Source organism: Chenopodium album, chromosome 14 (assembly GCF_948465745.1).
Source record: "Chenopodium album chromosome 14, dcCheAlbu1.1, whole genome shotgun sequence".
Classification (NCBI taxonomy): domain Eukaryota; kingdom Viridiplantae; phylum Streptophyta; class Magnoliopsida; order Caryophyllales; family Amaranthaceae; genus Chenopodium; species Chenopodium album.
In genome coordinates this window covers 21627872-21699960 of record NC_137847.1, presented here as the reverse complement: position 1 = coordinate 21699960, position 72089 = coordinate 21627872, and the positions used below count along the sequence as shown (strand labels likewise).

Here is a 72089-nt window from a genome sequence, read left to right as displayed (position 1 = left end):
TTGAATTATAAGGCTATTTTTAGAATTTTATTAAGGAAGAGATAAACAGTACTTTTTAAAAAGATTCTAAATTCTAAAAAACTGTATAAGTTAAGTGTAAAAATGTAAAGGAAGGTGAAAAGGGAGAGGATAGTAAAGAGGTTGAACACAAGTAAAGATTGACTTTATAAATTTTGCTAAATCATAAAATAGGGAAGGAGGGAGAGATGGAAGGAAGGAGAAAGAGAGTGAGATAGAGATGGTTACTTAATTGCCTATTTTATGTGCTCAATTAACAACATTGATGTGATACTTTGTATAGAAAGTCAAATTGATTAATAACACATTTAGAACAAAAAATATTCAAGTAAAAATTGATGTGAATAACCATACTAGGATATATATATATATATATATATATATATATATATATATATATATAGCGAGAGAGAGAGAGACTTATAAGTTATGAAGCCATTAAAAGGAAGCAAGAAGGAAAGAGAGAAAGAGGGAGAGCGGAGGATAGAAGAGGAGAAGGAAAGAGAGAGAGAGAGAGAGAGAGAGAGAAGAGGGAGATGTGTGAAGAGAGAGGGAGGGTCCAAGACAGAAAGGGGCCAAGAGAGAAAGAGAGAGAGTTCAGGCAGGAGAGGAGAGGACATTTTGGGAGAGAGAAGGAGAAGGAGAGGAGGAGGAGGAGCCAAGAGTAGAGAGAGAAAGAGAAAGTGGGCTGGGAGAGAAAGAAAGGTTAATAGAGAGAGGAGAGAGGAGAGAGAAAGAGAGAGGGCCTAGATCGAGGGAAAGGGGTCGGGAGAGAGATAGAGGGGGGGGGGGATGGAAATAGATAGATGGGTCAGGAGAGATGAGAAAAGGGGAGGTCGAAAGAAAGAAAGAGATAAACGGCCCAGGGGGGGGGGGAAGAGGGGGAGCAAGTGCAACTTATAATTTTTAAAGTCTTTAAAATGGTAAAATAGGGACAAGAAGGATTAAGAAAGAAAGAAATAAAGTGAGAAATAGATTGACCATGCAATAAAGGAAGGAGTGAATGATTGGAGAGCAAGGCCAAACTCTTTTTCACTCTATTTTCGAACCCATTAAAAAAAGGGGGTTAGGGAGACAAGGCCATGCGCGGGAAAGAGAGAAAGGGTTTAGGGCAATATAGGAAAGAAGAGGTAAGAAGAATTCTTGATGTGAAAAAAAACAATGCAAATGGTGGTCAACGAGATTTTTCCAAGTTCATTGCATGATATCTTAAAATGTTAGAATGGCAAGATCTATCTAACATAATTATCTTGCCATGCTTAATATATACTAGGCATGACCTTGCTAATTAAGTTATTGTTGTTGTAACTTGTTCACACTTACTGAACTGAGCTGAATTGAACTGAACTAATTGGAGCTGAACTGAATATTTTATGAGAGAAGAAAATTAGGAGTTGAATTGAACTGAACTGGATTGCACTAAACTGATTGGAGTTGAAATAAACTGAAATTAAGCTGAAGTGAACAGGCCCTAAGTCAAAGTAGTGTGTTCTTGTTAGTCATAATAGTTTGTCCATGTATAGACCATTTTTAACAATAATTAAATCCTTGTACAGCTCCTTAAATATCATACTTTAATTTGAATCTAGCTTTTACATGAAAATTTTACAAATTTGCTCAAAAACATTCGGAAACATTGCATATTCAAAATTCACATTGATACTTACTTCCAAATAAATAACATTACCGACTATTAAAACAATATATTCTTAAACTGGTAACTTAATTAATAACGACAATTTAATTTCACCAAATTAAATTTCATCGTTAACAAATACATCTTGTATGTATATAGCTTTTCCATTTGAGTTAAAAGTATCCTTTTAACATTTGATGCCCCAAGTGATTTATTTTAATTCATTTAAAGCAAAGCTCTTAAATTCGATTCTAATTCATCATAACTATTTTAATTCGTTTAAAGCAAGTTCTTAAATTCGATTCTAATTCATAATATAACTATTTTTGGCACCAAAACGTTTAACACCCCATTAAATTTCGAATAAACAATGACTTCCAACACCTTTGAAACCATGAGTAATTTATTGAAATTATTTAATTTGCTAATCAACACACACATATATTACATTAATTCATTAGCAAAACAATCTATTCCATCAAATTTCATATTTGTTCAACGGTAACAGATATACCTGACTCTGTTACCAAAACAAAATTAAAATAATCTACACATACATCAACGACTAATTACACATTAATCACCGATTACAGATCACCAAATTGAGGGACCGCACGCGTACTGAATAGATCACCATATAAGGGGACTGCGCGCTCTCATCTTATCCCTCCGTAACATTACTTATTTGTTTATTTATAATAAGTTATGTGTATTACTTCCCATCATTACTTAATTTGGTTTAATACACTCTGAAATGCTACATGTTATGCAAAATTCGTATAATTTAAACACAATTCTTTGACATTACGTTATAAACTACTCCAATTTTAGTTGAAGCATTAGTTTTGTGCACTTATTTATTAACTATAGCTAAAGTGATCATTATACACTGACCAATCAAAGCAAAGGAAAATCAACAATCAAAATGCGACCAATTACATTAACACATAAACAACAACTAATTACACACTAATCACCGAGGCGAAATCACCAAATAAGGGGACCATGAAAGAGAAAGAATGTGAGGAGAATAAATATTTTTATTATATAAGTGGGAACCATGGAAGAGAAAGAAATGATAAAATAATTTAAGTGGGTTTAAAGTAAGAGAGAGGACCTCCGTTTTTTAATAGTTGCAACACACACTTTTTCACGATATTTAAGAAATGTGGGGTTCACATGATATAATACACTTTAAAATGAGGTGATTGTTGTTAGGAGTGTAATTTAGTGGGCCATGTGATTTAAATAAGGGAAATAATACATCTTTTTCCTAAAATAACTTTCCATTTATAGTGTGTTGCAAGTATTGTGACATTTCCATTTTAGGGAAGTATTGCAAGTATTAAAAAACGGAGGAAATAGTATAAAGTTATCAAATAGGGAAGTGATGCATTTAAAAAAAACACCCTTACAAGAAAAGTGATGTATTTATAAAAAACGGAGGAAGACGTCATAATCAAATATCATTGAATGTGTTTGTTTTATAATTTTAAAACATAATTATTGATAGAAAACACTTACTTCCTCTGTTTTTTTTAGTTGACACTGTTTGAGTTTTACACTATTCACACAACACGCTTTGACTCACTTTTGTGGTTTATAGATACGATAAAACATATTCATGTAGGATCTTGTTTGAATCGTTTCAATGTATATTTTATTAATGTCTACTTTTTATAAATTTACAATGTTGATAATTAGAGATATTAATCGTCAAAAAGATGCGTTGACAAGCGTGATAATAGAAAGGTATCAACTAAAAAAACAGAGAAAGTATTGTTTGCTCAGGGCATTCCGATGCTAGGGGTATTTTGGTAATTTTTGATTAATTGATTTTTACCGTATCGTCTTGATTAATTCGAGTCGACTTGCGACACTTGGTATCGACACTCCTAGCTCGATTTCCAACGTCTATGTTCATAATACTCGAGCGACTCATTAATTCCTTTCGGATTAATTCGTCGTGACGGATCGTTAATTGCTTGGGTGTGACCCGAAGGGTTCAGTCAAGATTAAGCTGTAATATTAATTATACATTAATATTAGTGATCGGAAGCGACCTCCAACTAGGCATTCCAATCACTTGACCTCACTGAATGAAAAGCTTTCTAATAATTCCGAACCCTCTATCGGAATAATACACTTGTTCGAAGGACATCATTCCTATCAATCTCCCACTTGTCCTTCCGGACAACTGCGCTTTTGTGTATAGCATATTTCCTATGTCACTTAATGTCTCTTCATGAACTATAAGGTAAGATTATTCGTCATCATTATTACGTCTAGAAGTGTTTCTCGAAATCCGAGTTCGGCTGTCAATAAGCAAATGATTTCTTAAAATCCATCTGAGCACGGCCATGCATTTTCACAGTCTCGCTCTTCGAGAGGTCTTGTAAACAACAAAGAAATGTTCCCTATTGTTAATAGGGGGACATTCCCAGTCTTGTACTGTCAGCTTCTCTTACTAAAAGGACCTAGCCGTCCGAGTGTTGCCGTTATAATCCCCATGTAAGGTAGACGTTTGACGAACATCGAAATGGACTAGTACTCAAACAAGAGAACTCACAATACACATGGTCGAGGAAAGAGGTTCCGATAGCTATAATGAGAGGTGTACTTATGACGATTTTTAAATCTCTTAAAGTATTCTCATAGGTCGATCCGGTATGGTTCTAAACCAATACCCGTGCAAATGATTTATGACAATCATGTCCTTGTAGCACAAGAAACGGTGCTATAAATCAAACTACATACTAATCTCAAATGGTCATTAATTGTCCATCATTTAAATGACCTCGATTAGGGATAATTTTCGATTACAATATTCAATGTTCACTTAATAGGTGTTTCTTTATCCAAGACTGGTCTTGATACCCTATTTTGAATATTCTCAAAATCAAATGGACTCAATATTTAATCCTAAACCACAATTAAATAGAAACGGAGTGATAAAATTGCATGAAATTAAATTACTCTAAAATTTGAATGGTTCATCATAGTGTTTTACATTAAAATGTTCAAAATTAATTGAAACACCTAACAAGGATTTCAAAGCCATCACCAACGTGTCTGATTTCCATTGCCTCAACGTGCTTGTTATATTTCACTTGAGGCAAAGGTTTAGTAAGTTGATCAGCTACATTGTCGTCCATTCCAACATTACAAATTCTGATTTCACCTTCTGACTTCCATTCCCTTATGATGTGAAATTGCTGCTTGACATGTTTGACCTTCTGAATTTCCCTTAGCTCTTTGGCCTGAGCAATAGCTCTGTTGTTGTCACAATAGAGGGCTATTGGACCCTTGATGGAGGGAACAACATCAAGTTCACCAACGAACTTATGAATCTAAACTGCCTTCTTAGCTGCTTCAGCAGCTGCCAAGTATTAGACTTTAGTTTTAGAATCTGCAGTTGTGCTTTGCTTAGCACTCTTCCAGCTAAATGCTCCTCCATTTAGACATATCCTGACTGCGATTTGAAATCGTCTTTGTCTGTTTGGAAGCTTGTGTCGGTATAACCTTCAACAATTAATTCATCTGAGCCACCATATACAAGGAATTTATCCCTGTTCCTTTTCAGTAGGTACTTTAGGATATTCTTGGCCGCAGTCCAATGTGCCTCTCCTGGGTCTGATTGGTATCGGCTCGTAGCACTCAAGGCATACGATACATCTGTCCTAGTACATATCATGGCAGACATGATCAATCCAATAAGCAAAGCATATGGAATTTGATTCATCATTTCTCGTTCATCAGGTGTCTTTGGACACTGCTTCTTGCTCAGGGTTATGCCATGTGACATGGGTAGGTGACCTTTCTTGGCCTCCTCCATGTTGAATCGTGCTAGTACTTATCAATGTAAGTACTTTGGCTTAATCCAATCATCCTTTTAGATCTATCCTTATAGATCTTGATGCCCAATATGTACTGTGTCTCTCCCAAGTCTTTCATTGAAAAACATTTTCCAAGCCAGGCCTTTACAGACTCTAGCATTGGAATGCTATTTTCAATGAGCAATATGTCATCGACATATAAGACTAGGAAGGCGATGTCACTCCCACTGACCTTCTTGTAAACACGAGATTTGAACAGACTAAAGCATTGCGGCAGGAGAAAAAGTTTCATCATAATCAACACCATGAATTTTCCTGTACCTTTAGCTACCAGTCTAGCTTTGTAAATGAATACATTTCCATCTTTGTCGGTTTTCAATTTGAAAATCCATTTACATCCGATAGGTGTGTAACCTTTGGGTAAATCAACCAAGTTCCATACTTGATTTTCAAACATGGAGTCCATTTCAAATCTCATGGCTTCTTGCCATTTAGTAGAGTTGGAGCTCACCATAGCTTGCTTGTAGGTTGTCGGTTCGTCTCCATCCACTACTAGGATGTCCTGATTCTCGGCTAATACGACACCAAGATATCTATCAGGTTGAGACTTTAGCCTCTGTGACCTACGTAGGGTAATAGACTGAGCATTTGCATTGTCGGTTTGACTTTGCACATTTTGACCAGCGTCAATAGATGCTGTTTGAGCACTTTGACTGTCAATTTGATTTTGTTGCTCGTCCTCTCGAACTTCATCGAGTTCGATTTTCCTCCCACTTGTCATTTTGGAAAGGTGTTCCTTCTCTAAAAAGACACCATCGCGAGCAATAAACACTTTGTTCTCGGATTTTTTGTGGAAGTAATACCTCTTGGTTTCATTTTGGTAGCCCACAAAGAAAACCTTGTCAGATTTTGGGTGAAGTTTGTCAGAAATTAATCTTTTGACATATGCTTCGCAACCCCAGATCTTGAGAAAAGACAACCTAGGAGGTTTTTTCATCCATAATTCATATGGAGTCTTTTCTACAGCTTTTGACGAAGCACGGCTCAGTGTTAGTGTCGCGGTTAGAAGGTGTCCCCAGAAATAGATAGGAAGATCACTAAGACCCATTGTTGATCGTACTATGTCTAGCAAGGTTTGATTTCGAATTAAGAGTCAAAATAAAAAGCCTAGGAGGTTTGACTTTCTCTCTTCTCTCTCTTCTCCATGGTTCTTTGATTTTGATCGGTTTTCTCATTAATCTTGATCTACGATGGCTAAGAAGAAGAAGCAGAACACTCCTACACCTCAATTAGTACAGCAGAAAACTGTTCATGAACCACTTGATACAATTTTGCACAATTTGCGAAACTCAGGTACTTCTTTGTTCTAAGCCCAATTCAGGAGACTGATGAGCTGGTTACCCCCGCGCCGGTGCTGGTTAATCTAGCTTGTGGCTCTATTCCCCAAAGTGATGCTGAGACCATTGCACTATTTGCTGAAGCAATTTCTAGACCAGCATCTTCAATTTCCAATAGAACAGTACCTAGGGTTTCTAGGTTTACTTTCCATTGGTTGCAGGAGCTTATGGTCAGTGATCTGAGCCTGCTGTTCCCGATCCTCATTCTATACCTCCTCTAGAACATAATGCACACATAGATGGTGAGGATCGACCTGGTCCCTTTACTGGTAAGTTGACTGCTAAAGGAGCTCCCCTGTCCTATGTTGCCCCAATGGTTCAAGATGGGAAACAGGTTTATCAGTTGCAGGATTCTGAACTCATTGAAGGTAATAAGAAGTGGTCTAATGCTTTAGGTTTCTATGTGGTTGGCTTTTACCCTTCTATTGCTGCTGTTCATCGATTTATAGCCCAGCAATGGAGCACTGTGCATAAACCAGACATTTTCTGGCACGATGATGGGTACTTTGTCATCAATCTTCATTTGATTGTTGATAAGGACACTATATTATGTTCTGGTCCACACATGTTCCTAGGTAAACTAGCAATAGTTAAGCCTTAGAGCCCTAAGTTTGATTTTAGTGCAGAAATACTAAGGACTATTCCCTTGTGGGTTAAATTCCCTAATCTTCCATTGAATTGTTGGGGCTCCACCACCCTTAATCGTATTGGCAGCTTGCTTGCGGTGCCAATTTGTGCAGATGAATGCACAACTAGACAATTGAGGGTGTCTTTTGCTGGGATTCTCATTAAAATTGATGTTACTAAGCCTATGCCTAAGTCTGTGTTTGTTGAGAGCCCTTCAAAGGAATTACTGGAGCTTAAGGTGGTGTATGAGTGGACCCCACCCTTTTTCTCTAAGTGCAATAAGGTTGGCCATGATTGTGCTACCAAGCCTGTTCTTGCTCCTTCTAAGAAGAACCAGAAACAACCAGTTGTTCCTGCAGCTCCTGCAAAGCAACATCAGGTCTGGGTTCCTAAACCCAGTCAGGCCCCTACTAATGTCCCTGCTTTTGATCACACTGTTCATGGGCAGTCTACTATCACTCCTTGTGTTCCTACTGCCCAGAACAACTCAGATGAAGGCTGGAGAATTGTTCGAAGGAAAACAAAAAGTCAGCATACTAGAGATAACCAGCCAGCTGCTACTGCTAAAGCTTTTGTAGCATTAATGACCTGTGAAACAGATGGTGTTGGGGGTTTTACTATTAATCCAATCGGGGGTGAGGCTAATCCCCCTCTGGTGCCATGATTATCTCTATCTGGAATGTTAGGGGGCTGAATAACCTTGGCAAAGTGGCTTCTGTAAAGAGTTTGCTTTACTCTCATTCAGTTGATGTGGTTGGTATTTTGGAAACTAAAGTTAAATTTCATAATAGTGTTAGCTTTCAAAGAAAATTTGGTCCTGCTTGGTCTTGGCAATTCAACTATGATTCCTCTCCTAAGGGCATGATTTGGCTTGGTTGGAATGCAGATAAGGTCACTGTTACTGTTCTGCAGGTTAATGAGTAATTTATTCATTGTATTGTCCTTATCAAGGATTTATCTACTCAGATTTAACTCACTGTGGTTTATGGTCTTCACTCTATTCATGATAAACTTCCCCTATGGGAAGGCATAAAGGCATCTTTCTATTAAGCATTCCCCCTGGTTGTGTGATGGTGATTTTAACTCCGTCCTTAGTTCACTAGACAATTGTCATGGTAATGTTATTACTGACTATGAAACCAAGGACTTTCAGAACTTTGTTGATGATTTAGACCTTACTGAGATCAAAAGTAAGGGTGTTTTCTATTCTTGGTCTAACAAAGCTCACTCTGGCCTTATAACCTTTTCTAGGATTGATAGAGCTTTTGGTAACCAAGCTTGGCTGGATGCTCATGGTCATGTGGAAACTATTTATATGGCTCCTTCCCTTTTTGATCATAGTCCTATCTTTCTGGACATTTGCTCTGCTCCTGCAAGGTAGGGAAGACCTTTCAGATTCTTGAACTGTATTGCTAATCATCCTGAGTTCCTTGATACTGTGTCTCAAGCCTGAAACTCTGGTAATGCTAGAATTTTGCAAAAACTTAAAGCTGTGAAAGCTGGCATTAAATCTTTTAACGCTAGACATTTTGGTGATATTGATGGGAAGCTTGATCAGGCTCATAATGAGCTTCTTGATATTCAGAATTTGATGGCTCAGCACATTAATGATACTAATCTTTGTATTAAAGAAGCTGAAGCTATCAGAGTAGTTAAGCACTGGACTGATATTCAAGAGAGCATTTTTAAGAAGAAATCTAGGATTAACTGGATCAAACTTGGAGATGAAAACTCTCACTATTTTTTCTCTGTGATGAAGACCAGACAGGCCAGGAACAGGATTGATTCTATATTTGACTCTAATCAGGTGCTTCTGAAGGATCCTGATTCTGTTTCAAATGAGATTATCTCCTTTTACACGTCTCTTTTAGGGACTAAGGCTCCTTGTCTTCCTACTATTGACCTTGTTACTATGAGAAGAGGTAAACAACTTAGTTTAGCTGCTCAGCAATCTCTTATTCAACTTGTTTCTCATGCTGAAATTGATGCTGCCCTTAAGGATATTGATAACACTAAGGCTCCTGGTGTTGATGGTTTTAGCTCTTTCTTCTTTATAGGAGCTTGGCATATTGTGAAAGATGATATTTATGCTAGTGTTATTGATTTCTTTGATAGAGGAATTTTGCAGAAGCAGTGGAACTGTACTTCTATAACTCTGGTCTCTAAGGTCCATAATGCTTCTCATGTTAAGGATTTTAGACCTATAGCTTGCTGTAATACTCTGTATTTTTATGTATTTTTATAAAGTATTTAGGTATTTGTAAAATATATATTTAAGGGTTCAAGTAATTTAATTAAATATTTTAAAAGGCTAAAGTATTTTAATTATAAAGTTTTATAAAAGTAAATTATATTTTAGGCCAAATAATTATAAATTATTTGGGCTCATTTAAAATATCGTATGTAAACTGGTTCCACATACTCTTATTGGAATAACCCATTTCATTTAAATAAGTCCAACCCTTTATCTGAACCCTTATGGGTCAAATATTTTATAGTCCAAGCCCACTTATTTATTGAGCCCAAACTTAAACCCTATTCTCTACTCTATAAATACCCTTAAAACCCCAAAATTTTCCCACACAAAGAAGCTTAAAAATCAGATTGGGGGTAAGTATTATTTTCTTTTTCTTTTTTTCCTTATATTTCTTTCTTTTTCTTTCTTTTTTTCCTTTCTTTTCCTCCTTTTCTTATTTTCCTTTCTTTATTTTGCTGTTTGGACTTCATGCGTGAATTTCCCACGCAAGTCACGCAACTCACCTTGCGGCCACCTCATGAAGCCGCCACGTCACCACCGGCGGACCTCCAACTGTCCACCTAACTCCCGCAGACGGCAGTCCGGCCAACCACCGTGGAGGTCTTTCCTCCTCTCTCTCCTCCTCGTTTTAAATTATTGTTTATATAAATATATATTTTGGGTATTGATTTTAATTATTAAAAATACGATTAGTATGTCCTATAATTATGTTTTGATGATTAAAGATTGTAAATTTTAGATTATAAAGTGTTTTATTTTCAGATTTTATAAAGTATTAAAAGTTAGGGTTTTAATTATTAAAGTGTTGATTTTTAGGGTTCTAACTTACAATTGATTTGGGGGTTTTATATACCCATAGATTATAAGTGGTTATAAAGCTTAAAGATTGTATCTTTATGGAGTTTTGATGAGTTTTAATTAAATTATATTGCTGGAATTTCTATTTAAGCACTACTTTTGTGTTTTAATAAAAAGAGGTTGATTACCCATAACTAGAGAAGGTTTTATTTGGTTTTAATATAATTTTCAGATTTATTTGAGGGGTTTAGACTTTAAAAAGTGTGCTGGAATTTTAATATAAGCACTATAATTATGTTTTTACTTTTTGGTTTTAATTACCCACTTAAAGAAAGAGTTTCAAAGGTTTTAAAACAAAATTTCAGCTTGTTAGAGAGGTTTTAAAGTGTTTAAAAGTTGCTGGAAATTTGTGTAATCAAAGGATTAATTGATTTTATATACTTGGTATTGTAGGACACTTTAAGTTGAGTAATTTCTAGCATTTTGGCTAGTTGGAAAGATGAATTGAGGTAAGTACGCGTACTCGGAAATTTATTAAGCGTGTAGATACATGCTAGGATTTATTTAAGTGATTCCAAGTTAGTGTCATGCTAGGAATTGGTTGGAATGGTTGAATTGAAATGAGATTGGGGATATGAATTGGATTGATTGAATTGAGAATGGTCTTGGTGAATTATTTGTGAAGCATGATTGGTTGAAATAAATTATTTATTGGATTGGTGATTGGAGATAGTTAATTTGACATGTTTTATATGAGCCACACTTTTATTATTGGCATGATAATGATCATGTTTAATTAAACTAAATGTTTAATTTAGTTTGGAATATTGAAAAGGAATTTTTATTATGGTTCATATAATTTTTATTAATGCTATAAGCATGAGGAAGGAGCTATTTAAGTGTCTTTGTACACGAGGAATAAATTATATTTTGGTGCCTTAGTGCACTTAAGGTGTTTTCATCAGCGAGAGATAGGATTTGTGGCGCATTATGCGTTTAAGGTGTCTTTGACACCAAGGTAGATTTAAAAAGGGTTCAACATTTAAATTTTATGTGGTCACTAATTATTCAAGAATTAAGTTGGAATATTTAATTGTTTGGATATTTGTAATGATTGATTGTGTTATGGTTTGAGAGTCATCATCAAGTTTAATAATATGTAAATAACGTAAAGTGAAAGAGATTACGCACCAAAACTCTTGGAACGTATACACCTTGAGTATGAACATATGGGGGGAGTTATGGGGTTTTATATTTAACCATAACTTCTACTGAGAGTACAGGACGCTGTATTTTCCTTTTATTATTATGCGCGGGAATTCCGCCACTTATGAGTGGTTCTTTTATACTGGCATGGTTAGATCCCGTGTTAGTACTCCTTTATTAGGGCAGGTTAGGGGGAAACCCGTTCGATGCGTAATCAAGCTAAATAAATAAATTAGTTATTTATTGGACGATCATGTCGTATGTTGTATGCTTATAAACAGGTGCAACACGGTAAGTTGTGTGATGATAGGGTGAAAACATGTTAAGTGTGTTTAATTATGCTTATGTACTCAGCATTGTTGATTGTGTGTTTGTATGTTTGTTTGGCTTTATCTTTACCTTGACCCTATGATGACCTATTTTTAATGGAAAGTAGTGGAAACAAGAAGAGAGAAGCTTTTCAAGTGATGAAGCATATTCATGATGGGCATGAGTGAAGAGTGAATCATGCTAGTTTCCATAAGTTTATGTTGTGTTTATTGCTTTAATTATTTCATTATATTATGCTTGTGAGACTAACGCAAAGGTTTTTGAGTTGGTTTGGTTTTGTTAAGGGCCTACAATGGTTCCAAGTTGTAGGTTGACTTCGTTTTACTTTGGTTTGACTTTACTTTCGTTTGGTTGACTGCGATTAGGGCTCGACGGCGGTGGTTGGGGAAATGGGAAAGAAAGGGGATTGGCCGCTGGCAGTGGTGCTGGTGGCTAGGTGACGGTTTTTTTTTTAATTTTTTTTATAAAAAACTATTTCTAAAATAAATGTAAAAAAAAATAACTATGGTCAAATATCTAGTTAAAATTTATCTTTAATGTTATAGTTGACTTAATATAAAATATTTAGGTTTACTATTGATAATAAAATTTTAAAACATACCATTTAGAAATTTAAAAAGTTGGAGTTAACCAAAGAGAATTTCCCAAAAAGATAAATAAATTTTTATTAATCGATCATGAGATTACAAAAGTGTACAATTAATTACGTAACATGTAAGAGGGAGATACGCTGCAAAATTAATACAATGGGCATTCATATACCCTTTATATTCATATTATTTAAAAATAAATAAGTTGGACATTGAGATAAATCTGATAGCTTAGAATATAAGGTTAGCTTAAGAAGGATATTAAGCTGTGCCGAACATTCGCTTCATTCGCATTACTTCTTTTCGACTCAACAGTGTAATTTTTTAGGCAAAGTTTGCAGGTAAATTGCCAGCAAATAAAGACACGTAGGAGTGAGTTGAAACGCTGGGTTTGCACTATTCAAACTAATAAAGGCAGTAGCCGGAGTTTTGCCAATGTTTATTTGGAAGTGAAGCATGGCTTGTGGAAATACCATCACATCAGCAACCTCTAGTCTTTTTATAGTATGCGGTGTTATTGGTATTAATAAATCCTGCCATGATTGAATCTTTTACCAAAAGAACTTCTGACGCACAATGAGAGTGTATTGGGATCACTCCTCCTACGACAAAGTCTAACCTGACCATAGATATGCCTAAACCATTGAAGGCTGGGAACACATCTGAAAATGCTAATGTCACATTCACTATTACAAAACATGAATAAGGAACCATACATATATAAATCACCATTTAAGTCACTTGTTAGGTTTCTAAGATCAAAAAGACCATATATTTGAGAAATGTGGTTTCTTAGAATAATTATAAGATTCCATACAACAGAAATATATGGTGTCTTTAATATCAATAATGAATACGTAGTATACGGAATCAAAAATGACACCACAAATTAGAGATGTATGGTCTCTTATCTGTATCAATCATGTTTTTTTTTTTTCTTTTTTTTTTTTTTTTTTTTTTTTAAGAATCTTTTAGCCAAACCAAAAATCATATCAGACAACAAATGAAACATATCAACCAACACATGAAACATATCAGCCAACGAGTAAAATATATCAGTCAAGTCTCCCGCACCAAATAGTTCGTGCGTCCGTACGCACGCAATACCTTCTCATCTATGAATATCCGTATACTAGATCAAGTGTATACTCCGTAGAAATTGAATTATAATCAAACACATGATACATATCAGCCAACGAGTAAAATATATCAGTCAAATCTCCCGCACCAAACAGTTCGTGCGTCCGTATGCACGCAATACCTTCTCATCTATGAACATCCGTATACTAGATCAAGTGTATACTCCTTAGAAATTGGCTTATAATCAATCTACATTTTACATATAATATAATGTTAGATCAAGTGTATACTCCTTAGAAATTGGCTTATAATCAATCTACATTTTACATATAATATAATGTTAAAATAGTTTGTCTAATGTTTAGTCCTATATTCAAGATGTTCGTAATTAATCCTTTAATAAGCAACGTAAATTGCTAATTATGACTTTTATGTGCAATATAAACTATAATTTTTGGCCCTTTTGAATTGAATGCATCTCACAACTTAATTAAGTCTTACACGGGTTACTAGTTAGTTATAAAAATCATTGATAAATTTTCTTTTGACTTTTTAGTTATAAAAAATATGATAGTAATCTTTTGAATCATCATGTATTCTTTTTTAGAAAAATTGTCAAAAATAATACAAACTTTTACTCGTCCGCTAAAAACAAGTCGAACTTTTGATTTTTTTTCTTAATAATACAAACTTTACCACTAATCTATTTTAAACAGGTATCATTTAATGTTAACTGGTTACAGTAGGTGATGATGCTGGCGTGGCACTAACCGTTAGGATAATGACGTTACATTAAATAAAAAAATAAAATAAAATAAAATAAAAAAGGAAATTTTGACTTTTACCATAAAAAAAATCAAAAAATTGTTTTTTACCACCTAAACTTCTAAAACTTTTATTTTACCACCAAATAAAAAATTAAAAATTGTTTTTTACCACCTGTCGTCAAAAACCTAACGGAATTTTTAAAATTATTCGATTTTCGTGTCAAACACATGCTCTTTAGAGGTTTTATGGGGCATTTTGGCCCTTTGAATCCAATTTGAAGTCAGAATTGACAAAAAATGATCGAAAATGTCTCATTTTGCGTGTTTTAAAATACCTCGATTTGCGTGAACATGCAAAACGAGACATTTCCGATCATTTTTTTGTCAATTCTGATCTCAAATTGGATTCATAGGGACAAAATGGCCCCCTAAACCTATGAAAAGCATGTTTTGCGCACAAAATTCAAAGAAATTTTTTTTAAACCGTTAGATTTAACGGTTTTCTTGACGATAGGTGGTAAAAAATAATTTTTAGAACTTTTTTTGGTGGTAAAATAAAAGTTTAAGAAGTTTTGGTGGTAAAAAACAATTTTTTGATTTTTTTTGTGGTAAAAGTCAAAATTTCCAAAAAAAAAAAAAAATCTTCTCCTGTTCTTTGTTTATATACGTTAGGGTTCTCTGTTCCTATATTAATATCTTGCCCCTGTTCCTCCCTAAATTCCATCTTCATTCTTCCCTTTTCCCTTAATTCCGTGCTTCGTTGAAATGGCTGGAAGGAGGCAATCTTCAATGGAGTCTGGTTCATCTTTAAGCTATACAAGGGAGGTAAATCAAAAAATTCGGTGCACTTGTGGTAAGGATGCGGTTGTTAAATCTGTGAAAAGGGGTCTTAATGTTGGAATGCAATTCTATGGGTGTCCTTTATGGCCTGTAATCTTCGAAATATATTTTCTCTACACTTGTTCAATTCGAATTTTTTTTTTTTTTATAATTTGTATAAGTGATGTATCAATTGTTTTGGGTTGTAATTGAAAATGTTCTTTGATGTAGGATACACGTTGTGAGATGTTTCGGTGGGTGAACGAGAGTAAGCCAAGCCAGTGGAAGATCTTCAATATCAAGTTCTTGGAAAAGGAAACAATTATTTGTGAGTTGGAGTTTGAACAAAAACAAAGGGATGACAAAATAAAAAAGTTGCAATTGAAAAGGGACAATCTGGAAGAAGATGTTCAGGAAATGAAAAACAAAGTATGCGAGATGCGTATGGAGTTGCTGAAGTGCTCAAGGAACGAGAAGTGAATATATGTATAGCAATAATGTATAACACAATAACACAATTCATCTGGGTCCATCTCAAATGTCCTACCTTTACCACCCATATACACTAACTCTCCATTATCCTGTGAAAATTTGCCCCCATGCCAATACCTCAAACTGACCTTGTCAAAAAAAGTAGGCCTCATTCTCAAACTGTACAACAATAACAAATAATACCATCACTTCCAGCAATTCATCATCAGACCAACAAATAATTTTGAAAAAAAAAATCGAACTTTAAACCCTAAATTCAATCGAACTAAACATAAATTAAACACAGACAATTCAAACTCCAATTTCAAAAAAATTATGAATTTCAGCTAAATTATGTATAATAAACAACTTAAAAATCAATAGTGAAGGGGAGTGACTGAGAAAATCGTACCAAATTGTCCAAAATCAAACGCAAATTGCAACGACTACCACCACATAACCGTTGCCCACCACCTTCTCTTTCAAATTTCCGACCGCAATTCACCTTCTCCAAGCTTTCCTCACTGTAAAGCAAGTACAATTCTTGGTGGAGTGTTCAGAAAACCATTAATGGTGATATTAGGCTGAGAGTTTGGTTAGTTGGAGGGTGTAAATGCCACATGTACTCATTTAGGAGGAAAATAAAGGTCAATGAGTTTTAAATTACCGGCTGACTTTTTTTTATAGGTTGCCTGTCACTTTACCTGTTTAAAATAAATTAGTGGTAAAGTTTGTATTATTAAGAAAAAATTAAAAGTTCAACTTGTTTTTAACGGATGAGTGAAAGTTTGTATTATTTTTAATAATTTTTCCTTCTTTTTTTGAAACAATGATCATGTATTCTTAATATTCATACATACGTAGATTCGTTGATTTTATTATATTTAGCAGTATTAACTATATATAGTTCGCAAGAAAAAGGCATTTTATTGATAGATGTTTGAAAGCAAACGTAAAAAAACAGCCAAAAGAACATTCTCATACACTTGTACTAAAATAACTTATTCATACAGTGTGTGCACAGATGCATTTTGGTAAATTATGGAGGAGTAATTCAAATTCATTATGTTTTACAGACAAGTTTACATAAAACCTTACACCCTTCTTTCCTCGTAACAATTTGAATGTCACGCATGATAAAACACAATTTTGACCATAAATATGTGTAATTATGCATTAATAAAAGGATTTTTTGACTTTTACCACAAAAAAAATCACAAAATTGTTTTTTACTACCAAAAATTTTAAAAGTTTTATTTTACCACCAAAAAAACAAAATTAAAAATTATTTTTTACCACCTGCCGTAAAAAACCTAACGGAATATTTTAAATTTTTCGATTTTCGTGCCAAACACATCATCTTTTGGGGTTTTGGGGGGCATTTTGGTCCTTTTGATCCAATTTGAGGTCAGAATTGACAAAAAAAATGATCGAAAATGCTTCATTTTGCGTGTTTAAAAATACCTCGGTTTACGTGAAACACACAAAACGAGGCAATTTTGATCATTTTTTGTCAATTCTGACTTCAAATTGGACCCAAAGGGCCAAAAGGCCCATCTAAACCTATGAACAACATGTTTTGCGCACGAAAATCGAAGAATTTTTTTTAACCATTAAATTTAACGGTTTTCTTGACGGTAGGTGGTAAAAAATAATTTTTAGAAATTTTTTTGGTGGTAAAATAAAATTTTTAAAATTTTTGGTAGTAAAAACAATTTCGTGATTTTTTTTGGTGGTAAAAGTCAAAGAATCCTTAATAAAAATCATGATAATAAACATAATATTTGAAAAAATAATTTAACACCAATCCAACAACATATTACCTATAATATAAATTCGATTTTTCTGTATTAGTTAACATGTAGATAAAGTTAATAATATTATAATGTCAAAGCCAAACTGTTGTGAGTGTTCATAAACGTAAATAATATTAAGATTATCTCATTCTGCACAAATTTAATTCTTTGATTAGTAACTATGGATTATTTTTTATGCAATAGATAAGTTGAGTACCAGGGCCAGTTGAAGTAAACTAATCCACCTCCCCTCCTCGGCTGGGTCTCTCTTAAACTTTACATCTGTAATCTTTTTGTGAGAGAAAAATGGTCAAAACGTAAAGATTAAACTAACACAGGAGTAGTTTATTGTTATAAAGAAGTTTGGTTTTACATGTAAGTTTTCTTTGATCTAATTAAGATCGATTATGATAATTTGTTGTTTTGTGTGCAATTTTGTAAAAGGAACACTTTAATACTTTTAATTATGGGTGATTTATTTCTAATGATCACAACTAAAATTTATTATCTAATAATCACAACTATGGGATCAGTTTGCTTCCAATAGTACTAGATGACCGGTAACTTGATAATTAAGCGGGTTAATTTTTTTTTTTTAAAAAAAAATTAAAATTACATGTGTCGCAATTCTATTGGTCTAGAAAAAAGAAAGAAAAAAAAAAAAAGAAAAACCCTCTTCCTAATCACTCTACTCACTGGAAACCTCCATATTTCAACCCCCTTCCCTTCCCTTCCCTTCCCCACCCCTGCTTCTCCCCCCAATTCCGGCCCCATTCCTTTCCCAACCCTTGAATTCGACCCCATCCATTCACTTACCCCCAATTTCGATGAGATTTTTCCTCTATTTCTTTGCCGTCAGCTAGGATTGGGTTTCAGATGGGGGAAAGGGTTTCGCAAGGGCAAGGGGTGGGAGGGGTTTGGTTTTGCGAGGGGGTAAGGTGCAAGGGGGCAGGGTAGGAGGGCAGTGGTTTCACGGAGGGTAGGGGGTGGGTTAAAGGCGATTTCAGGGATGGGGGAATCGGGGGTGGGGGAAGGCAGTAATTTCGGGGGTGGGACTGGGGAAGGGGGTTAGTTACGGTGGGGTAGAATAGGAAAGGGGAGGTTTCCGGCGAGGTGATGATGGATTCCAGCTAGGCTAGGGAGAGGTAGTGGCTGGTAGGGATGAGAGGGTTTTTTTAATTTTGTTCTTTCTTTACCACTCACGTGACGCCATGTGTCAAAGTAACATGTTATATCAGGTTAATGATGGGTTGGGACTACTAGTGGCAAATTAACCCCATAATAAAGATAGACAATAAACCTTACTTGGGGTTGACATGCTAAAGTCGTATTACCTAATCAAAAGTAATTCCTAAAACCATTAACTAAAATAGATAGGGAAATAGGGTCGAATCCACAGAGAAACAATGTTCCTTTATTCCTAATAAATTATTATAATCTTAATTATCAAGTAACAAGTATGATTTTTATGATCATTAATCTAAGGGAAAAAATTAAACTAAGCAAATAAAACTAGGAGAATGTCAATAAAATAAAGCCTAGGGCATAGGTTCACCAATAAATAATACCCTGGGATGAAAGACAACAATAAATTATCAATGCATTAATTAATCAGATTATAAAGGCTTTCGCTACGTATTATAATCACAGAATTAACCTATCAGTATTAAATCGCATATTTTGAATTGACTTAACCATTTATAAATTATCCTGCCTATTGAAACTAGGCCTTAATATCAACTCTCATATGTCGAATCTCGAATCAATATTGTATAACTCATACAGTTAAACCTGGCCAAATCTAATTGCATAGCATTAAATCAATCAATAGGAAATTAATCTAAAGCATTAACAATCAACAATAATAATCATCCTTTCATATTATTTACAGATCCCCAAGAACCTTAGAATGAATCTACGTACTCAGACATAATTTAAACTAAACTAATCAAAGAATATAAATTAAACATAATGAAAACAATTAAACAAATAAATTAAAGAAGAAGAAATTAAAGGAAACAAAAATAATAAAAACTAAAGGAGAACAGTATTAAAACTTAATATGGAAAATTGTAGTTTGCGTAAAACAATAATAATCTAAAAATGAAGTAAAGCATGAAGTTTTATCTAAAGAATAAAAAGATTAATCTAAAACCTATCTAGTCTAAACTAAAACTAACCTCCCTACCTATGTGATTACTCCATCCTTTATAAGAAAGGAAAAGGAGTTTTAGTCCAAGTTAATATCTAATCCCACTCAAACTATAACTAAAACAAATTAACCCAAGCTGCGTGAAATTGGAGCAAGGGCCCTAGAAGTAGGGCTGGAAAACAGGTCGGGTTCAGGTTGACCTTTTTACATAAACTGATCAACAACCCTAACCTAAACCCGACCTGTTTACATAAACATGTCAAAAAACTGAACCTGAACCCGACCTGGTGGTAATCGGGTCAACCTAAACCAAACCTAATTTAACCAGTTTTTTTTTTTTTTTTTTTGTTTTTTTTTCCAAAAATATGAATTTGACTTTTTTTACTTAACCTTTTTTTTTTTTTAACATTTTAAACTTCTGTATGATTTGATTAATGCAATAACTTGTTAATATTAAAACATAACTACATTTCCAAAAAAAAAAAACAATAATCTTGGTACTGCTCGTGCTTTCGTTCAGTAAAAAAATTCTTCTTAAATTATTTCATATAAAAAAAATCGAAGAAAATGAAAAAAGGAAATTAATGAACAAATCAAAATTATTCACGAAATCACCCTACGAACCCTTTAGCAATTATAAAGAGAGTGAAAATTAAAGAGTAAAGTACTTGATTAAGTGAGCTAACGAAGATCTATTGAGAAATTGAGAATCAACAATGAAGAGGAGGGAGAAGGAGAGTAGAACAAGGAGCGAAAATGGCATGTGAATAATTTAGTGTTTGGAAATTTATAAAATTAACTCATAGGTAGCAAAATAAAACAATTTATTATCTTGGTCATGGATAAACACTTGTCCATGCCAAATAAAACCAATTAGTATTTTCACAATAAAAAATGAAATATTGTCTTATCAAAAATTGGAAATAAGTCTAAATCCTCATAATAATTCTGAAATAAAAAAAAAAGAAGCTATCTCTGGTCACTTGAACATTTCTAGTGCACCTTCAAGCTCCATTTCCATGCTAGCCTCATTTCTTTGCAGTTTCTGCACAACATTAGTAAATTTAGCACTGCAACTTGGTATCACATACCTAAGTGAAAGTTAAAATGTTTATAACAAGGATATTAGGTAACTCTTACCTGACATTTCATCGTAGTGGGGACATCCTTGTTCAAGCATTGGCTTATTCTCCTTTTAGGTAATTTTTTGCATGATTTTTGAGTAAATAATCAATCAACTTGATTGTTTAATCATCATCGTCATGTAACAGTTTCTCAAGGTCAAGACTATCATGCAGTGAATGCAGAATTATATCATGAACCTCGTGATCCCGGAATGGTTTCCCTAACATACTCATGTAGTTGAATAGTTGAACCATCATATCCACATGAATTTGTACAGACTGTCCTAGCATAAGCTTTCTGGTAATAATCTCACTAGATATCTTGAAAGTTTCATGCCTAATAATTCCAGTCCAGGAGTCGTCGTTTCTGGGAATCATGTTAATGATTTCCTCGATGTTTCCATCCAATTTCCCATCACCATGGGACCTTGCTATTCCATTGCAAACATCACTTAAGCACATGAATAGGAGATAAGGTTCATAGTCCATAAATCTTCCAGCCCAATCCTCTGGAATAGAAGATAATATAACATACATAACTCTCTTATATTCTGATAAATGTGTCTTAGGAGTCATGCTTAGACTAAAGCTATGCTCGATTGGTAAGTCTAAACGAAATTCGAGCTTTTCGTTCATTAGAACATTCGCTTTCCCAGTTGTTGAAGTTGAGAAAATTAAGCCTTGTTTTCATTGTTGGTAGTAAAGTGTTGTTGTCATTGTTGTTACAGCTACCCATTTATGACTAGAATAAGGCAAAGTTTAATAATTATGTTTAATTAATATTAAAGTACCATAAAAGAATTAAATAGGTTACTTTAAAGCACTTTATTCAATAATTAAATGCTCCCAATTGAATTAATTAATTCCAAGACCCTTTATTTGTGCAATAATAGTCCGGGCTTTAGCCCTACCATCATCCATTACATTTTCAAGGTGAGTAAATTCTTTACTGATTACAACCCTTGTAACTCTTGGTTAAATAATTAACCATCACATGTTTAATTATTTCTCTTTGCTTCAGGATTCTAAACTCTTTAGATAACTTTGTTGAACATAACCAATTAAAATTGTAAGACTTGATTTACCCCAGGTTACCTAAGATATAAAATTACATCCAACTTTGAAATGACCCATCATTAATTATCAAAGTGTTGTTGGGTTTTTAATTGAAAAGCAATCTCAATATTACCGGAACCTAGATTTATTATGTTGTGATTATTTAGTGAACTCTAGCGCATCATCGATCAACATAAAATAAATCTAACATGCATAATCTACTAATGCATAAAATAAAGCATGACATAGTATGACCCCTTAGTCCTAATAAACTAAAATTGAAATGCTCCCATTTGAACCTTCATGGATCTCCATCCACCTTGCTCCTTTGGACTTTCACTTCATGAGCTTCTTTGGACTAAACTATTTAAATAACTAATCTATTTATTTTAAATAAAAAGTTACAAAATACTTAACGGTACGCAGACCATATTTAGATTACAAAAATACATCACAATGTGTAGATCGTATTTAGAATTAATTTATGGGCCATACTAGTCTATATATAATAATATAATATCATATATTATAAAAGTGTCATATAATAAATCACTCAACATGCTTGTCTAAAGTGCAACATCAAATGTTCATAATTAAGGCACCGTATTTCCCAAAAATATCCCATATTTTAAATTATAATTAGATAATATCATATATTATTCATGATCAATTATAAAATATCATATCTTTTAACTTAGGCATGAGATAGAATCAAATCATATTCTAATCTTGGAAGATAAATCACATTTATTCTCCATGATTATCATAACTAATTTAGGAGATTCTATCCTAATTATTAGCCAATCAAATAATTTTAAAATCAATTATATCCTAATTTAGTTATGGGATAATCACATTATTTAAATCAATTATTATCCTTTTGAAATATGCTTAGAATATCCCAACAAATTTTCTATGGATAATCATCAAATTAATCAACTTTTGAAAATTTGATTTTATCCCCAAAATAAAAACTGATTTCATCTTTGAGAATATTTTTAAAACAAAATTTTTTTTTTTAAAACCGCATGCACCACACGCCAGCCAACGTGGTTGGCTATCCGAAGCTTAGCCACAATGACACAACCACTGCTGCAAGGGCAGCAGCGAACAATAGCTCTGTCGTGGCTGCAGGCCACCGTGCATGGCTAGCCTAGGCTAGCCATGGTGGCTGACTGCGTTACAGTAGTCATTGTCGCGTAAGGCATCAGCAACAACACAAGCGTGGCTGCGGCAGCAGCCGTGCAACACTTGCACTGTCCAGCCACCTCCGGACCACTTGCCCTCCCTCATGGACTGACCCCAGCCATGGATGCCGGCCAATTAAAACCTTTTTTATTTTTCATTTAATTAAAATAACTTTTATTAAAACTAAAATAAATCAGTCTAAAATTGAATCCCTATTAAATTTTAAAATTTGGGTTTATCATAAAAATAATCCCAATTTAATTCTAACTCTTAAAATTAAATTGATGATCATACACAAAATATTTTTATGCATGAATCAATTCTAATTAAAATTATGAAACATAAAACAAATCCAATTAAATAAAAAATAAGCACAAAAATAAAATTTAAGGCTACTATTTTCGAAAAATCCGTAAATACTAGGGTTAGGGTTCGAAATTTGCGAACAATTTAGGGCAAATTTTCGGTCCTCTTCATGGCTATTTTGAGCATAATTAAATCATATTTAATCAATTTCAAGAGTTAAATAACATTTAATATAATAATTGAACCATAATTAAATTAATTCTCCCTCTTAATTGATTATAAAATTATGAACATGGACTTCAAATAATCGTATTATTATAATCAAGCGTGTTCATGCAAGAGGTTAACTGGTACCACTGTAGGACTTTTCAGGTACAATAAGCGGAATTTCAAGAATCATATTCGTACGCACCTAAATCAGGATCACATGCATAACACACATAATCATATCTTTGAAGCGTGAATTCCACGTAGCTATTCGATCGGCAAATTAGGGAGAGAATAGAGCCCTAAGTGTGACTCCTCTACTTAGTCCATGGGATTCGAATGAGCAGTCTACCAATACTAGATTGGTTAAGTGAAGGAGGAAAATCATGATCACCACCTTTGCGGACAATCGGCCAACACCACAAACAACCACCACCACCATACACACCACCGGCGTAAGGGGAGAGAGACGGGCGAGAGTGAGAGAGAGTATGAGAAGGGTTGGCTTGTGTTTGCTAATTAGGGTTTGATCTAATGATCAATAATGTTATCTTTAACCCCAGGCACCTAGTCTATTTATAATCATATTATAACTAGACTAGGAAGCAAGCCCAAAACCTCCTAATTATGGCCAGCCACCAAGAGGGAGAAGGCTCATCATGGATCTCTTCCTCTTATGCTCAATCTAGGCCCTTTATGTGACCTTATAGGATCCGTCCAATTGGGATTTGGCCTATTTTAGTAGCCCAAAGATTATTAATACCTCTAGCTATGATATAACGTCGACCCCAATGGACGAACTTAATTATCTCCATATTTTAATCCATTTATATATATCTAGTAATCGCACTTGACGAAAACATAAATCCTTCATCCACCACTGCCCACGGGAATCCCAAACCCCAACTTTCCCAATCCCCAATACCCCACCAGAAAAACTACCCCAATTCCCTTTTCCCCACTTTTGAACCCACCCCAACCCTCTTACCAACTGGCTGTCAACTCCTCCTTCCCATAAACCCTCTCTCTCCTCGAAAAAACCACTAAAAACCTCCTTCACTGCTCTAAAATCCCATGAAACCCCTTTCCCCCTACCTTCGAAACACCTGGGGTTTCGTGGGCTTTTGGAGCGACGGGGGAGGTTTTTAGTGGTTGTTTCGAGGGGAGAGAAGGGATTTACGGGGAAGGGGTGGTGGTTCAAGGGGAAGGAGGGGGAGGGGCGACGGGACGGGAAGAGGGGGTGGCTGGCCAACGGGAGGATTTAGGTGGATTTTTCGGTAAGGTAAGGGGGGATTGGGGTGGGGGTGGCATGGTTTGGGATTCCAATGGGCGATGGGGCTGGGTGGTCATGGAAAGTGATGGGGGATGGGTTTTTTATTTTTGGTTTTTATATATATATATATATTTTAAACCGTTAAAAGTGATTAAAGAAAGTAAACAGCCTACAAAGTTTGGATTATTACAGAATAATTCAAAGTTGGGATTTAAAAGAAAATGGAGCAAAGTTGGGATTATTATTTACAATTTTTCCTTATTTATTTTGTACTAAATTACATCTTTGTTTGTACGCCTATTGGGTTGAAAATAACGCATGTCGCTATAAGAATCAAGTAAAGGACAATACAGGTGTAATTGGCTTACCCATTCGATTAATTTTGTGTTATCACCCCCGGAAGGATATCCAGTTGTGGTTTAGGACAAATATAGAGTTAGCAATCTCATGGACTGTGAATGGGGTATAACCTTCATGGACTAATATTCGTGGTTGCATTTGTTCCATTTGACGAATTCACGAACGATTAACATGTTTCTTAAAAAGTTATTGGTGGCTCTCTTCTTTTTGTCCTTAATCGTTATAATGTCAAATTTAAGTTATTATTATTGTCAAGTATATTCATACATGCTAAAATTTGCACACTTTAATCGACGCCTACAAGTACCTAAAGAGTGAAAAAGTGAAAAACTTAGTACCTAAGATTATGTTTAAGTACATAATAATTTTCCTATAACTTTATTAAGGTAAATTAGTAATTTTAAGTATCAAAAGCTTACCAAATATAGTGTGGGTCAAACAATATGATATTGCCATTTTAAAAAATTTATTAGTCGAATAACAATGTCATAAATTGTGGTGTTAGTAGTGTCTAATTGTTACCGTCTTTAAGGATTAACTAGTTTTTAGGTCCGGACGATGCCCCGAATTATTACATATATTACAATAATTGTTAAAGGTATTAAAGTATACATATTAAGATATGTTTTATAGCTTTTATTTGTTATTAAAAACACAAATTATGACATAGTTCAATAGTTAAGCTCTTATTTATTAACCTTAAGGTCAAGGGTTCGAGTCTTCATAAAATATAAATCATGTTTCTAATTTTTTTATTCGTGTGTAATAACATGGAAGAAAATTTAGGAAGAGTGACACGTGGCATGTAGACATGTTTCGAAACACCGTGGAGAGTGCCACGTGGCATATCGACTTGATTCGAAACACCTTTTAATATATAGTACAGATAGATATAGATAGATATCCATAAGGGGTGCTCGACTCGACTCAAAAACTTTTTATATGTGCTCAACTCGTGGCTCGTTAAAGTTTCGATCTAATAAAACTTGCTCGACTCGTGCTCATTTAAATTTCGAGTCGAGTGGAGTAACTCACGATTTGCTCGTCAAAGTTTTTGCCCATCTATAATTATATACCTTTATTTATCATTTTTGTTCACTTTATATTGTTTTTTTTTTTATATATATTTATTATATTAAAGATTTGCTCTTTCTCTTTCGATAATATAAATTAACACTTATTAAGTGTCAAATTTGTTTAAACATAGTAACTTTATTTGTAAATTTTATATTAATAAAATATACCATCGAGTTGCTCACGAGCTTATCGAGTCGAGTTAGAGCTTGCTCAACTCGTTCTCTTTAACATCTCAAGTTGAGATGAATTCAAGTTGAGCTAACTTGAATCGAGTTTTGACCGAGCCTTGACCGAGTTGAGTTCGAGTTCGAGTTGGTTGCAAGTTGCTCGACTCAATTAGCACCCTTAATATCCATTAAGGAAATCACCATAAAAATGTTATTAACAAAACCAAAAAAAAGAAAAAAAGCAATAAGCAGAGTAGGCCCATGATGTACTTTATTAACAATTTCTACCAAATTCTCATCTTTATGCGTTTATGCAAAAAGGTCATTATAAGCGGTGAGTGCTGAAATAAAATCAAATCAAGTACATGAGAACTAGTTGTAGAGTATCCATTAGACTTCCCTAACAATTAATTGATTTTTCAAAGTAAACATTAAAAAGAGTATCAGACAAATTAAAGCTTATTTCTTCAACAAGAAAACTTATGATGCTTCAACTATCTTGCATTTATTACTTATTTTCTCTCTTTAGCTTCTTATGCATTATATTAAATTTATTCTTCATATACAAGCAAATAATCAGCCTATTCTATTTATTAGTTTTTCTCTTTAGCTTCCTTTGCATTAAATTTTTTATTCAACACAATGAAGTAATAAGCCAAATTTACCCAATAAATAGGAGTATAATGTTCTACGTTCTTATATATACATAACAAAGTATTATGGTATTTGATTTTTAGTGATATATTTGGCTACATTACAAATAATTCAAGAGCTAATATTTACAAATGAAAAGAAGAATTTGGTTTTGTCACATATTGCTCATGATACCATGGTTTTTGGGTATGTTTCATAATTTTATTTTTTAACTTGTGTCTTATTTGATTTTTTTCAATCTTTCAAATGCTATGAGTAGATTCTTTTTTAAACGCGTAGTTATCTTGTACAAATGTATTCGGATGTTATGTTATTGTCACATTGTACAAACTTCATATATTTTTGCAATATTCAAAGTACATATCAATGATTTTGGAAAAAAAAAATGTAAAAAAAGTTGGTTTAAATGAAAAATGAAGAGTTTTATTTATTTTATTAATTTATTTTAAGTAACAGAATGTTAATTAAAATGTTGTGTTTGTTTTGTTGTTGAACAAATTATGTGAAGTGTACACAATGGGACATGTAACGGTAGAAGAAAAGGCAGAAGCAACAATACCAAACACAGCTTTATCTCCACCAGAAGGAAACACTACATTCCTTGATGCAACAACTTGGTGTGTAGCAATTCCTTGGGCACCTCAAATGAATCTACAGATAGCACTGGATTGGGCTTGTGGTGACGGAAAAGCCGATTGCAGTCCGATCAAAGCCGGTGGACCGTGTTACGAGCCTAATACGGTGGTTTCACACGCTTCTTATGCCTTCAATGCGTATTATCAGCAGAATGGTAACAATGACATTGCTTGCAACTTTGGTGGAACATCTACATTAACAAAGAAAGACCCAAGTAATTAACTTGTCTATTCACTCCCACTAGTTTTTTTTTTTTTTTTTTTTTTTTTATTTTTTTTTATTTTTTTTTATTTTTTTTTTTGTACTAATAAGGTACACGAATCTAAAGGTCACCTACCGACTAGGTAGTCGTGCTAATTATTCAAAAGTAACTCTTTATTATGACCGCAGTTGGCCACTATATTATGAAAAATTATGAGGGTAAAGGCTTAGATTTTTTGGACCTCAATATTAACCATTTGGCTTAGACCTTGATCATGATAGGTTACAATTGATTAATTTTGAAAATGATTTGCTACGTGATTACAAATGACCAAGTTCATATTAACTAATTATGTAAATGCTAGGTGGTTAAGTGTAACATTTGATGGGGTGTTATCCCAGATGTAGAATCAACAGTAGAAGTGTACTGTTGCAAAAGTTTGCATTAAAATTATTCGGGAAAAAAATGTGTTAAAAAAAGATATAATTTTGTGTAAAAAAAAAACAAAAAAGACAATAGAAAATTAGAAAATGGAAACTGAATATTTAAGGTTTTTTTTAATTTTTAATTTTTAATTTTTTTTTGTAAAAAGAAATAAAACTTGTAAGAAAGGAAGGATTACTAGATTTAGTTGGAATTTATTATATACACCCGAGTGTACGGTTGAGCAAATAGTATTTTTACTCATTTGTTGATTGAATAAGTAAATGACCCTGGGTGTACATAATAGGCTCTGAGATATAGTTGTTCATGTTCTCCAAACCTTTTAGTCATTTATCATTTAAAATCTAGTAGTTTCTTTTCCCCTTTCTTCAAAAACCCTTTTTTATCCTAAACACTTGCTAATCGTATTCAATTGAAACTATGCAGGCTATGGTAAATGTTCTTATGCTGCTTCCAGGTATGCTGAAATTATTTGAAACATAAAAGTTCATCGACCCTTTTATAAATAATCTACATATTAATACGATTCCAATTTTATCAACATTAATCAGGCAAATATTACTCATATAACAGTAAAATTTCGATGAAATACTGATACGAAGTCTGTTTTTCTTCGTTTTTTAACAGCCTCAGCCCTCTACGCTCGTCGACTACAAAGCAAGATGCACATAATGTACTCATTTGCATTTTGATGCTATTATACATGACAATATGGTACAATTAGACGTGATTATGTTATTGAAAAGGGTAGAAGGAGAATATTTAGCTCAAGGACAGTAGTTAAGAAACGCTTTAAACTACGTACTTTTGTTTGGAGATTAAAATTGTTATTTTGTTAGAAGGATGCTTTTCTTTGGAAATAGGTCAAGAATATTTGACAATGTAATGGCTTTTTGTCTCACATTTTATGGCTCAAAATAGTTGGTTTAGATGCCTAATATCTGCTTTGTATATCTTGTTGTGGCAATACAATTTTATAAAATTTTGCATATCAAATTACAATTTTATAAAATTAAAAATAAAAAACAAATAAAGACACATTTTCTTTCACTAACACATGTATAACTTTTTTTTTAAAAAAAATAGATAGGGAGAAGATTTTGAGTATACCTCAAACCTTTCAGTTTTCGTCGGATATTTATGGATCAAATACTTTGAAACTGAGGGGGAAAGAGTAAGTCGTTAGTGGGGGGTTCAATCCTTACCATTAAGCTTGGTCTAACACATTTATAAGTACTTGCTAAACAAGTTTGCGATTTCAAAGCCATGTAAAAGATACATACAAGTACTAATAATGTAATTTCTAAAACACTTGAGAATTTAAGACGGTTTAAGATAATACTCAAACAATTATTTTATTTTTTATTTTATTTATTTATTTATTTATTTATTTATTTTTTGACTAAATATAATCAAACAAATTAGAAGCACATATCTTGACATTTGACACACCCTTTTACAATAAATATAATTTGCCTATGAAGAGTGTCATTAAAAGAAAAAGGGGCTATTTGGTTCATGAAGGGAAAAGGAAAAGATTCTAGGAAATACGAGAAAACGTAGAGAGCTAATCGCTTAAATTTCCTTAGTTTGTTATGGACATACAGAAAGAGATTCCCCCTTAAGTAGGCCTTAACCATCATTTCCCTTCCCCCTACAACCACCACCGATCACTTCAACCAACCCCTTCATCCTACCACCATTGATGTGCCTCCCTTCCTTTGTTGCTACTGCCCCTTCATGTTGCCGCTGACCCTCCCTTAAATCTTGTCGCTCTGCTGTTTTGTGATGATTGGTATTGTTTTATGAGTTTTTGAAGTTCTATTTTGGGTGGTTTGGGTAATTTTTGGGGTGAAGAGAGGTGATTTTCAGTTTTTTTTTTTTTTTTTTTTTTTTTTTTTGTGGTTTGCAGGTTATTGTGGTGGATGTGGTGTTTCCTGCTGTTGGGTGGTGTTCGTGGTGGGTTTTTGGTGGGTTGATGGTGGTCAGGGTACAAGGGTTGAAGGGTGGCGATTATGGTGGTTGGTTTAAGTGGTCAATTATGGATCAAGGTGGTCATAGAGCAGAAGGGAGAAGGTAAGTGAACCTTACAGGGGTGGAGAATGAGGGTACAGGACTTTGAAGGAAAGGAGAGGGAAAAGGAAATGATAAACATGGCTTAACAATTATCATCTAAGGGAATTAGCCAAGTTGATCCTCTTACCTTTTTTGAAGACCTTTAAACAAACGAACCTGAATTGTTTTTAAGAACTTGAAAGCTTCCGCATGGCTAACATTTAAAATAAACCGTAGAGGATGTACTTCCAATTCTTCTTGAGCGTCACAGAGAAGCATGCTGTCACTCCCTCTGTCCAAAAAAAGTTCCACTGTAGGCTTCACCCTCCAAATTTAATCCCAACAGATATTGCGACTTTGCAGACAAATTTCTATTTATCTGAATCTTGAGACAAATATCTATTGTACAATCTCCAAAGTGATTAAACAGTTAAGGCATTGGCATAGAGGATGGTGAAGAACAACTCAACATCCTGTATATTTTTTATCGTTTGAACAAACTGGTTACTTGTAGGTTCATCAAGTAGTAGCTGACTCATTTGTGCAACTCGAGGCACTAGTTTCACCAATGCTATGCCTGATGAGGATGTACCTGCTCCTGATTGATCGACAAAAATATCTCTCACTATAGCATTCACCAGCGTCTTGAGAGATACATCTACCACATTTGTGAACTCGTTACTGCACAAAATAAACACTAATTTAATATTTGATACATCAATAATCAGAAAACTGAACTAGTGGTTTCTATTAATGCAGTTCCTTGAGATTAACATTTACATCAATGATCATACACAGTATATGACAGGCATTACACAAATCTGTTCACATATTTTTGCTAGAAAGTCCTGTCCAGTTTAGTATTATCCAGTAAAATTCTCTCTTACATTATCTACTCCCTATGTCCCTAAATAAAACTATAAAAGCCTCAGTTCTCCCAAAATTCTTAGCCCTAAAAAAAATCTCATTTCACACAAAACTCTTGTCCCTATATATAAGCCTCATTTCTTTATCATCCTCTAACTCACTTCTTTATATTCACCTTTTATTTAACTCAACCAGATTTTCTTTCCACAAATTAACCCCCACTACATTCTTTTTTAATCCACTTAAATCAACAATTTGTATTAATAATAAGCTATCTTATTGTGAAAGGATATTCTAGATGACATACAATATAGAATAGAAATGGTTAAGTACTAAAGTGATGAACATTATATGAAATGGAAGGATTAACTAGTTATCATTCTGAGCAATCACGGTAAGTAGTTCTGGACCTTTGAGTTGCTGGTGATGCATAATGGCATGTGTTTAAGTGAGCAAGATATTGGTCAAAGCCTAAAGGATAAAAATTAGGCAATGGGAACAAGCCCATGCTACAGTAGTACTTGCAAGAGCTGAAGCAGGGGGTTATTGCATACCTCGATAAAACAGTATGTGTCTCCGTCATGAGTTGATCGAATTTGGGCACATCAGAAATAATTAAATTATCACCGCTCTGAGATGCAGCTAAGCTTGGCAATTTAGCATCTTCTGGCAGCAAGTATTGCATCCAATGACGAGGCCTTCCCATGCTCATGAATGTGTCAAGTACTTGAACAATAGTTTCATGAAGTATTAAGGGATCAAAGACATCTTTCAGCTGTTTGCTGCAATGGCAGTCAATTCAGCAGTTGTTACAAATTCCACTGGAAGATAACACCTTTAATACCACATGTTTAGTGAAATCTCTTTCAAACAATACATACTTCTCAAATAAATTAATTATTACAGCTTAAATCATCAGCAAAAATTAAAGAATAAATTTAAGAACTTGCTGATTCATACCTAAGACATATTCAAGTATAAGAATGTTCTTTAGTCTTCATTTAATTACTTAAAAAACCAATGGTAGCTGAAGTGAATAATAACATCGGAACATGCGTGTCTTTAGGAACTCTGGCAAAGAAATATAGTAATGCACATGAATGAACTGAAGACAGTAATTCTTATATCTCAATTTTCAGAGTTTGTCAAAGCTTGCTAGTAATACAACCAGGGAAATCGTACATCTGTTACCTTGGTTCCTAAGATCAATTGCTCATATTCAGGTACAGACTACAATACACACTGATAGGGTACAGAAAGTAGTTGGTGAAGTGGTGGATTGTGGTCAGTGAGTACTCATCCCTATGAGACACTGCTGATAAAATTCTATTAGCTTCTGAGCTTGAATATGACAGAAAAACCTTTTCTCTTAGATTTATGCTTAAACATAACTTGAAATTTTCATATGATACATTAGGGTGGAAGTTTTTCAATATATATCTTGATTGAAGCTAGGGTTTCCTCAGTTGTTTCTTTGCTGGGCAGTGGAATGTGTTTCTTCTGTGTCTTATTCAACATTGATTAATAGAAGAAAGCCCTGCTCACCATTAGCTGCCATTCCTAATGACTGATGCCTAAAATGGTATAATGAAAGTTAAGAGAAATGGGAAAGTGATCCATGGAGAGGAAGCGCTAATGCTTCAAGTAAGGCTTCAGTTTCCTGGGATTTAGCAAGTGTAGAGATATTCTAATTGGAAATAAGTTGACATGTGTAGTTATTTTGGCAGTGCTAAAGAAGCAAGAAAAAATGTGGATCTATAAGTACCATTTTAAAATAAGAACATAGACTCTTGTATGATGAAAAAAAGTTCTTGCAGCAGAGTTGAGGTTGGATCAAGGTGGTTTACAGCTAAAGAGGGAAATATCCAGTGGATCACCCGCTCACCTGCTCCACCCGTCTTATTGGATGGGTGAAAAACCTGGTTTAAACGGATGATAGGCTGGTGATGGATTAACGGATGCGGGTGACGGATCGGATTCATGTGGAAAATTTTCACCCATCACCCGACCCGTTAACCCGATCCATCACCCAAATATTAAAAAAAAAAAAAAAAAAAAAAAACAATTTTTAAAAAAATTTCTGAAATTTTTTATACTGGGCTAGGCCCAATGATGCTAATGTCCTAACTCCTAATTTAATACTCTATTGTAGAATTGCAGCATTTAGCGTCAGAAAGAAATTTACTTCAAGATACGAAAGGGCCTGTTTTCATGTTCCTTGGAAACAAATCATCGGCAACAACATGCAAACTCGAAGGGGCCGTTTCGTTGGGGGTATTCATCAAAGGTTAAGGGAATCAACTGTCGTTATTTCCTTTTGATGGTGTTTGTTAGGCTTTTTTCTCATTCCCTGTACCCTCCCCATTCCCCTAAAGTTTCCAAGTTCAATCCCCAACCCCTCTAAGTATTTCCATCCCCTTTCCTTAGCCACCACCATACCTCCCACTAGTCCACCACCCTCCTACCCTACCCCCACAACCGAAAAACCCACCTACCCCACCGCCTCCTTCGGCCGCCCCTCCCCTCCCCCCACCCCAACCTACCCTCCGCTTCCCCCCAAACCAACAAAAAAATCCCTCCCCTTCCCCATAACCCCTCCCCCTCCCCTCCAAAAAACCCTTAAAATCCTCTCACCAACAGCCCAAAACCCTCCACCACCCTCCCCCCATCCCCGAATCCCTAGGCTAGGGTTTCGAGGGTGGGAGAGGGGCAGTGAAGGGTTAGGTTTTGGGCGGTCTGCGGTCGGTGAGGGGTTTTTTGGGGGGAGGGGAGGGGTTTTCTGGTGGTTTCGGGAGAAGGGGAGGGGCAACTAGGGGAGGAGCGGTTAGGGTAGGTGGTGAGGGTCTTCATGGTGTCCAAAAAAAAGAAGAAAAGAGAAGTGAAGAGGTGGTTGTATGGTGGAACTCATTCCCTTTGTTGTCACAAAAAAAAAAAAAAAAAAAAAAAAAAAAAAATCACATTCTATTCTTCTCTTTTCCCAATGTTTAAGTCATTCTCTTTCCCTCCCTGTTTTTTTTAGTTGTTCAACTATGACCTGCACGTTGTCCAATGCACAAATTTTGCCCTTTTGATAAGGTCCAGCTAACTGCTAAGGCTTGCGGAGGGAAGCAGTTGACTAGCAAGCTAAATTGTATGCCTTATGTAAGAACAAGCACATACAGAACTTACATGGCCTCAAAATGATATGGACCATATCAGGAATCAAAAGTAAGCATTTCCTTTTTTTTTTTTTTTTTTTTTTTCCGCTTTCATTTTATAAGTGCACTCACGCCCATCGGAAAAGCTTAAAAATAATCCAAAGATAGTAAATTTATTAAGACTCTTGATAGATAGTTATGTTATCATAGTAACATGGAATGTTCAATGGGTTAATGCTAGTCTTGGAGAATGTATGCAACTACCAAAAGTTCAATAAGGTTAACAGTACTTTGGTGAAAATTTTATACAGCATCTTCTATGTAGTAAAATGTAAATAAGGTTGCCTAAATGATTATGCAACATAATACTCACCTTTTTAGGACTTCTGATGCAGCAGCCTGCATATTGAAGATTAAAGCAGGCAACCCATGACTAGCCAGAAAATCAGCCCTAGCTAAAAATTTTTGTTCATCATCCTGATCAATGAGACTAGCTTCTTCCTGCAAAGTAGAAGTCACCATTATTGGCTTTTTCTTCCACTTTCCATTATAAATAGCTACCACCTTTACATAATAAATAGCTACCTTTACTGTTATTTTCCTCATGTCCAAAGGCAACCACACAGAATAATACAAATAAAGAGTGAGTGAAACCATGAACCCATGAATAAAAATAACACCCTTGCCTGCTAATTGATTACCATGAATTTGCATGAAATAATTCCTAAGAAAATGCCTCTTGTTAATTCAATCATCGTATATATCTCTTAAAACCAAACAAAAAAGAGTAAGTGTGTTTGATTGTGAGGATCTAATTTTAATGGCAAACTGATGAGTCAATCCACCGATACATCCAAGTTTTACTACTATGATAAAAGTAACAATGCTTGTAATAAATAGTGGATTTGGTTCCACCTTCTGTTAATTTATGATTATTGCGCTAGAGAATTTGATAGGCCAATAATTACATTTGCATGTATTAAATACACTTAGCCAAAAAGTATATCAATCAATTACCATGATTTGGTGTTAAACAATCAGTTTTTGGCTAAAATAACCTACAAAACAGGAGATCAGATACCCCACACTAGACAAGGAATATTAATTTCAGACAGGTGCAGGCCGTGCAGCACCAATGTTTAGCCTAGGATGACACATTAATTGCTGATCCACAACCCTGATTCACTGTGTTGGAACTTCCATTTAGCTTGTATCTTCTATAATTCTACAGTAATTGATTTGCTTTCTTTTTCTCCAGCTACTAAAATGATTCAGTTCCAAAAGCTGTCTCATGCCCACCGATCAATTCAGCAGCAGTTCAAAATCTCTACACATAAACCTATATTCAACTACCATGAGCCCTTTTGTCACATTATATAACCTTCTCCAGTTCCCCATGTCTATGTGCCTTGTATATGTGTTTCTTAAATTACTGAATTTTACTACAAAGCCATCCCGCTAAGTAAGGTATGGCTCCAACTATTCATAAAGCCCTCTGACCAGCCCTAGACATGGCACATCGAGACATTTTGTGGTCCTTTGGAGTTTGGATACAGTTATACAGAAGGATAACAAGGATTCAAAGCTTTGATTTGAAAATATCATAGCTCATCCCATTAAATATGCTTCATCCATTTTATAGAAAGTAGGCAGCACAAGAGCAAATGAAATACTAAGATAAAATATAACTATCACTAGAATTTGCCTCAAATAATTACAGAGCAAAGGGTTCAGTGATTTAGCCCCTTTCTCATGCCAAAGTATTTAAGCCTAAGGTTTTACATGAAGTTTAATACAACACTTCATTTAAGCATATTGTGGGTCCTATACCATCTCGAATTTCCCTTGTAAATTTGACATAATAGTTTCACTAGTCTCCCTACTATTTCAGGGCTGACAAGCCAAATATACTTCTGGTCTTCTTGTCATGAATAGGAAATCATAATTTGCATTTATATCAATTACCAAATAGGCAACCATATCTTTCACCTTGCATTCAAATGAAATGACACCTATCGAATATAAACATACATTGAAAACACATGTAGATTAATCATGAGAAAATTTTATCCATGGCGCAAATAAAAGCATGTGGTCATTCATTTTCTTGTAGGTAAAATTTACAACCTCCTTTAAGAATACAATTCTTTATTTTTATTTTTCAACTAAGTTTATCGAGAGACCCACTAGAGACCAAAGATACCTGAAGAAACAAAAAAAAAATTCTGCCCCCAGAGAAAATAAGGAAATGGTTCATATGTTCAGCAGAAATATATTTGACAAAAAACTGTTTTAAGTTATCCTACTTGATTGGGTATTCTTTTAGATATCATTAGATAAAATCACAGTAAGCATATTTCTCATCTATTATAAAGAAACGAGTGGACTACAACTCTGCAAAACTGTGGCCCTATTTCATATTTCGCTCACCCAATCACTTTTTTGTTGAGAAAGTATCCTTAGGAATCGGATTTTGCAAAGCAGAAAATGATAAAAATTCAAATTAATTGTAACAACCTATTCGAAGGAAATAAGAAGAATTCACAAAAGAACAGGAGTGTCGATTAATACATAGGTATATATAGAATATAAGATTAATCTTCCAGTTCCAAAATCTAATCAGATTGATATTTGGAAACAACAAAAGAGATTGATACTTGTAAGTTTTAGCCCATCCAAAGTTTTCCAAATCAAAGCGCAAGTGAAAGACTTCAATTTATAAAACCTCTTTATCTTCCACATCCTTACAATTGCCACTAATTGCTTTAAATCAAACAGATATTAAATAAATTTAGGACAACACATGAATAAATTATGTTCACTAAACATCTAGAATTTCAAATAAACTAGAAGTCAGGGCCCAAATTTGCACCCTCTTTTCCTCTTGCCAACATCGAATGTTACAACAGCGAGCACAACATCTATAAAATCAGGAAGTTGAATAGAAAAAAGTACCTAGGAAACAGATAACATTTCCACCATACAAACTCAATAGAAATCACATGGTTCTGATTTTGCTAGAAAGAGGCCCAAAAAAGAGTAGATGTATACAGCCTTCCCAAAAACACCTTAGCAGTAAAATAGCAGGACTACTACAACACTAAAAAGCAGCTGTAGCAATCATTTGATTGTTCACTTCGAGATCTAATATTCAAATATCAAATATTAATTAATATTTCTGTCCCCCTTTTTTCACTACTCACTGTTTATGTGGTCAAAACAAGAGAAAATTGACCGAATTTATCAACAAGGGATAGCATTAGCATGGGAGATCTTAATAGATTCATCTCAATGTGTATTTTCAATGAATCCACTAAACAAATTTTTACCAATGCACAATTAAGGATACCAATGGTCAAAGACACGCACTAAAGACCATGAAAAGGCAAGTGAGTATAAAATAAAGGAACAAAGGGAGTATTAATCTATTTTAGCATCAATGAAGACATATCTTTTAACATCAATGTAAAGTCACCAAGAAAACCAACAATTGAAAGTTATGTCATGTTCTCGACCAAAAAATGAAAGGAAAAAAGAATAAATGATGAAACACAATTCTTGTTTCCATTTCTACGCCTTCATTAAGCCAAACAGCCCCGCAATTAAAGATGACAAAACTAGAATAGGAAATCAAGATACATGATATTGAAGAGGACAAAGACATCCTATTAGCATAAGAGAAAGCTTGCATATCTTAACAATGTATTCCTAATAATCTTACTTCGACTTTGTAAAGCGTATCCATATAATAACCGAAGTCTTCATTAGATCATTCAATTCCCTTTTTTTTTCATTGGATCCTTAGTTTTCTATTATCTTTGCAACACCCAACAACAAAGAGTTTTAGGGTATAGTTTAATAAGTTCAATAAAATGTTTTATGCTAGTTAGGGTATCTCATCTCCCAATCCAAAGTTGCTTTCTTTTTGTAGATAATCCCCCAATTTGATTAATTTTGTTTGAAGATCAAATTAGAAATGAAACAAATGTGGCTTATAGATTCGCTAAATATAGAATTAAAGATGTATGCAAAAGACAAATTCCTTTGACATGAACCTTTTACAAAATCAATGGATCACCTTCACATATGTCATCAAAGAAGAATCTATCTCCTTATAAAAGGTGTGTCATGAGGGTTGACGAGAAGCATCTTAATATCATACTCCTTCCGTTCCCTTTTGTTTTTTACGTTTGGAATTATGCGCGGTTATTAAGAAATTGTGTAAAGTAGAAGTATATTGGAATAATTCAATGATTGAAAGTGCAATTTTACTTTAAAAAAGAATATTGTACATGTGAGGTGAAGAAAGTAAGAAAGAAATAGAAGAGAGAGCAGAGAGAAAGTAATAATGAGTATTTGAAAACCATTAAAATAGTACTAAAAGTACAAATGCACATGGAAAAGTAAGGATATTTGACTATTTAAATTATAAAGCAAGGGTAATTTTGTTTAAAATTTTTGACTAAAAAAGGAAAGATACTAAATGTAAAGAATAAAAAGGAACACCTAAAATAGAAACGTAAAGAACAAAAGGGAACGGAGGGAGTACAAAATAGCATGAAGAAAATGGAATTGTTTAAATTGTAATATGGAACTACTATTCACATAGAGAGCTAATTTATACTTACAAATAAGGGAAAGATGATACAACTATGGATATGTTTTACAAATCATATTTTTGGTAGACTGCACTCTACTTCCATTTCGGAAGTAGCACTTGTTGATTTCCAATCAAGGGTCTAAAGAGAGAGCATCTACAAAACTATAGCGTTAACGCTAAATTAAACAAACCTATACCACTACATGTGATATAACAAGTCATTAGCTCTATTGTCTGATTATTTATATAACGCTGACATATACAGCTAGGGAAATAGATTTCACAACAAGTATTAACTACCATTCATCATAATACATAAACAAAAGAAAAGAAATACAGAAGGAACCAATACTTACAAGCAATGGGGAGCTTTCCTGACATCTTGCAATGTCAATGTAGAGATGTCTTCCAAGTATGTTCACTTGTACTCTAACAAATAAGCTAAGCATAGTAACCGACCAAATTGATGTAACCATTTTAGTGAAGCCTGGCAAGAAAAGACTTTCGTTCAGAACAAAGAACAAAGCGTCCACAAATCACAATCAACAATTAAAAACAGTAATCCAAAGACAACATACTCAGTACTTTGAGTTTATCCCATAGTTCAAGTTTCTCTGGAAGGGTCAACACATCCTTTCCTTGTTTCAGCCTCTCCGTCAACACCGAAAGGTTTAACTCCTCATTTGTCCTAGTGCTTAAGAAGTTCATGGCTCGAGGCAACGTCGTTGTGCTAGCTATTCTCTGAATGGTCTCGAAATGTTCTTGCATTCTACAAGGTGGAATGAAAGATAAAATTCAATAAAAACCCAAAAACAGTTTTTCACCAAGATTCACACAAACACAGAAAGAAATTCATATTAACTGAGCCTTAATGCTTTCATCATTCTCCCGACGGGCGGCAAGTTCCAATTCCAGTTCAGCAAGCCGGTGTTTGTGAGCATCATACAACTTGTACAAAAAATACCCAGTTCCAGCAACTCCCAATGAAACCAATATTTTCTTCTTGTGCCTTTTCCAAAAACTCTTATTGAACAGAAAAAAGTCCATTTTCACAATTTCATCCTCACATTAAAGGGTTATATTAACCAAATTCTGCAATACATCAGCAACAAAATTTTAATCAATTATCAAATTAGGCTCAAATTTGAATAGCAAAATTCTAGATAAGACATGCTCGTTATAATCCTTCATGATTTCAGTATTCAAATAGATCAATAATCCACCTTAGAAGAACCCTAAATTGAATATAGTGACAATTAAATTAATGGTTAACACTAGATTTGCGAAATCAATAATCGATAATTTTGAAAAAATATAATATACCTCGGAAGCTGCTTCAAATCTTCGATGAAGGAGAGAAAGCTCACAAGCCACTTCAATGGAGAATTACACCTCAGAAAAGTATATTTACGCTGTGACGGAGGAGAGAGAGAAGAGAGGGTTCAGTATAACGTGGAAAAGCTGTCGAGGGGAAAAACTGGAAAAGGCACACCCCTCTTATGAGTCGGTCTCAGCCCAGCAAATTGCTGGGGTAAAATTTCCCGACATAGTGGTAATGAGGTAATTTTGCATGGCTTTTCATTTAATTTTTTGATATGTGGTGAATAAACTGCAAATTTCACTGAAAAATTTCTACACAAATCTACAAATTCAAGCACAAAATCAGGTATAATTAGATTAATCTAAAAATTGAAATTTCACTCAGGTTTTGAAGTAGTTTTCTGATAAAATAATTTGATGTTGTTTGATAATTTGATGTAAAGTGACGACGTACATTTCTAAATTTAATGTTATTAGTAATATTTTCGAGGTTATGCAATCAAATTTAATTTCTGTGAATTTTGGTGAGTATGCTAACAAATTTATGTGAATTGAGTGAATTTTTGTTTTTGAGGTTGGTTATTGTAGTGCATTGATGACAGGGAGTTTTGAGGTTTAGAGGAAGTTAGGAGGGAGGGAGATAGCTGCTTGTGGACTGCTTTTTGTTGTTGTGGTGTGGTGTAGGTTAGCGTCAGGTTTGGGGCGTGGTCCATAAGCAAGATTGATGAGAGGAGATTGTGAAGTGTTGTGTAGGTTGAATTTGTATTCTAGAATCTAAATAATTTTAAGTGGCCTTAAATATAATTCCACTAAAAGTAAACTAAATATCTTTGAAAGTAGACTATATTGCTCCCAATGTAGATAATCAAATAGTTTAGGAAAAATTGACCGCAACAACACCAACTATGATAAAGGTACATGTAGCATCACAACCTTTTAAGGGTGCGGATTACATCACAAATTATGTAATTGAGTACACATATTAGCATAAATGACACTAATGAACTAAGGTTCTATGGAAAAAATATATCTTAAATACGTAAAGTTGATTGTGATATACGGAGTAGTAACCAACTCTAATATGAGGCTGGATACACCCGTGTAGCTAGCTATTATGAAAGTTACTCTGTAAATGTTATAAGGGTTACCCATTCGGCCGCCATTCAACATTATAATTGTTATCCATTAGTGTTATAAGGGTTACTCCATCAGTATTATAGGGGTTTGTTCTTTTGCAAACAGCACACGGTTGGCTTGTTGCACAAAAATAGGGAAAAAAAATAAAAATAGTAGAAGTGGAAGTTATTTGGATTATTTATTTGTTTTTTTTTAATGGAAGTTATTTAGAGGATAGTGCCAAAAAAAAAGGGAGTGCATGAGAATTGAGGATTGAGGTTTTGAAGGCTTCTCATTCACTTACTCTACAATTATATTATAGATATCTGTTATATTTTAGTTCCTGTTTACTTCCATTCCCGCTTTCCCTTTCTTCTCTCTCTTCTCTAAAGTTGTTCATCTTCTCTTCTCTTCTCTTCTCCTAAGTTGTTCACATTCTCTTCTCTTCTCTTCTCTGAATCTCTGAACCTTGTTGAACAATTGAAGTCCTAAGAATCGAGAGTAGACCAATTATTTCTGCGCGCAGATTGTCGGGGAAAGAGATTCTCGATCAAAACTTGTTCTAGGAAAGATTATTTTAGAGAATTGCGTGCGTAATTGACTGACGTAAATGAGGCGTCGAGGTGAGTCTTTGATTGCTTAATGTATGTAATTATTGTTAGAATTGCATGTGACTGGTTATTTACTAGCAATTATCAAGTTAATTTACAATTCTTACTTAATTTAGGGTATCTTATGAAAGATGCATTTTCGAATTATCGAAATTTAGGTTGTTGCATGTTTTTAGGTTTTCTTGAACCTAAGTTTGTACTAAATTTCGGTTTTTTACAACAAATTTAGTTGCTTTGTACTTGAAATTTCGTTAAAAACTTAGCAGAATTAGGGTTTGTGATAATTTGTGAGACAAGTTTGTAATAATTTGTGAATTAGGAATAATATAGATTTTAATATGACTTTATTAAAAATATAAATGACAAGAAGTCTAATTGTAAGTAATATAGATTTTTGTAGATTTTATTATAGGTTTTAATATGACTATATATATTAGAAATATAAATGAGAAGAATTCTAGTAGTAAGTAATGTAGGTTTTAATATGACATTATCAAGGTTTGAAGATGTTTAAATTGGGTATATAGCACTTAATCAATATGACATTATCATGCGTTTCTTGCCTTATCAAGCACTGATTTTGTTGTTTATGATGTTTATGCACGCCTTGAAGTAGTCATATCATCCCCTTCTTGCCACATGGGTTGGGTTTGGTTCTTCTGTGGTCCTTTTTAAGTAGAGAGGGCAAAGACTAATGTAAAGCTAATAACTAAGGCTATTTGTTATTTTTGTCCTGGTACATATCATCCCTTTTGAGCACCTAATGATTGAGATCAAAGTAATGCACCTAATGATTGAGCTATCAACTTAGTGATTATCATTGTGTATGTGTGCACCTGGTACTTCTGCCATAGTGATTATCAATGTGTATGTGCACCTAATGATTGAGCTATTTGTTAACCTTTGAGCCTCCCTTTTTGTGACTGAGTGTGCACCTAATGATTGAGATCAAATTTATAGATGTGTTGATATTTGTTCAGTATCATTCATTTCTCTTAAAGTTGGATAATTTGATGCTTAGTTTTGTTTTGATAACCTACAATTGGACACAATATTGCTTTATTTAACTAAGTTGTCCAATAGCTTTTAAATGAAGGATATTGTTCTCTTAATCTGGGTAGGCTTTGGCTTTGGCATTATTATTACATATTGGTTCATGTTTGGATAGTTTGTTTGGTCTGAACCTTAGTACAATATATTTGTAATTTGTTGTGAAATTTGAAATGGTTTGAGTAGTTGTTTGTTTGGTCTGAACCTTGTTGTTGGTTGTTGTAGGTGGAAGAGGTGGCAGAGGTGTGAGAGGTGGGAGAGGGGGAAGAGGTGGTGATGATGTTGATGATTCGATACAAATTTTAATCTTAATTTAGAAGAGGAAAGTTCATCTGAATCGTATACACCGGATGAGATTGAAGAAGTACATGAAGAACTACAAGGGTCAACCAGTACAATTTAGGGAGTGGTAAAGTTGCTTTTACTTTTGGTATAGTACAATAACTGTTGTTTTACCAATGAGTTTATATATTTGTTTATCAATCTTGGTGAAGGCGAAGTTGGTGAAGTTGAAGATCGTAATAAAAGACATTAAGCCGATTATTTATACGGTATTGTTATGAGTTGTTAATATGTGGTTTTATTTGTTGTTCAGTTTAATTGATATGAGTTGTATAACGTATTATGAGGATCATTTCCTTTTATATTTGATGGCAAAAGGATTATTCAAAAAGTGTAGGCGGTAGGCTAAAGGAGGCTGGGAAAGTTATTGAAACGTTCCAACAATATGACAAGACGGTATGTTTGTTAAGACTTTGCTGGTTTTATGAGATAAATTGAGAGTTTTATTTGTTCTAAAACTCTGCCTTTATTTTGCAGTCAATGAATATAAACTGCCCTTTTAAGACATTTGGTAGGGTATTAGGCAAATTTGATGAAACAAAGACTCGACTAGTCAGAGAAATGGGTTTTGGCACATTATTTTATGTTATTAGGAAGAGGTTACCTCGACTGTTGGCATACTGGCTGTGTACTCGGGTAAATGTTGATAAGAATTGCCTTCGCACTACCGATGGGATGGTTGTCCCTTTTTCTCATGTTCAGGTGTACTGGGTTCTGGGCCTACCTCACGGACGGAGACCGGTACCAACGAAGGTAGTTGATGAGGAGTTAGAAGAGAGGTTGTGGATAAATTACCGCACCATTTACAATTCTAAGACAGAAGGGATAACAAGGAAGACTTTGATTGAAGCTTTGGAGGCTCCATTAACTGACGAGGACGAGTTTCGACAGGTTTTTGTCTTGCTGATGTTGAATACACTCTGTTCAACAACTTGTCATCGCCTGAATGCAGCTGCAGTTGCGAAAGATGTTACACAATATAACTGGTGCTCTCTCATTTTGGATGAGTTTTTTTATGCAATGGGGAGCTTTTCTAAAAGGTTTTACAACAATGGGTTTGCTGGTGGAAGTGGTGGGTGTATTGTGTTTTTGTCGGTAAGTTGACTCTTGAAAAGATCTGAATGTAAACCATTGTTCAGTTCACTTGGAAGTCATAAACCTGATGTTATGTTTGTTTATGTAAAATGCAGCTGTTGTATCGTGATAGACTGAACAAGAATCCACTTAAGTGGGATGAGTTTTCGAGGTTAAAAGTATGGACAACAAAGGAAATGATCAAAGCTTGTAAAGAAGATCGGTTCGAAACGAGTGACTTTGGAAAAATGGGGGTAATTGTTTATTTTATTTTCTTAATTTGTTAAAGAAGATTGGTTCAGAATGGGTAATTTTGTGTTTTGTGGATAGTAGTGTCTGGACGTGTCGTATGGGGGAGATAAAGGTCATTTGTTGAAGGCAAAGGACTGTTTTCCAGCTATAAGGAAAAGAGAAGAGGATGATAAAGGAATAGCTTATATTGATGATGAGGATTTGGCATGGCTTACTACAGATGTGAAAAACAGAAGAACTTTGGTTAAAGATGAGTATGCATTTCAAAGGAAGAAGAAGAAGTTAGGAGGTAACTACATAATTTTGTCGTGTTAATGGTGTTATTAAAATGGTTCATAGTTTTATAACTGTTTCATTTTTTTGGATGTAAAGAAGTAGTGGATGAGGTTCAAATCCCTGAAGCGACAAACAAAAGGAAGAAATGGAATATCAACAAGAAGGCAGATGGTGAATAAATTGTCATTTGATTCATTTAAATTGTCATTTGCATTAACAAAATATGTCATTTGCTTCATAACCTAGGTGTACCACCAAATTCTAAATTTTAAGCTTACCCCTAACCTTTTTCCCTTACGTTACAACCTTTGGGAAAGTCCTTTTGACCTAGTGGTTGAGTCATATACCGAGGGAGGGCATTATGAGTTAAAGCCTAAGGCAAAGGGATGCAAGGTCAAGATGTCGAGAACCCTCAAATTCTATTCTTTTCCGGTTCCTTCGAGGAACCATATAGACGCTTACTAAGGGAAGATTTGAAGCCATCAAGGAGAACGCGGTTAGATTGGTTGGGATAAAAGTGGATTGCGCCTCATTAGTTCTCTACGCTTAGCATGCCCTATGTTTCAATCAACCCTCGATATCTTAGAACGTGCTTACCATTATTGTTTTAGAAAGTTTGATATCCTTCGTGCTTTGATCATGTGCAAAAGTCCATTGTATAAGCATTTCTTTTCTTTTCAAGGTTTTAAACTTTCTCTTTTCTTTTCTTATAATTTGCCTCCCTTTTAATAAAAAGAGTTATAGGTTAACCTCTTTGGAAACCTTTACGAGAGCATCACTCGTCCTCTAGAGCGATCTAGGGGTTTAAATGGCTTGTCTTTAGTTGCTAAAATTGACCGTGATTCCTACGAAAGTGAGTTAGTGTATATTCTCATTTGCTCTAGTTTTCTTGTTTCTTTCTTTGCTCGAATAGTGTCATCATTTTCCCTTGGGTTTGATTTTGTTTTGCTCGAGGACGAGCAAAAGTTTAGCTTGGGGGAATTTGATGAGCGTCGTTTATGGCGCTCAAAAGAATAAGATTTAGATTCATTTTCTTTATTTTCTTTCATCATTTTCATATAATTCTCTTAGTTTTATTTGATTTTCCATTTTTATAATTCACTTTGGTTTTCGATTAGTTTTTATGAGTTTTTCATATTTTTAGTTGATAATTCATAGTTTTAGTTTTAGTTTTAGTTTTATTTTGTTATGCTTTCTCTCTTTGTTTTATTTGTGTTTTGTAGGTGAATAATCAAGTCAATTTGCTCATTTTGGGACTGCCTTGCTCGCGGGCATCATCTCGAGTGCACTGATGATGGGGATGCTTGGGAGCGCGGAGTTTGATCAAGCAAGCGAAGGAGCCAAGGCCTCGTGCACCACACAAGGGTGCGCGCACGTGGCACAGGGGTGCATGCGCGCAGACCCAGTTGTGCACGCGCGCGGCTGGTCTGTGCGTGCGCACGGCCATGCGCAACCCCCTTCGCTCGATTTTTCTATTTATAGCTTTTGACTTTCTTTTTTATGACGACTTAACTTTTGTAATAGAGAGATAATTTTCCAGAAATAGTAGAGAGAGAAAGTAGCGAGAGAAGCTTAAGATTTACTTGTTTGTACTTGAATTTGATCTTAGATTTCAATTGGATCTTGAAATTCCTTCTTCAATTCAATGAAAGTTAGTAAGATTTCTTTCCTTTGATTTACTTTTAATGCAATTCTTTCTAGTTTCTTGAATTTTGTTTGAGATTACTTTCCTTGCTCTAGAATTTGTTGATTGATTGATTTTCTTTTGATTAAGCTTTAAATGAATATGAATTTGATTGAATTTGTTTTGTTCCTTAATTTCACCATGATTAGTGAGTAGATTAGTTGCTAGGGAGAAGGGGAAGCATGCTTGATTGATGGTTTTTGCTAGTTGATGATGCTAAATCGATTTGAATGTTGCAATTAAATTGGTTGACATAGTTGTGCATGTGATTAATTAAACTAGGAGTGATCAACCTATAAGATTAATCTAGATTGCATTGCAAATTTCAATGACATGAATCCTTGATTTGAGAATTGCTTTAATTGATTGAATTTGATTGTGATTTTCCTTGTTAGCCATTCATAGTGAACCCTAGCTTGGCTTATAAGAGATAGCTTTTGGATTCCTTTGATTGCAACTATTGTTTGTCCCTTGTGATGTTGAATCGATTGAGTGATCTATAAATTAGCATAATCATTGAGTTTGTATGTGGAACCTATATCCCTAGTGTTTAGCATATTGAATTCTTCAATTTGTCTAGCTTTTTGACATCTTAGTTACCAACCACAACCATTTATATTCTTCGAATTAGCTTGACATAGGCTATATCATCGTTCCTACTCATTCCTTTGGGTTCGACCCTTGACTTACCATATACTTGTGTTAGGTTGGTCGAGTGTTTACAAATTAAGTTTGGCTCTAGGGAGAGGTAGATAACGACCTACATTTTCTTCTTGTCAAAATTGGCGCCGTTGCCGGGGAATGATATTGGTGCTTTGTTATAGTTGTTAAGTCTATTTCTCCTTTAATTGAAAATACAAAAAGATTTTCTTTTAGGCTACATTTGTAGCCGTGCTACTAACCATTTCTTTTGAGATTTTATGCATAGAGCACGTGGTCATTCACTAGTGCCATTTGATATGGAAATTGAGAGAACTATTTCAAGGTTGAGGGGTGCTAGACGATCTTTGAGCCCTAGCATTTCAAGTGAAGAAGAACCACAACAAGAAGAACAAGCAAGAATGGGAGAAAATCCGAGAGTGGCATTGAAAGAATTGGGGATTCCCGGTGCATATAAGACCGGCAATGATCACTTTGATAGAGAGGCGGCAATTTAGTGGGGCTAAGCATGAAAGCCCACTAAACCATCTCAAGGAGTTCGAAAATATTGCAATACTATCAAGGTGAACGGAATTTCCCAAGAATTCATCCGCCTTAAACTCTTTCCCTTTTCTCTCATAGGGCGCGCTTTGGAATGGCTAGACAAGGAGGTTAAGCCGAATTCTCTAAGGACATGGGACGAGGTTACCAAGGAATTTCTATCCCGTTTCTATCCACAAAAGAAAACGGCGGAGGCTAGAGCTTTGATTCAAGGTTTCAAACAAAAGCCAAGTGAGAGCCTCTATGAAGCATGGAAGAGATACAAAGAGTATCAAAGAGAGTGTCCTCATCACGGAATTCCAACCTATCAAATCATTCAAATCTTCTATGGAGGCCTTAGCCCTCAAGGAAAATCATGTTTAGATGGAGGAGCCGGAGGTCCTATCATGAACAAAACGGAAGAGGAAGTGGTGGACATAATTGAAGACGTAGTGAGGTATTATAGAGATTGGCAAGATGGAGAAAGAGAGTCAACTACCAAGAGTAGCTCTTTGGTGTACTCGGTTGATCATCTAAATGCAATCAACAATCTATCCTCACAAATGACAAACTTGGGGAAGGAGATGTCCGCTATCAAGGCAAAGTTGGAAAGGGCTACCTACCAAGTTTCAAGTCTTCCCTCCCAATCTAAGGGGAGAGGTATGTCTTCTAATTCTCAACCCCCTCCTTCTTCTAATAACATGCCTAGTGGATGCTTGTTTTGTGATGATTGTGGGTCGTATGATCATGATGTTTCTAGTTGCCCTCATTCATGTATGGATGTTTGTGATGATCAAGATGGAAATGTGAATGAGCATGTGAACTATGTGTCAAATAATCATGATTCTAGGTTTGAGAATCAAAGAGGTCAATGGAATAGGAATTACAACAATCATGGCAATTTTGACAACTATAACCAAGGTGGTGGTTATAGGAACCAAGGGAACCAAGGTTCTTGAGGTAACTATAACAATCAAGGTTATAGTAGCCAAAATCAAAACCAAAATTATGGTAATCAAAACCAAGGTTATGGGAATCATAATCAAGGTAGTGGTAACCATAATCAAGGTTATGGTCAAAATCAAAATAGGGGTAATTGGAACAATCAAGATAGAGGCAATTTTCAAAACAATGCTCAAAGAGGACCTCCACCCAGATTTGCTCCAAAGACCCAAAATGATAATTCCTATGTTCAATCCTCTTCTTCTTCACATAGAACAAATTTGGAAGAAATCATTGAAAATCAAACAAAGTTGTTGAACACTTACATGACTGTAAGTGATAAGAAATTTAATGAAATGATGACTCATAATAAGATGCTTGAAAACCAAATTTCTCAACTTGCTAATGCTTTGAAAGACCATGCTAGTCCTTCTTCTTTACATTCCCAAGGCCTAGATCCTAAGAGACCGGTCAATGCTATTGTCACAAGGAGTGGTAAGGTTCTTGAGGAGAGTTTGCCTAGGAAGAGTGATACCAAAGAGGGCACAAAAGAGGTTTTGGTTGAAGATGAGAGAGATGGTGCATCTTTGAGTGAGGTTGAGATTGAGAAGCCTAGTGAGGTGAGAGTGGAGAAAGAAATTGTGAAACCCAAGCTTCCTTATCCACAAAAATTCATGAGACACAAGTTAGATGAACAATTTGGAAGATTCATTGACATGCTCAAGCAACTTCACCTTTCTCTACCATTTACCGAAGTTGTCACCCAAATGCCCAACTACGCAAAATTCCTCAAAGACATTTTGAGTGGTAGGAGAACTTGTGATGGTGTAGAGATGGTGAACTTGACCGAGAATCGTAGAAGCCACCTAAGCTAAAAGACCCCAGAAACTTTTCCATCCCTTGTGCCATTTATAAAATGCAAATTGAGAATGTCTTGTGTGACCTAGGAGCTAGTGTTAGCCTTATGCCATATTCGGTGTACCAAAGACTTGATCTAGGGGAACTCTTACCTACTAACATCACTTTGTAATTGGCCGATAGGTCAATTAAGTTTCCTAAGGGTAAGGTAGAGGATGTTCCTTTGAGGGTTGGGAAATTTGTTATTCTGGTAGATTTTGTGGTGCTTGAGATGGACGAAGATGCTAATATTCCTATCATTCTAGGGAGACCATTCATTGCTACTTCGGGTGCTTTGATAGATGTGAAAAGTGCTAAAATTTCACTCAAAGTAGGGGATGAGGTAATAGAATTTGACTTGAATGATAGCATGAAGTATCCAAGTTCTTCTTTAGAAAATTGCATGTTGATTGATTCTCTCGATCATGTTGTGTCTTCTATGCATGAACAATTGCTCACTTCTAACGATGCTCTTGAGAATGTTTTGTTGAATAAGGAAAAGATAGGTACTCCTAGCAAGGAGATGGCTTTGTATGAAGATGTGCTCAATGGAAGCTTTGAGGATGTTGAAGAGCAAATGTGTTTGAGCATTTCTAGCCAAGAAGCGTTGCAAGTGGCAACACCGAAGGAAGGTAAAGGTGTTCCAATGGTTGAGCTCAAACCTCTTCCATCACACCTTAGGTATGAATTTTTGGGACCCAACTCCACTTTTCCCGTGATTGTTAGCTCTTCTTTGAGTGAGCATCAAGCTCAAAAGTTGTGTGGTATTTTGAGAAAGCACTGAAGTGCTTTGGGTTATACCATTGATGACCTCAAAGGTATAAGCCCCGCTTTATGTACACATCACATAACTCTTGAGGAGGGTGCTTTACCTTCTATTGAGAGACAACGAAAGCTACACCCCCAAATGGGAGAGGTAGTGAAGAAGGAGATCACCAAACTTTTGGATGCGGGAATCATATTCCCCATTTCTAGTTCTAGGTGGGTCTCTCCCATTCACGTTGTCCCAAAGAAGGGTGGTATGACCATCGTTGAGAATGAGAAAGGTGAGCTCATTCCGACGAGGACAGTCACGGGATGGAGGATGTGTATAGACTATAGACGTCTAAACACATTTACAAAGAAAGATCATTTCCCCCTTCCTTTTATTGATCAAATGCTTGAGACACTAACAAGGCACAAGTTCTATTATTTTCTTGATGGTTATTCGGGATTTTTCTAAATCCCTATCCACCCGAATGACCAAGAGAAAACAACCTTCACTTGTCCATATGGTATATTTTCTTATAGGAGAATGCCGTTCGACCTTTGCAATGTTCCCGCGACATTTCAAAGATGCATGATGAGTATATTTAGAGATATGTTAGAAGAGGAGATGGAGGTTTTTATGGATGACTTCACCGTAGGAGGTGTTTCATTTGAGGCATGCCTTGAAAACCTTGAAAAATGTCTTGCAAGGTGTGAAAAGGCGAACTTGGTCTTAAATTGGGAGAAATGTCACTTCATGGTGAAGGAAGGCATAGTCCTTGGCCACAAGATCTCTCACTAGGGAATAGAGGTGGATAAAGCTAAAATTGAAGTCATTGAAAAGCTTCCACCTCCGGTGAATGTAAAGGGAATGAGATCTTTCTTAGGGCATGCCGAGTTTTATAGAAGATTCATCAAGGATTTCTCGCTCATTGCAAAGCTCCTTAATGATCTTCTTCAAAAAGATGCCGAGTTTGTATTCAATGATAAGTGTTTGGGGGCATTCAATAAGTTGAAGAAAGCTCTAATCTCTACTCCTATTGTTCAAGCTCCAAGGTCGAATTTACCATTCGAGTTGATGTGTGATGCAAGTGATTCGGCAATAGGAGGTGTCTTGGGTCAAAGAGTGGACAAGAAACTTCATGTGATCTATTATATGTCCAAGACTCTAAATGGAGCTCAACGGAATTACACTACAATGGAGAAGGAATTCTTGGGTATAGTTCATGATTTTGAGAAGTTCCGTTGTTATCTGTTAGGTTCCAAATCCATTGTCTTCACGGATCATGCGGCTCACAAGTATCTTTTTGCCAAGAAAGAGTTCAAGCCAAGGTTGATCCGGTGGGTTCTTGAGCTCCAAACCTTTGACATTGAGATTAGGGATAAAAGAGGAGCGGAAAATGTTGTGGCGGATCATCTTTCTCGTTTAGAAGATTCTTAAACTCATGATGATGGTTCTCCAATTAAGGATAGGATGCTTGATTATTTCTTGTATGCTATTGAAGCAAAGGAGCTCCCATGGTTTGTCGATTTAGTGAACTTTATTGCATGTGGGGAGTTTCCTCCTTCCTTTTCTAAGAACCAAAGAAAGAAGCTCAAGAGAGAGGCAAGGCATTATGTGTGGGATGATCCCATCTTATACAAGCGAGGGGTCGATGGCTTACTTAGACGTTGTGTGCCAAACGAAAAGGTGCCTAGTGTTTTGAAAATGTGCCATTTGGATCCAAGCGGGGGCCATATGGGTGTCTCTAAGACCGCCACTAAGGTCCTTCATTGTGGTCTATGGTGGCCACATCTCTTAAGGACTCATGGGGCTTTGTAAAGACATGCGACCGATGTCAAAGAGTTGGGAACATCTCCAAGAGAAATGAAATGCCTCAACAACCCATACTCGATTTGGAGGTGTTTGATGTATGGGGTATTGATTTTATGGGGCCATTTCCCTCATCTTTCGGAAATCAATATATCCTTGTGGCGGTTGATTACGTGTCTAAGTCGGTCGAGGCCATTGCCTCCCCAACTAACGACCACAAGGTAGTTATGAAGTTGTTTAAGAAGATAATCTTTCCAAGATTTGGGGTACCAAAGGCGATGATAAGCGACAACGGTTCTCATTTTATTCACCATGCCTTTCAAAAGATGTTGAGGAAGCATGGAGTCCATCAAAGATTCGGCCTCCCATATCATCCCCAGTCGAGCGGTCAAGTGGAAGTCTCTAATCGTCAAATCAAGCTCATCCTTGAAAAGACGGTTTTGAGGAATCGAAAGGATTGGTCGGAAAAGTTGGATGATGCTCTTTAGGCTTATCGAACGGCTTTTAAGACCCCCATAGGTACCACTCCATACTGCCTAGTCTATGGCAAGTCATGCTATCTCTCGGTTGAAATTGAACACCGTGCTTTGTGGACAATCAAGAAGATAACTTTTGACTTGGCAAGTTCGGGGGAGAAAAGGTGGTTAGATCTTCATGAGCTAGAGGAGCTTCGGTTTGATGCTTATGATTGTGCTAGTGTGTACAAAGCTCGTTCCAAGGAAACACATGACAAGCTTATTGAGAAGAAAAATTTTTGTGTTGGCGATAAGGTTCTTCTCTACAATTCAAAAATGAAGTTGTTTCCCGGAAAGCTCATGTCAAGATAGAGCGGTCCCTATCTGGTCAAGAATGTTTTTCCAAGTGGTGTTGTAGAGGTCTCAATGATGGATTCTTCTTCTCCGTTTAAGGTCAATGGCCATCGTCTCAAGAAGTATTTCGACAGTGCTTTTGTTGGCCTTGTTCACTCATTGCTTTTCCGACAACCACCTTAATTGGTGGAGGACGTCGAGCTATGACGTTAAACAAGCGCTACCCGGGAGGCAACTCGGTTTTCTAACCTTTTTCTTTTGATTTTACGATTTTCTATATTTCTTTTATCCTTGAGAATTTTTCTTATTTCTCTTTATTTTTTTTTGTTCTCTTGTTTTAGGTACCATGAGATTGGATCGAAGAAAATTTCCAACAATTTGGTGTTACTTCAAGATTTCATGAGGTTTGGTTAAGCTTAGGTGAAGGAGTTCGTTGGGGTAATATGTTATCGTGTTTGCATTTTCATTGATTTTTATTTTCACGATCGAGTAAATTTTGGATTATTTTTTGTGAATTTTTTTAGTACTTAATCATGACACTTGATATCGCCGGTGAGAATGCAAACACAAAAGCATATTTAAGGGTATTTTCCCTAGCCTTTTGCTAAATTCTTGCCGAATTTTTAAACACAATTTGATCACCCTATGGTGCGCACGCACCCCCTCCCGCGCGCACGCACCATAGTGGTCAACAAATATAGCATTTGGACGAAGAAAAATAGCCCTCCCCGAGCTACATGTAGTGCGCACGCACCAGGCCTTGCGCGCATGCACCACAAGGGTCAGGGGTTTCAAGGCAAAAACTCCCCCTGGCATGCTCCAGCTGGTGCGCACGCACCAGCCAGGTGCATTCAACGCCCCCTTTTAATCCCAAAAACGCACCGTTATTTCTCCATTCTCTCTCCCCGAGTCCTCCTTCATCCCTATTACCCCTTTTTCTCTTTTCAACCCCTTCAATATCTTTGAAAATCAAGCAACTTCATCCTTTTTCATTTCAATTCATCACATATTACATTAATCTCACCTCAAATCTTTCAAAAACAAAGCAAAAAAAAAAAAATCTGAAATTTTCGTTTCTATTTTCGAAAATTTGGGGCTAATTCGAATTATTGAGGATTTGTTTTGGTGCTTGAATCTTGTCTTTGGGTGATCTATTTGCTCTTTAATCTTCATTTTGGGCAATTTACAAGTAATTCAAGGCTTCATTTAGGTATAATTTCTTATTTTCTAGTCATCTTCTTCCTCATTGTTCAAGCTTGAAACCCTTGTTTTTGCTTTCATGGTAGAACTCCATTGTTGGTTCTTTTAGCTTGTAATTTGTGTTGAATGATGTTATTGGATGTCAAATTGAAGCTTTTTCATGATGAATTTGTATACCTTGCTTGATTCCTTGATTCACCATTGTTGGTCATTGTTTCTCTCATGGGTATTCTTTATGATGGTTTTATTGCTTTGATAGTTCAATGTTTGAGATTATTTTGCTCAATTTGATTCATGATTTGGTCTCTTATGTTCAATTTTGCCTTTAATTCATGCCTACTTGCTTCAAATTCATGATTCTATATTAATGGCATTGTTCATATGTAGCCATCTCTTGTTTCTATTTTGAGATAATTGCATTTGTGCTTGATTCTTGAGCAATTACTTATGCTTATTATTGAAATATGAAAAATGTAAAGATTTGCTCATGAGTTCTTTTCCTTCTTGTAGATGGCTCCAATCCGTCACAAGAAGCGGGCAAGATCAAGTTCAAGCAAACCTAGGCATGTTGTTCCACCTCCACCCGAGGTAGAAGAGACATACGACATTGAATTTTCTAAAGAATCACATTGGGATCGTTTCAAGCATCTATCCAAGCGGAAGCTAAGACCAACAAGATTCTACGATCAAGCAACAACCAAGTTTCTCGGCATAGATGAGGACGTTCGGCTTCTTGCAAAGGGCCTTGATCTTTTAAAGTTCTTGGATTTGAGTGCCCCTACTTATGCTAGGGTGACCTATGAATTTCTTTCTTCTCTTAAAGTAGTCCGAGAACCGGGTGACGATTCCTCAAGGATTTTGACTTTCCAACTTTCAATCATGATCACTCATTGACGGATTCTCAACTATGTTCATACTTCAAGTTTCCATGGCCCGAGGACGCGGATCATTGTATCTATCCGGCACATAGTAGAATGGCAAGTGACCATGGATATAATGAGCAACGTTGGTGGAGAAGTATCTCGGAGGAAGGAAAGTATGAGCCTCAAAATTCCAAGATCACTTCCATGATTCATCCAGCTATGCGGTATTTCAACCGTCTCCTCACTTACGCTCTTTGCTCCAAGGACTCTTTGGGAGCTATCTCTCGAGAAGAGCTTTGTTGGTTGTGGATAGCCGACCAAAACGACTTTGAGATTGAGCTAGTGGATTTCACGGAGCATTTGATCAATTGATTTTTGGATATCCGTGATGGAGTTAGCCTATCGGGGAGCATCCAATTGGGAGGGATGATTTCTATCCTAGCTCTTTATATCAATGACGATTATAAGACTTTGTTAAATGAGCTTCCCCCAATTATCGATCCTCGAGAGAAATCTTCTTCTCATTTCCTCAACATCTCCGCCCTTGTGAACCAAAAGTTTCTCAATCGTACTAGAAAGGATGATGTTTTCATTTGGAAAGTTTCCCGGATTAAAGAATGGTTCTTAATCCCATGCAAAGAGGCAACTACCCGACCGAAAGAGAAAGATTCCTTGTCTTGGAGGCCTCTGGTGCGAGATATTGATCCTTCTATTCGACGAAGGACGAATCATACAAGAGGCCGCTCAACCAATGCTTTCTCATCGAATGTTCAAACTATTCCCACGGTTGAACCGGATGGTACGCCTATTCCTTTCCCCTCTCCTACTCCTTCTACTTTTGATTTGTCAACCATTCATGCTAGGCTTGATTCTATTGCTAATGTGTTATATTCTATGCCTTTTATGCAAACCCCTGATCTTGGTTATGACTATCATACAAATCAGTTGTACGATTTACATGTTCGGAGGGGGGAGATTGAGCCCTATGTGAATTACCCTTATCTCCCGGTCCAACAAGGACCTATCCCTCAATGGGCGCCTTTTGATCCTACCGTTGGTCCTCGGCCTTGCTACCCTTATTGGGAGGGCCTTCATGTTCACCCTAGTTCTATCATAGGCACCACCCCGGCCACTTACGACTATCGGCGGCCCGGTGATTGTGATTATACATATGATCCGGCTAATCCTTCGCCCTTTCCGGACCCCGAGACTTTTGAAAGGGTGGGGTAGGTCGGGTGAGCCGGTCTTAGATGATTGGTCTCATTATTTTGAGGTTGATAGAGCTAGGAGGGAAGGTAGGTTAAGGGGTAAGGCTCCCATGGACGTGAGCGAGATGGCTAGCTCTAGTCATATGATGGAGACCGGTGAGGGGAGTTCTCATTCTACCCCTTACCATAGTGCGGAGTGATACTGCCGTGGCTACCCCCTTCTCATGTGCTTTATATGATGTTTCTCTGTTGCCTATATGTCTTTAGGTTAGAGATAGGGGGGTAGTCCATTTTAAGCTTAGGGGTGCTTTACGTCGTTTGTTTCTGTGCTTCACCGTTTCCCCCCTTGCTTTTGTAGTTCATTCCTGGTCTCATATGCTTCTGGTCTAGTATTGATCTCTATGTCTTTTGGTTTTATGATGATGATGCTGTATTTCTGCTGATTTCTCTGCTCGGTTATTGGTTTTGTTGCTTGTTTCGCTGATCGCTGTCCGCTGAGTTTCTCTGTGTCTCTGTTATGATGATTCCTGATGATGACTGTCTGATATCTTGTCTCCTAATACTGCTTTAGTCTGATGATTCTGATTCTTGTTGCTATTATTACTTGCTTTTTCTTTATTTTCATGCATTTTATTTTCTCTTTTCTTCTTTTCTTTTGTATTGAAGTTACTAACAATTTTCTTTGTATATAGTTTTTTATTTCTCACCTTGCTCTATTACTTATGCTTTGGATTTCTACGATTCATAAAGGTGCTCTTTCGCCTTTTTAATGAACCATAGCTTTGGCGCCCGTTGAGATCTTTCTTTTTCCCTTCTTTTTCTTTTCTTGGTTGCTTAGTAGGATTAGTTCTAGGAGAAGTTGGATGGTTCGAGGTTGTTTGCTTTTTAACACCCTAGTGTGTTTTGGAACATTGGCGTTGTGGCCGAATGTTCACTTGTTTGTTGATTGGGATTTATGTGTGATAGCATTACTTCCTTATTGCTTTCTACTTCTCCTTTATTTTTCTATTTTTCATTTCATTTCCCTTTTCTTCCTTTTCCTTTTCTTTTGGTTTTCTTCTTCCTTCATGTTTTCCTTTTCTCTTTTTCTTATTCTTTTGTTTTTTTTATCCCTTGTTCTCTTTATTTTGTTTTTAGTCCTTTTCTTTTCTTTCCTTTGATTTAAAAAAAAAAAACTTGTTTTTGTGAATATGAATAAAATGTTTTTGAGGCATTGCTTTTCTTTCTTCATCTTTTTGCTTTTACTTTGGACTTAGTACCACTTGAACTTGCACATTGGCTATTTCTCTTCCTAAATACAATGGTTTACACGGTTTGAGTGTATCTTCGGTTGAATTTAGGATAGGGTATGCTAAGGTAGCGGTTTAGACCTTTTGGGGCCTTGAAGCCGGATTCTTTTGGTTTGTGGTAAGACGGTGTTGCTTCCTTTGGTGGATCTGACAACTTTAGTAAGTTTTTGCTACATCCGTGTGAGGATTTTTCTTTTTCAAGTCTTTATCATTTTTTATGTGTGGCGTGGATCCTTCGCCTTTGCATACCTAATCTTGAATCTTGACTCATAATTCTCAAACACGAGACCGAACCAACTAGGAAGGACAAAGGCCATTTTTCGGGGTTGTAATTTCTCATTTCTAGGATTTTCTTCTTTCTTTTTAGTTCTTTGGGTTTACATTTGCCATCTTTCTAACCATTTGAGCCTTTCCCCTTCTTTTCAAGCCACGTCTTTAGAACTTTGAGCCTTTTGTTTCTTTTTGTTCCATTCTTGGTTTTTGTGAAGCAAATGGTCATGTTTTTGGAGTTTGTGGTCTAAAAGGTTAGATATTGGTTTTATTTGTAAGCAAGCTCGTCTTTTGTATATATTGTGAATAATGGCAAATGAATAAATCGAAAAAGACATCCAAAGTTAAAAGAGGCGAGGACAATTGCTTTGATAAAATAAAAATTAAAGATAAAAAAAGAGTGAAACTAAGAAAATTCAAAAAACAGTTTGATGTGATTCTTTTCCCTTTTCAAGCATTGAGGACAATGCTTCCTTTTAGCTTGGGGGAGAAGCGTTTACGCTTTTTGTATATATGCTTGTGGATATAGCTTTGAATAAGCTTTGGGGTATTAGTTTGTTTTTGTTTGGTGACTTCTTGGTTTTGGTGTCGAGGCGTGGCCAATCTTTGCTTCATAACCTAGGTGTACCACCAAATTCTAAGTTTTAAGCCTACCCCTAACCTTTTGCCCTTACGTTACAACCTTTGGGAAAGTCCTTTCGACCTAGTGGTTGAGTCATATACCGAGGGAGGGCATTATGAGTTAAAGCCTAAGGCAAAGGGATGCAAGGTCAAGATGTCGAGAACCCTCAAATTCTATTCTTTTCCGGTTCCTTCGAGGAACCATAGAGACGCTTACTAAAGGAAGATTTGAAGCCATTAAGGAGAACGCGGTTAGATTGGTTGGGATAAAAGTGGATTGCGCCTCATTAGTTCTCTACACTTAGCATGCCCTATGTTTCAATCAACCCTCGATATCTTAGAACGTGCTTACCATTATTGTTTTAGAAAGTTTGATATCCTTCGTGCTTTGATCATGTGCAAAAGTCCATTGTATAAGCATTTCTTTTCTTTTCAAGGTTTTAAACTTTCTCTTTTCTTTTCTTATAATTTGCCTCCCTTTTAATAAAAAGAGTTATAGGTTAACCTCTTTGGAAACCTTTACGAGAGCATCACTCGTCCTCTAGAGCGATCTAGAGGTTTAAATGGCTTGTCTTTAGTTGCTAAAATTGACCGTGATTCCTACGAAAGTGAGTTAGTGTATATTCTCATTTACTCTAGTTTTCTTGTTTCTTTCTTTGCTCGAATAGTGTCATCATTTTCCCTTGGGTTTGATTTTGTTTTGATCGAGGACGAGCAAAAGTTTAGCTTGGGGGAATTTGATGAGCGTCGTTTATGGCGCTCAAAAGAATAAGATTTAGATTCATTTTCTTTATTTTCTTTCATCATTTTCATATAATTCTCTTAGTTTTATTTGATTTTCCATTTTTATAATTCACTTTGGTTTTCGATTAGTTTTTATGAGTTTTTCATATTTTTAGTTGATAATTCATAGTTTTAGTTTTAGTTTTAGTTTTATTTTGTTATGCTTTCTCTCTTTGTTTTATTTGTGTTTTGTAGGTGAATAATCAAGTCAATTTGCTCATTTTGGGACTGCCTTGCTCGCGGGCATCATCTCGAGTGCACTGATGATGGGGATGCTTGGGAGCGCGGAGTTTGATCAAGCAAGCGAAGGAGCCAAGGCCTCGTGCACCACACAAGGGTGCGCGCGCGTGGCACAGGGGTGCATGCGCGCAGACCGAGCTGTGCACGCGCGCGGCTGGTCTGTGCGTGCGCACGGCCCTGCGCAACCCCCTTCGCTCGATTTTTCTATTTATAGCTTTTAACTTTATTTTTTATGACGACTTAACTTTTGTACTAGAGAGATAATTTTCCAGAAATAGTAGAGAGAGAAAGTAGCGAGAGAACGAAGCTTAAGATTTACTTGTTTGTACTTGAATTTGTTCTTAGATTTCAATTGGATCTTGAAATTCCTTCTTCAATTCAATGAAAGTTAGTAAGATTCCTTTCCTTTGATTTACTTTTAATGAAATTCTTTCTAGTTTCTTGAATTTTGTTTGAGATTACTTTCCTTGCTCTAGAATTTGTTGATTGATTTATTTTTTTTTTGATTAAGCTTTAAATGAATATGAATTTGATTGAATTTGTTTTGTTCCTTAATTTCACCATGATTAGTGAGTAGATTAGTTGCTAGGGAGAAGGGGAAGCATGCTTGATTGATGGTTTTTGCTAGTTGATGATGCTAAATCGATTTGAATGTTGCAATTAAATTGGTTGACATAGTTGTGCATGTGATTAATTAAACTAGGAGTGATCAACCTATAAGATTAATCTAGATTGCATTGCAAATTTCAATGACATGAATCCTTGATTTGAGAATTGCTTTAATTGATTGAATTTGATTGTGATTTTCCTTGTTAGCCATTCATAGTGAACCCTAGCTTGGCTTATAGGAGATAACTTTTGGATTCCTTTGATTGCAACTATTGTTTGTCCTTTGTGATGTTGAATCGATTGAGTGATCTATAAATTAGCATAATCATTGAGCTTGCATGTGGAACCTATATCCTTAGTGTTTAGCATATTGAATTCTTCAATTTTTCTAGCTTTTTGACATCCTAGTTACCAACCACCACCATTTATATTCTTCGAATTAGCTTGACATAGGCTATGGCATCGTTCCTACTCATTCCTTTGGGTTCGACCCTTGACTTACCATATACTTGTGTTAGGTTGGTCGAGTGTTTACAAATTAAGTTTGGCTCTAGGGAGAGGTAGATAACGACCTACATTTTCCTCTTGTCAACAAGAAGTCAGAAGGTAATGTCCTATTCTCGTCATTTTAAATATTTTCCAATTGGCTTTGTGTACTTGTAATCAATTTTGTAATTGGGTATGAACTTTTTTAATTGTAGAAAAAGAAGAAACCGAGGAAACAAATGGCCATGGGCCTGTTGGTGATGTGCCTGAGGTGGAGGTTGTCTGTGATGAGCTTGAGGTGGAGGCTGTTTGTGATGAGCCTGGGGCTGAGGGTGAGGCAGAGCCTGGGGCTGAGGTGAGGCAGAGTCTAAGGCGGAGGCTGTTAGTGATGAGGCTAAGGCGGAGGCTGTTACTGATGAGCCTAAGGCGGAGGCTGTTAGTGATGAGCCTAAGGCGGAGGCGGAGGCGGAGGCTGTTAGTGATGAGCCTAAAGTGGAGGCTGTTAGTGACCAGCCTAAGGACAATATGAGTCATGAGAATGAGCATGACCAAGCACCAATTACTGCGGAGCCTACTATTGAAACAAACGTTGAGTCTGCAAGTCTTGATCAATCAGACCTAAATCAGTTAGACATGTTGGGTTTGGAAAGTCCGACTTTTCGCGGAACAAAACCCGACCCCAAGACCTGCTCACAATTAATATAACTAAAAGACATAAATAACAAGATAGAGTGAAAAGACCATCTTACCCTTGACGCGTGCTTCGCTCACACCACGGAGCTCTTACTTGAAAAGCCGAGTCTTGCAAGTGCAAAGACCTCCTGCGGTATCCACCCGCAACCCGACGCGAACGGTCTCTTACTCGAAGTTTAGCCGAGTCGGACCAAAACACTACTCGAGTATTATGTTAAGTTAAAGGTTTTCTCTCAACTGGAGATGCCTTTTTGAATCTTACTTAAGTGATTTTCTCCAATTCCCAAGGTGGGTATTTATAGAGAATGTCATATGAGGATTCCACTCTCCCATCAATGTGGGAGAGTTGGTAAAATCAATGTTCTCATTTTATTTTTAAATAAAAAATTAAAAGAAAAATTGAGGCAATAATTAATCAACAAGTGGCAACATGGAGGGAGAGGGTAGGTGAGGACCACAAGTGGAGGGGACCATTTCCTTCCTCTCCAAGCTTCCCTTTAGCCGCCACATTTAAGCCACATGGACCAATCCCCGCGCACCACGTGGCGCTAGCCTTGCGCACCAGCCTTACCTCGACTAGGCCTGCTATGCGCGCTACATGCGTGCGGGCTGGTCGAAGGCTCGGCCCAGCAAGCGTGCCTTGCTTGCTAACAGGCCGCTGCTGGGCGTTGCGTGCTTGGCGCGCCAACAGTAGCATGCTAGCCTTGCACCAGCCCGCACATGCGCGCAGCAAGCCATGCACGCAATGCGAGACGCTGCTGCTTGCACGTGGTTGGTGCTGCTAACATTGCTAGCGTTACGCCAGCAGCTTGCTAGCCATGCGCACCCAACACTCTAGCCTTAGTGCAGTGGGCATGCTAGCACCATTGCCCCTAGCACTCGTTTGCTCGGGGCATTTCGATGCTAGGGGTATTTTGGTAATTGTTGATTAATTATAGATTTTACCGTCTCGTCTTTTATTAATTTGACTTGACTTGCGAGGCTCGGTCTCAACGCTCCTAGCTCAATTTCCGACGTCCAAGTTCATGATACTTGAGCGACTCATTAATTCCTTCCAGATTAATTCATCGTATCGGATCGTTAGTTGCTTGGGTGTGACCTGAAGGGTTTAGTAAAGATTAAGTTGTAATATTAATTATGGATTAATATTACGTATAGGAAGCGGCCTCTAACTAGGCATTCCGATCACTTGACCTCACTGAATAATTAGCTTTCTAATAATTCCGAACCCTCTATCGGAATAATACACTTGTTCGAATGACACCATTCCTATCAAGACATTGATACGATTGTCAAAAATCAAGGTGTTGACTCTTTGATTCGTGATTCAATTTGCGTAGAGAATGACCCTCTACGCGTTAGAGTGAAATACATTCTTCGAACTGATGCTGGGGTCTTGGGTTCATCAGCTCCTGAATGTGCTCCTGATGGCAGTGCTTCTGAGAATTCAGCTCCTGAAAGTGCTCTTGATGGTGGTGCTTCAGCTCTTGAAAGTGCTCCTGATGGTGGTGCTGAAAGTGCAGTGGGTTCATCAGCTCCTGAGAGTGCTCCAAATGGGGAAGAAGGTAGCCCTGTTGCAACAGACAAGGCTATAGGTAGCACTATCTCGAAAAGCCCTGAGAATTGGGAAGCTGATGCCACCTATGATTCTGAAGAAGAACCTAGTACTCTAGTTCTACAAAGGACAGATGCGCAGAAGAAGATGCTCCAACTGAGTAGGAAACAGCGGAAGATAACAGAGCCTCTTACCCTACCTGTGTCCTATATCAATCACTGGCGGCTTAAGGGTATTCGGTGTTTCAGGGTACCTCTGTGTAATTATTTGGATGAGCACATGTCATACAACCTTTGAAAGATTAAAAATGACGAGTATGCAGCCTTGAAAATCTTTAACTTTGACTTTGATTCTATATAATATACTAATTTTTGTGATTCGATGCAGGAATGAACCGATGTTCTTTTGTTGTGATGGTGACTTTGTAAAACTTACCTTATGTGGCCATTTGATTAAGAATCTTGGGGAGGTCAGTGATCAAGTAGTCAGGTACCATGCTCACCAAGATTGTATTATTTTCAATTTCATGAGTTGTTAGCAAATGTTATTCGATCTACCAATTGCGGTGACAAATGTTCTTTTTTGTATACTACGTAGTACATCAGGGTTGCAGCACACGTGTACCAAAAAGTGTGGGAGAGGCAATTCCCAGGTCGTAGCAGGTGATTCATGACCGATCCTGCATTTGTAGTTATTACCATATTCCTTTATTACCTTATTCCTTTATTACCTAACTTTGGATTTGGTTAATGTGACAGAAATCAACATCTGACATAGTTATTTGCAGATGTTGGTTTTCCAGGCTCATACTAAAAAGGACAAAGAAAAGGAGAACCTGGAGGTCAGTAAGGTTGTAAAAAGTTACACGCACTATATGTACCAAACCGGCTCAAGTAGAATCAATGTGGTATAAATTTACAAATTTTTAATTGCAACTATATGTACCATGTCAAAGGTCTGTTGCGTGTGTGAAAATTCCTTTGTGTCACACAGGTTTTTGTGCCAGTCCTTCGCGAACACCACTAGTGGTGCACTGCACTCTCAATCAACAGACAGGAGGTCCTCATCATTGATTCCATTTATATTAGCAATGCGGCTCCGCATAGGCAATATGAAGTAGATCACCTGGTGGGAATTGAATGAAACACAGGTGGTTTGGTGTCTACATATAATATTCTTCAAGTAAGTTAACCATTTACTGGTTCATTTTAGGCTACAGCAATAGATTTTTTATTTCAGAATATGGACAATGACTGGCAACTAGGAACAATTGCTAATTGGCCACAGACATCCCTTAACATAAAAACCCAAGGAGACTTGTAAGTTGCATTAATGTGTTTTCAATTGTTAATTAATCTATACAAATTCTATTTAATTAATGAGTTTACATGTTCTTTATTCCCACCCCCTAGATGTAGCTGTGGAATTCATATGTTAATTGCAATTAAGCGCTACACTGATAAGTTCTTGATAGAGATGGCCGAAGTGAGTTTCAGTGTCTTTGGCCTTTCAATTTCTAATAATGTTCTTAAACTTATTTAACCAACCTCAACCATGTTCGTGCAACTTTCTGATATGGAGTTCGAGAGGTCATGGGTGGTGTGTGAAGACCTCTTGTCAGAGTTTAACCAGTCAAGGGAAGATGTATTACAGCTACTCAACAATGGCTAAGGGTCGTGTGACTTTAATTTGATGTTTTTTTTGAACTGAACTTTATCAACTCTAAGGCGTTAAACAATTTTTTTTATGAACCCCATTATTAGCCAAAAGTGTTAATTTTTTGCCTACCTTTTGTGCCAATTTATGGGGTACTTGAAACTACAAAGTTGTAAATTAAACTTAGCTTGATATCTGCCATCATCAGTACATAGTTGAAAGTATATTAACTACAAATGCCATAATTTGATATCTGCCATAATTTGATATCTACCATAATAACATTACCTAGAGCTGTCAAAATCTGACCCGACCCAAAATACCGACCCGAACCCGATTATTAACCGACCTATCTGAACCCGAAAAAATGGTGACCCAAACCCGACCTGAAACCAACCCTAGACCCGAGTTGACCCGAGTATGTGAGACCCGAACCCAAACATGAACCGACCTAGAGATGACCTGACTTGAATGTAACACGTAAATTATTGACCTGAACCAAACCCGACTTGAACCGAAATTGACCCAAACCCATTTTAACCCGTCAAAACCTGAATTTAACCCGACTTGTTACTAACCCGACCTGAATTCAACCCGACTCGTTCCTAACCCGACCTGAATTTAACCCGACCTTTTACAAACCCGACTTGTTATTGACCCGACCCAAATTCAACCCGACTTGTTATTGACCCGACCCGACTTTTACCCGACCTATTACTAACCCGACCCAAAAATTCAACCCGATCTATTACTAACCCGACTCGAAATCAACATGACTTGTTATTGACCCGACCTAAATTCAACCCAAATTGTTCCTGACCCGATTTCGAATCACCTTAAATTCAATTTAGACCACCTTATTATTGTTGATCAAAGAATTTTATCTAGGGAGACCAAGTCGGTCCAAGCTAGCAAAAGAAAGGAGCATCATCCCCAAATTTAAGAGTTAAAAATATTATATATTTGTTGTATGGTCAAAGGAGATAATTATCTTCCTAAATTATAGACTATAGTTCCTTAATATGTTTCCATATATATTATAGTCAAAGGAAATAATTAGCTTGATAAAAATAATAATTATCTATTTATAGTTAGTTGAATCCGAATATGACCTGATATGGAAATGACCCGACCTGATTGTAACCCGCAAATTATTGAGTTGAACATAACCCGACTTAAACCCGAGAATTACCCTAACCTGCTTTAACCCGTGAAAACACAAATGAAACCCGACCTATTGTTCACCCAACTCAAATGTAACCCGACCTAAACCCGACCCAAACCCGATAAGATGTATGACCAGACTCAAGCATGACCCAACCCAAACCCGACTCGCATAGGTTACGGCACTAACTCGAATTGACCCAACCCACTCTTACCCGACCCAAACCCGACCCGTTTATCCGAATTGACAGCTCTAACATTACCCACAAAATTACAACAATCATCTACAATGGAAAGGTTGGAATATTATAATAACTATCAATTATAGGTTGGCCCTTATGAGGCGCTTCTAAGATGCGCCATATAGTTTAGTAACAGCCTTGGCCTTATAAAGCTGGGCCTAAGTGTAGACACCTAAAAATGTCTCCCCAAAACCAAACCCTATGATGAACAACCTTTCACTGCCATTATTGGTCGGGTTGAGTATTTAATCTTTGAAGTTCTTAAATCCATGTTCTATCCAATACGTTTCAAAAACCAATCCATTTCCTAGCTCATTTCCCTAAACCATAGCTTGTTTTCCTCTTTTCGTGTCCACATCACAAAACTGAGAGAAACTGATTTTGTGGACTAATAATTTTGATCCAATTATTATTTGGTTGTATAGGACTTGAAATAAGCTTTCCAACCATATATCATAAGCCCAATTCCGATTTAAAACGAAGAAGATATGAGCCAAACACTAAACTCGACCTAAAACTGACACTCTTCTACTAAAACGGCCATATCTTAAAATATAAAAATGATTTTGACCTGATTCTAATTGGGTTGGAATGTATACTTGATACTCTTTCTAATGACATATTATATGCTTTATTCCGAGTTACAGATCAAAAGTTATGATGATTTTAAGAACGTGTAAAAAACTGGAATTACCGCGCACAGTGTAAAAGCACCGTGTCACGGCGCCTGATGACGTGGAACGGTGCCTGGTGCCGTGACACGGTAATTTACAATGTGTCGTGGTGCTATTTTCAATGTTTTTTCACATAAAAATCCACCGTGGCACGGTACCTGTTGCCATGACACGGTATTTCTCACCGTGTCACGGTGCTTTTTCCGTGTAATTTCCGAGTCTTCTCACGCACTTTTTTTTCGTGACACGGTTTACTGTACCGTGCCACGGTGGACACTGCCATGTTACGGTACGTGTGCCATGTCACGGAATTTTCTCGTGTCTTTTTCGCGTAAACCCTTCACGCGTTTTTACTCCCGTAGGTCAAATATTTCCCGCGTCACTCCAGAGTATGCCGCGTCACACAAGAGTTTCCCGTGTCACGGCACATTTTTCCGTGTCGCGGCAGTTTTTGCCGTGTTGCGACAACCTTTTTTAGGGTTTTTATCTTTTCAGGGTTCCGTGTGTTCCCTCTACTCATTTTCCTTATAAATACCCCCCTCTTTTCTACAGTTCAGGGCATCAAATCCTTCTCTCTTCCTCTCTTTTACACCAAAAATCATTCTCTTCTCTTCTCTCTCTCTCTCTCTCTCTCTCTCTCATATTCTAAGCCTTAAACCTATATTCTTAATTACACCATTCTTCCCTTAAGCACTCCAAGGAGTCCATACTTAACCCGAGGTTTCGTCCTTAAACCAAGGTGTGAAAGGTACAAATAACTGAGGGTTTGGACCAAATCAAATCTACATTTATTTAATTTAATTTCCATTTGATTTATATTTTTTTATTGAAGTTACTAACAATTTATTCATGATGTACCAATTTTAAGGAACGCGCGGAATGTGAGTAATTAATTAATTTAATTACTCTTATTTTATTTTAATATTGCTAGTATCATGATTAGGTTAATTTATATTTGATTTGACTAACGCTATTATCGTTTAATTGCTTCCAATATTAATGCTTATTTTATTATATTTATTGATCACCATATTGCATATTTAAAGGGAATATGTAATTGAAAATCACGCCTAATAAGACAATTTGGATGACCGGTTTAGGTTCCTTTTTAATCTTGTTATTAATTCAAGTGATCACGATATTTTAGAATTATGTGTTGCATTAATATTCAACCAATTTTTCATAATAATAGTTTGGAGCAAATTGAATCTTTGTTTGTATGCTTTTGAGATCGCAGGAATCACTTTTCACTATATGAATTGAGTAGAGGCCAATACGGGCGAATGTGACTTCATGACTCACTTCGTACCATCATCCCCGATCCTCCTTTCGTGGTTCCGAACCATATGGAGTTAGTAATCTCATGGATTTTGAATGGGGTGTAACCTTCACAGGTCAATCGTTGTTGCCTATCGTTGTCCCTTTCTCGTGGTTGCCTTTTATGATCCGTGAACGGTTTACAAGTTCCTTAAAAACTTGTTGGCGGCTCCCTACTTTATTTGTCCCTAATCGTATTATGTCATTTTCCACTTCCTATGAGAGCCAAGCATATTCACACATGCTTTTAACGTAGGCGCACTTCGAACGACGCCTACAATTTAGCGACTCCACTGGGGAGGATTCTACGTTATTTATCGATTTGAGTGATCGGTATTTAATTAAGTTGAGTGGATGAGACTTGAAAGATTCTTGAAAATATTCCTGTGATTAAATTATCATTTTTACATATGCATAGACGTTTTAAAGTCGTATTCCAAGTCTGTCACGTAGGAAAAATTGGATAACCTGGTCGTGAACGAAGAAAATAGGGGCACCAGTCAGATTTCCTGACTGCCGCGCCACGGCAGAGCTTGCCGTGTCACAGCGCTGGGCACCGTCACGCGGTGTTTGGCACCGTGACACGGTAGTTTTTGCCGTGTCGCGGCAGTCTTGAAATCCTTCAAGTGGCTTTATTTCTCTTCTCACAGTCAGCTTCCTTCGATTTTTCTGAAAAAATGTGTGTGTTCTACATACGTTTTAGCCCCGGCGGATTTAATCTCTATCAACCCAAAAACGCTCATGGCAAAAGGGTTCATCCGAGTTTTTAAATCCACCCAAACCATGGAGTCGAGTTCGATTTCATCACAAACTCGTGGAGCCGCCCGTTGGCATACACCCTCAAGGGAGGTTGCCTTGCTAACGCGTCCAAACTCTTAACCATGGTACCCTTTTGACACCAAATAAAACCTGACCATAGTGGAACATAGAACTGGACCTTAGGTTGCGAACTATTCTTTGCATCATTGTGCCAACTTGTCCTATGTGTGTATATTTGGTCGTTTTGATCCTAACCTTTACGATCTTTATTTGTCCATGGTGGATTATTTTGTGACTAACAATTGCCAATGGACCGTACTCACTTAGTAATTAGCACAAACTCTAAAATTGATAAAAAAAAACTTGGAACTGATTACCGTGCCATGGCAAAAAACGCCGCGTCACGGCAATCAGTACCGTGTCACGGTGTCCTGTACCGCGCCATGGTGCAGGTTTGCCATGACACGACAGTTGCGCCGCGACACGGTGCCCAAGTTTAAGTCCAGTTAGCCCCTATTTTGGTCTTCTATGCTAATTTGGTCCACGTGTCAGTCATTTTGGTTATTGTTCACATGTCTAGCCATACGATCATACCACAAGTCTTATAACATCACTTAATCACTGACGAGTCAAGTATAGTCTACACACTTTCTTTAAGTTCCGACTCGAGTCGCGCACCAGGTCGTTTATGATCGTATACTAGGTTCATGCACCCTTTTTTTCGTCATAATAAAAAAAATGAGTGGAGTTTTTCTCACCTATTTTCAAATGTCTATTTTTTCCCTTTCCTTTCCTATCCTGAGCAATAAGTCAAACAATTAAGTGAATTATTTTATTTCAAAGCACTTGGTCAAGGAGCAGGGGTAGATTAATACGGTTCGAGTCATTATCGCAACAATCTCTTAAATCCAGGAAGCGTTCAAAGAGAACTTCGCCATCTCCACATTACTTATCACCTTCCAATGGCTTCTAAGGATGATATTGAGAACATTAACAGGTCCATCAAGAGATTGTCTACCATGATGCAAGCGCTCACTACCAGAGTCAACACAATAGAGCAAGACAATCAAAACAATGTCACTGTGGCTGCAATGGACAAGATCAAAGAGCAAATGAGTAAAATCTCTGAAGAATTCACCTATGTGGAGCAACCTGCCACCTCTTTGTCCATAAGGGACAGGGTTCCTGAAAAGTTCTCCACTACTGACATTCCAAAGTTCAAGCCTACTGAAAATCCAATATTCCATTTGAAGGCGTTCTCTGCAACCATGGCTCTTAAGGGATTAGACGTAACACTCTTCCCTACTGTGTTCCCTCTCTCCTTAGAACATGCTTGCCAACAATGGTTTTATTCCCTATATGCCAAGCGTACTGCGACTTGGCAAGATGTCAACGACAGTTTCATGAATCGTTACAAGTGTAACATTCAAACTAAAACTTCTGAACATGAACTCTCCATTCTCAAACATAAAGAGAATGAAGGCTTCACCGCTTATCTAAACAGGTGGAGGGAAACGACTTCACTCTTAGTAGATCCTCCCAAAGAAAGAGAGATGGTTCGCCTCTTTATTCAAAATCTGACTCACAAGTATAGGGAACATCTCAAATTTCTTCCACTGAACACTTTCGAAGCTGTATACGACATCGGCATCAATATCGAGGATGAGCTAATAAAGACTGATGGTAGTAACAATAATAACACTTGGAAAAACAAGAAGAACGACCATCCTTCTTCTTCGTCTTCTAAGCATGAAAATACTACCAACAATATAAGCCAAGTTGATCTCAAAGAAGTGTTAGCTCTTGATGCTCCATTGCCTAAGAAAAAAAGAACTTACTCTCCTTTAGGAATGACTTATGATGCGGCCTTTGATCGCCTTTACGGTCAAGGCTTGATCACACCTATTGGGCCATTTCCAGAGCCAAAACCTGAATAAAGGAGCGCCAAATGGAATCCCAATGCCCATTACAAGTACCATCAAGGAAGAGGCCACACTACCGAGCAATGTTGGAATCTGAAAGACGCCATTCAAGACTTAGTAGATGCCAACAAACTTCCTGTCCCTCTAGGTGGCAAGAAGTAATGAAGATAAGGCACACGACGAGCCCTTTGTGTAAGATTTCATTCTTTTCTTATTTTTTTTTTTCGTTTCCCTTTCCCCCATTCATGTCTAGCATAGGTTTTTCTTTGTAGACTCTATTGTGTTTGTTCATTCACCATTCCCATCAATAAAATGAGCATTATTCCTTTATATCTCGATCATGTCTTTATTATGCAAAAAAAATAAAAAAATCAATTACCGAACTAAACACAAGGTACACCGATGACTTGAGGCACCTTTGCAACCATGTCATTCCCCTTAAACCATTTTCAATCACAACCACTTTAAGCCTGGTCTAACGGTTGGCCTCATTTATTCAACCCACATTCACCTAACCCTGGGATGGGAAGGTGTGCAAATTGTGTAACATTCAGAAAGTAAGTTCAAATAAAAAAGAAAAGAATAAGTAAAAAAAAATGTCTAAAGGCAAGTGTTCCAATGTCTTCGATATGAACACGTCTCAAATTGCGTCTCTCATCGAGTGCTTGGTACCGTGCCTGAGAAACATGAATGCTAAGTGAGTGATGGACCGCATGATATGAGATTGCCTACATTGATTTAAAAAACAAAAAAAAAAAACAAAAAAAAAAATTCAAATAATATATATATATATATATATATATATATGTATGTATGTATGTATGTATGTATGTATGTATGTATATATATATATATATATATATATATATATATATATATATATATATATGTATGTATGTATGTATGTATGTATGTATGTATGTATGTATATATATATATATATATATATATATATATATATATATATATATATATGTATGTATATATATATATATATATATATATATATATATATATATATGAAAATAAAACATGCAAAGTCCAATACATAATTGCATATCTTGGGGGCTTCGCTTGGGTCTTGATCCTTTTACCCCTTTCTTCCTTAAACCATCAGCTTAACCACATTACAACCCTTGAAAGACCTCTTTGAGGTGTACATACACTTGTGCAAATTTCGGTTAGAGCTACGTTCGGCCTGATTCCTAATGGATACGTAGGCAACCTCACATTGAGGTGCAGCCACATTCATATGCATGATCGAGTCAAAGAATATCCAATGCTTATCCCTAT

The 72089-nt window shown here is 36.2% G+C and overlaps 2 protein-coding genes and 1 non-coding gene across 3 annotated transcripts; 1 reads left to right on the top strand and 2 right to left on the bottom strand.

Moving 5' to 3' along the window:
- Window positions 1-27114: 27114 nt before the first annotated feature.
- Window positions 27115-29364, top strand: LOC145579086 (glucan endo-1,3-beta-glucosidase 2-like). Its single transcript, XM_081636365.1, has 4 exons — window positions 27115-27378; window positions 27701-28042; window positions 28901-28931; window positions 29102-29364. The coding sequence occupies exons 1-4, from the start codon at window positions 27324-27326 to the stop codon at window positions 29196-29198; spliced, it is 525 nt and encodes a 174-aa protein (XP_081492491.1). The 5' UTR covers window positions 27115-27323; the 3' UTR covers window positions 29199-29364.
- A 975-nt stretch (window positions 29365-30339) lies between these two features.
- LOC145580147 (peroxisome biogenesis protein 3-2-like) lies at window positions 30340-41000 on the bottom strand. The gene is made up of 7 exons (XM_081637512.1): window positions 40457-41000; window positions 39996-40225; window positions 39712-39902; window positions 39490-39620; window positions 34907-35034; window positions 31951-32178; window positions 30340-31210 (listed from the first exon to the last, which is right to left on the bottom strand). Exons 2-7 carry the CDS (start codon window positions 40178-40180, stop codon window positions 30952-30954), a joined length of 1122 nt encoding a protein of 373 aa, XP_081493638.1. The 5' UTR covers window positions 40181-40225; window positions 40457-41000; the 3' UTR covers window positions 30340-30951.
- Window positions 41001-48250: 7250 nt separating this feature from the next.
- On the bottom strand, window positions 48251-48356 carry LOC145580349 (small nucleolar RNA R71). The gene has a single exon (XR_014099412.1). It is a non-coding gene; the product is annotated as a small nucleolar RNA R71 (small nucleolar RNA).
- Window positions 48357-72089: the final 23733 nt, after the last annotated feature.

Bases quoted from the DNA above. Each gene is read 5' to 3' on its own strand.
- LOC145579086 (XM_081636365.1), top strand. From the start codon at position 27,324: ATGAAAAGAAGAATTTGGTTTTGTCACATATTGCTCATGATACCATGG. The intron at 28,043-28,900 runs GTAATTAACTTG...GAAACTATGCAG, and splicing joins ATTAACAAAGAAAGACCCAA to GCTATGGTAAATGTTCTTAT. The intron at 28,932-29,101 runs GTATGCTGAAAT...GTTTTTTAACAG, and splicing joins TGTTCTTATGCTGCTTCCAG to CCTCAGCCCTCTACGCTCGT.
- LOC145580147 (XM_081637512.1), bottom strand. From the start codon at position 40,180: ATGGACTTTTTTCTGTTCAATAAGAGTTTTTGGAAAAGGCACAAGAAG. The intron at 39,621-39,711 runs GTATGTTGTCTT...TTTTCTTGCCAG, and splicing joins GGATAAACTCAAAGTACTGA to GCTTCACTAAAATGGTTACA. The intron at 32,179-34,906 runs GTGAGTATTATG...CTGCCATTGCAG, and splicing joins GCATCAGAAGTCCTAAAAAG to CAAACAGCTGAAAGATGTCT.